General features: G+C 34.8%; 1 protein-coding gene across 1 annotated transcript; it reads left to right on the top strand.

Annotated features, from left to right (window-relative positions):
- Window positions 1-34,978: 34,978 nt before the first annotated feature.
- On the top strand, window positions 34,979-68,570 carry LOC150110569 (uncharacterized). Its single transcript, XM_090394836.1, has 2 exons — window positions 34,979-35,455; window positions 68,237-68,570. Exon 1 carries the CDS (start codon window positions 35,099-35,101, stop codon window positions 35,423-35,425), a length of 327 nt encoding a protein of 108 aa, XP_090250962.1. The 5' UTR covers window positions 34,979-35,098; the 3' UTR covers window positions 35,426-35,455; window positions 68,237-68,570.
- Window positions 68,571-72,089: the final 3,519 nt, after the last annotated feature.

The following is a 72,089-nucleotide window of genomic DNA, read 5'->3' as shown; positions in this document are numbered from 1 at the left end:
TCTGGTTGATGGGCCATTGTCAATACAATCTAGCTGTTATGTGTGACACTAGAGCTGAGCAGCAGGAGTTTCCGTGACGTGTACATCCATCTGACGCTTGCTGTCAGGCCATCAAAGTCGAGCAATTGGCCTATAAAAAACCATCGAAACCGTAGCTTTGAATGATTTTGATGTACACGTTATAAGAAGACTATTCACGATTTTTACGTGGTCGAGAAAAGAGTGCCAACTGATCCGAAATTGATTCCTGTGCTTAAAGAAAAGATTAATTTTCTTTGGAGAAGAGAAACTTTAAGGAAAATACTTCATGAAATCGGATTTTGTTTTAAAAAGTCCCAGAATAAAAGGAAACTTATCATGGAGCGAAGTGACATTGTTTTATGTAGATCGCAGTATTTGCACATATTAACACTCTACGTATATTTTTCCAACTGTTATACATGCAAAATAGTACACTTTAAAAACAGCAATGTTCGTAAAAGAAAAGCTAAATTTTCCGACCTGTAATAATTAACAAACTCAGTTTGTTTATTATTACAGACTGGGAATGCCTGGCAGCGCATAATAATTTTGTGTGCGGGTGGAGAAATGGGATTTTAGCGAATTCAAACTTACTATACAAAGCCAATTCGACTATTGGAGATTACCATGGGCTAATGAATTCTACGATCTTCGAAAAGTGGGCAGAAGAAAAACTGATTCCAAACCTTCCTAAAAATGCTGTTGTTATAATTGATAACGCTTCATATCACTCTATTCGATTAAACAAAGTTCCAAATTGGTCTAATAAGAAGCAAGTTCTTATGGATTGGCTCTCTGCAAATAACATTTCTCATTCCCCAGATATGCGAAAATTGAATTGCTTAATTTGGTCAAAGAAACTCGCCCACAACTAAACTATTTAAATTCGACACGATGCGCAAAGAGCATGGATTTCTAGCTTTGAGGTCACCATCATATCATTGCGATATTAATGCTATTGAGTATGTTTGGGCAGAAGTGAAAAGTTTCATTCGCCATCGCAACGTAACTGGAGATATTGACATGTCGAAAATTTTTAAGCTTTCAGAACAGGCGATTGAAAGTATTACACTTCAGAAGTGGGGAAAATATTGCTCGCATATCACCTCATTGGAAAATATATATTGGGATAGAGACGGAATTATCGAAGAATTGTGCGAACCTTTGGTGATCACTTTAAGTGAAAGTGATGGCGATTCGGACACCGATTCAGATGACTCTGAAGATTAAAAGAATTTGACAATGGTATTTTTTCCAACCTTTTTTTTGCAAATAATAAAGTCATAAATAATAAATCAGTTTAGGACATTAAAGTGTCTCGGATATTCTAAACTTACAGTTGAGAGAACTAAGTTCATTTGAAATAATTTCTGTATAATTATTTTTATTTTATAGAAAACTTTCTTAAAAATAAACTTAGTTACATTTTTGATTTTATGCTATACCTTTTTTAATTTTATTAACACTCTACGTACATTTTTCCTTTAAAGACATTGCTGTTTTTAAAGTTACACTTTAAAAACAGCAATGTTCGTAAAAGAAAAGCTGAATTTTCCTACCTGTATTAATAAACTCAGTTTGTTTATTATTACATCCCAGAAGACACACTGATTACCCTATTATAGGAATCGATTCTCCTTTTTCTGACATGCGCAGAAGTGTCAAGGGACCTCTAATCGGTGGGCGAACTATATTATTGTATTAAACTGCGCGCGCGCACACACACACACACACACACACACACAAAATTATACTATTTTGCACGCTATTATATAGTTCAATTTTGAACAACATCTATTACCACACGGAACATCTCATTGGTTAGAATTGTTAGATTAAAAATACACCTTAAACAATTTAAAATTTGTAAAAAACTGATGAATACGAATCGAAGAGTGCGATTATTAATTTATGTATAATTTCAAAATAATGAAAACAGAGAGCACGAATTATTATCTATATTTATTGAACTAAAAAGAGTTTTAACATGTTTAAAGGCAGAAACGCCGTGGCTACTGTTGTGTCCCATTTTATGATTTTTTTTATTCTATCTAACAATTCCCGCTTATCTGTGTTCTTCTATTATCTACGCACGAGATATCACCAAAATTTTTACTAATACTTAAATTATTTCTCCCCTTAGTACCCCTAATGTTTGTATTTATACTGCGCCTTTTGGGATATTTAGTTTAAGATATTATATACAAAAACAAGGAGAAAGAACTCAAATATGTCTGAAAGTGAAACAATGTTGCAGTCGTGACACTTTATCTCATTTCTTAACAATAATTTCCCGCGTGAATAGGTTCGTATTTTTCAAGTGGTGCATTGGACAGCAATTTCAGATAACTCTTTTATCATTGAACAAAGGTTTATTAAATTCCTTAACATGGTACAATTCAATTTTTTTGATTACTCAATTTAATGCTAAACTAAATACTTACAAACTAACATTAGCTTATTACAAGTAATTAGGCTATGATCCAGAATGGGTATTACGATCATGGGTATTACGCCATAACATTTCAACACATAAATTCATTTGACATGGACAAATAAGATTAATTCACACTATTTAACTATTCAAACTTAAGTAGATTAACTAAACCATTTACTGCACTAACACATAACTAGAATTACGATCATGCCACCATACACATTCAACACCTAAATTCATTTGACATGGGCAAATAAGATTAATTCACACTATTTAACTATTCAAACTTAGATTGGGTTCGGTGCTTAATGGTGGTTGCCAAGTGTTTATATATGTGATCAGTGATTTAAATAGTCGTTATGATTTTCTGAAGAAAAATTTATTTTGTAAAATATTTGCTACTGATGCTGGTAGATCGATTTGATCTACGGGATATTTCTATATAGAGGTAAGTGTTCTTCATTCTGTGAAACATTTACTACCTTTGCTGGTAGATCGATTTGATCTACGGGATATTTACATTGGGCTCTAGGTCCCACTTCTCAAACTTTATTCTAATAGAGTTGTTGCCTTCTATCAATCATGACCAAACCTCTCAATGAAGGCATATTTGAAGAAGTTTACAAAGAATTCCTAAGATTAGGAAAACTTTTGAGCGACAACTGGCCAGGGAAAGTAAAGCTGTTAGATACATTCCCCCCTACAGCAGTCACAGAAGATAGGATGGATGATTCTAATGAAGGAAGTATGTTGACTGAACCAGAATCAAGTCACTCCACGAATACAGAGAATGCTGCATCTCAGGATAATACTCCGCAGTTTTTGGAAACCAACACAGAATTTCAAACAGTCAAAAAGAAAAGGAAAATCTCCTCTACTGCAGATACACCCAAAACAGTGGAGATAGAACCAGATAATGTAATTAAAGAAAGGGTACCCCCAGTCGTCCTAAGGGCCAAGGAGCACTGGACGTCCGTTGCATCCACACTGAAATCTTCAGATATCACCTTCATTAAAGCCACAAACACAGAAGAAGGGATTCGCATACAACCTAAAACATCATCAGATTACAGAAAAAAGACCAAACTTCTAGACAACAACAATTTGCCATATCACACTTTTGCACTCAACAGTGAAAAAAATTTAAAAGTAGTGTTAAGGGGAGTAACTGAAACATTACAAATAGAAGACCTCACTGCAGACCTCGAACTTAAGGGATTTAGCCCAATTAAAGTCAGCCGAATGCGGAGAGCTGATAAAACACCCTATCCTCTAATTCTGGTGGAAATAAGCAAAGATCAAAAACATATATACAATCTCCAAACCATCTGTGATCTAGTCATAAAAGTTGAGGCATTGAAACATAAATCAACTACAACCCAGTGCCATAGATGCCAGAAGATTGGGCATGCCCAACGATGCTGCAAGGCTGAATTTCGTTGCGTTAAATGTGGTGGCAAACATGAATCAAATGAATGCCATAACCTCGTACACTTCCAGCAAAGTGTGCAAACTGCGGAGGACCACACCCTGCAAACTATAGGGGCTGTATAGCATTTCCTCAAAACCAAAAATTACAACTCAAAACCAGTAAACCTCTTCAAGAACAAGCGTCTTCCCATCAAACCATAGTCTCCACAACGGATGGAAGATCGTATGCTGAAGTTACAAGATCAACCTTCCAAAAGGACCCAAAACCAAAGCAGTCACAGCAAACCAACAAACCTATCCTACTGAACATAACAAGCCACTTAGGTGAAATGCTTGCTGAACTCCAACAAACCAACCCAACTCAAGAAGCCAAAGATATCATCTTAAGGCATACACAATCACTCTTTATGGAAATTCTTAATGGATAAATCTAAAAGAAAACCGAAATCATTACAAATTGTTTCATGGAATGCAAATGGTTTATCTATCAAATTACAGGAGCTGCAGGAGTTTGCAGCAGAAACTCAAGCAGACATCATCCTCATAAATGAAACACATTTTCGTCCAAGTGACAAAATCAGAATCAATAGTTATAGCACTTACCGTACAGACAGATGCTTTGCTAGAGGTGGAGGCACTGCCATCTTTGTGAAAAGTAACATAAAACATAATTCAATAGCAGAACCGCAAACAGAACACATGGAAACTACAGGAATAGAAATACATATGGAAAACACAAGCAGCATTACGATATATGCAGCCTACAACCCCCCAAATAAAAAAACTCCTTGAATCTGACTTAGAGGTGATACTAAATACAGGCAGAGCAGTGATTATAGCCGGAGATCTTAATGCCAAACACTCAGTCTGGAACAGCAGAAACTCAAATATTAATGGAAGAATACTCAACTCTTACACCACTTCAAGAAATATAACAGTAATAGGACCCACTGAACCCACACATTATGGAGCTACCGGTCGTCCTGATGTACTAGATATTGCTATATTAAAAAACATAGCGCACAGCTATCAGATACAAGCAATCAACGACTTAAGTTCTGATCATAACCCCATCATATTACAACTAGGCACCATACAAGATATAACAGAAAACACCACCACATTTATAAATTGGAAACAACTTCCCTCAGCCTTCCTGGAAAACCTTGGTCCAATACCGCATATAACATCTGCTGAAGATGTAGAAAAAGCAGTGAAGACTCTTGAAAAACAACTGCTGACAGCTATAACGCAGGCAACAAATATAACCAAATGTACACCATCAAATAAACTTCCACAGGATATAAATCTTATCCAAGAGTAAAACAGATTAAGAAGACAATATCAGAGAACAATGGACCCAGCGGATAAACAAGCAGTCAATAGAGCAACAAACCAGGTTCGATATGCCCTAAAGGACCACCGTAACCAACTCTGGAATAACAAAATTCTCCAATTAAACACAGAGGATCAATCAATATGGAAAATGATGAAATCACTCCGTTCAAAGCGTTTTCCATTTCCTCCAATCCAAGGTGAATCTAATGTTGTCTACAACGACGAGGAAAAAGCTGAAGCATTTGCTGACAGTTTAGAAAAACAATGCAGCCCCAATTATATCAATACATATATAAATTTCATAAGTAAAATTCACACCCAAGTGCGTAAAATAACTCAAAATGCCTCATTCCAATCCAATAACAAATCCGTGTCACCAACAGAAGTATATGAGATTTTAAGAAAACTAAATAACAAAAAGGCTCCAGGTCCAGATGGAATAACAAATAAGGTACTCAAGTTACTTCCTCGCAAAGGGGTTATGCATCTAGTAGCCATCATTAATGCCATCCTCCGGCTAAATTATTTCCCACAACGATGGAAAATTGCCGACGTTTTCCTAATCCCCAAACCTGGGAAAAATACACAGTTTCCTGAAAATTACAGACCAATCAGCCTTCTTTCATGCATAGGTAAGATAGCCGAACATGCTATTCTCACACGGCTTCAAGAGGCAACAGATATCAACCATATAATTCAAGATGAACAATTCGGCTTTAGGAAATATCACTCCACAACGCTACAAATTTACAGAGTTATCGAACATATAACCCAAGGGTATGAATGGCACCAACACACTGGCGCAGTTTTTCTAGACATCACTCAGGCATTTGATAGAGTATGGCATCATGGACTAATTTTTAAACTACACGAAGTTAGTATTCCATTGCCACTAGTGCTACTTATCAAATCATATCTACACAACAGAAAATTTAAAATAAAACTCAACGGTATCAGATCCACAGAGAGGAGAATCACGGCCAGAGTACCTCAAGGCTCTCTACTCTCTCCCCTACTCTTCTCCATATACATGGCAGATCTCCCCAAACTGTCTCCAGCTATCACCGCTCTGTATGCCGACGATACAATCATTATAGCCAGATCCCTCCGTCCACACCTGGCCACAATCAAGCTGCAGAGAGCAGTCAATGAATTGGAGGATTGGTACACCAAGTGGCGTATCGCAATTAATCCAAACAAAAGCTCTGCAGTACTTTTCACCAGACGTAAAGCAGAACCGAATACAAGCATACAAATGTTTGGTAAAATCATCCCTTGGCGCAATTCTACCAAATATCTGAGAATTCATCTTGATAGACGTCTAAACTTCAAGTTACATATGGATAGTGTTGCCACTAAGGCAAGTCAGACTATAGCACAGCTATATCCACTTTTGAACAGGAACAGCTTCCTAAGCATAAGCAACAAAATCTTACTTTTCAAATCGGTAATCAGACCGCAACTAACTTATGCCTCTCCAACCTGGGGTCACACGACTAAAAGCAACATCAACAGACTTCAGATAATACAGAATAAATGCCTAAGAATGGCATTTAATGCCCCATGGTTCATCAGAAACATCCAGTTACATCAAGAAGCCAATCTTCCAGATATTAAGACCTACATGACAAGCATTGCAGAGAAATTCTTCACAATCACGGATAATCACCCAAATCAGTTAGTTCGACAGGCAGCGGACTACAAGCCCTCAGATCGTTTCAAACATAAAAAACCGAAATCCTCCATCGCAAGAGAAAGCTGATACAGCCTCAATGCTCACAATGAGCGGGTAAATTACCCACAATAATCTCATCACCCACAATCTAAAATCCAGATGAAGGGATAAAGAGTCAAGGACTCAGTCCATCAACCAATTAAGTTCAAGTTCAAGTTTATTCAAACTTAAGTAGATTAACTAAACCATTTACTGCACTAACACATAACTAGAATTACGATCATGCCACCATACACATTCAACACGTAAATTCATTTGACATGGGCAAATAAGATTAATTCACACTATTTAACTATTCAAACGTAAGTAGATTAACTAAACCATTTACTGCACTAATACATACCTATGACACTTGAACTTTCTTATACAATATAATAGACATGCAAAATTCTCAGGACACTTAATTATTCACATAGCATTAACACTAGCCAGCTTACTTTTAATATATTCTGTCAGATACTAAAGTCCTAGTATAAGTTTTCCTTGGTCACTTCAACAGTTCAGTATTAGAATAATGATACTTATCACAGACAAATTTTAGTTAACATTAGATATATTTTACAGTACCTTTCTATCTTAAGTTTTTCATATGGGCCTTTACCTTTTTCTGATTGAACTAGCTTGGTATATCGTCTCCGATAATCTGTTTCTCCTACGTTCCTTTTGGAATTGAACTAGGCTTACGTGGTCTTAATTTTTTGTAACTCCAGACAACTTTGAATCATCTATATATCGGCTGTGCAATTCGCCACGTGGACATCGATTTCTTTACAGCTCTCCGTTTTTCGTAGTTATCGCTGGAGTTGAAATACAAAGAATATGTTTCCTTTTCTTTGACTCTATGGCATGCTTCGCGTCTTACATAGGAAATCCGGAATCGAAATCCCGCTCACTTTCGTTTCAGTGTTGTGACGTCGAGATATAACCCCTATCTCGCCACTCAGGAAAACACCGTGAAATCCTATGCCGCGGAACTCGCAGAGAACTCCTCGGGAGCAGAACCAAACAAAAACCAAAAAGCCTTGGGGGGGGGGGGATTCTACCCTTTTATACCTGCTCTCCTAACGGAACTTTTTTTAACTTCTTTTCTCCGCTCCCTACTTGTTTTTACTTCACCGACCAATTAGGGTGGCGTTTTTTTTGCCAAACGTCCTTTGATCGGCGTGCCTGTAACTATGTATCAATCCGGGAATTGACCCTAAGCGATTTTCTGTTGTTTTTCTTGTGCTAGCCTCTAACTTAATCCCCTCTCAAATTTTCTCTATGAATTTACTTAATATTTTAATCTCTAGCCTCTCACATACTATCTTTTATGACTAATCCTTTTCTGTCTTATTTATTTAAATTTTCTCATTTATACCATATTACAATATTAATATATTCTTTCTTTTGTTAGTTAGTTTAACAAAAACCTTTATTTTATATATATTTTATTGGATGCAAGAATCTTTCTTTTTCTTTTAATTAATTCAACTATTATCTTTTATGCAGGGTTTTCAATTTATTTTTTTTCTTCATGTTACACCATGATAGCTGAGAATTCTACATTCTTAAGATATCAGGTGTAACACTACATATAAAATTTTCCTAAAAATGTGAAATCGTTGGAACATATTTTTTGTATGCGAAACGGAGGAGTATGCGATATTGGTGGGAAACTTACAGAAAATAGTGTAATATTTTTAAGAATGATCCCCAAGAAGTGATTTACAAACATATCCCTTACAAATAAAGTAACATAAACTAATGGATAAGATAGTTTGTGAGCTAATTTATACGATAATTCTGAAATTTATCATGTCCCAAAAATGACGATGGGATATTCTTTTCCTTTTTCTGCCAAGATTAAAACTAGCACTGCAACAGAATGCGGCTTCGAAGGAACTTCCATTTTCGCTGTGTGACATAACAAGACAAAGCTGATGTTAATTAATGATTCCAGAATCATAGCAGACCTATTAAGTAATTTTATAATATTCCTAAAGACAAATATGTCAGTTGAACAATAGTTCACGCAGTGCATATCTATTAAAGAATAGCAACCACAAAATGCCTAGGCCCTCGACACAGAACAGACACATTGACTTCGCATTGCTCAGCTGATACACAGCATAATGCTCATCAGGAACTTCTTCAGTTCCAAATACAGAATACAACTAGATATATGCTATGCTGTGAGATAGTAGATACATATTCAACAAATGTCAAGGATATATATATCACAAGGGGACGAACAATAAGATTCCATTGCCAGACTTTCTTAATAGCTTATCTGTGAACATAAGGAATTTGAATAAAGAATAGACTAGTTTCGACCGTTATCGTGTTTCATCAGTGGCAATGAGCTCCAGAAGAGATACCAAAGATTAAATTAAGTATGTTTTGCATTTTGAGGTACTAAAGCAAGTGATGTGAAGTCGTTAGCTACAAGTAGTGACGATACTTCACATACAAACTTTATTTACTTACACTTGGATAAAAGATAAAATTCTTGGCAAGTTTAATTCAATCAGTATGTTGAATGCGATCTCAGCTTTTTACCAAGAAAAAAAAAAAAGCCCGTGTTTGTGTCTTGTACACTGGATCAAAATCAATATAATGGATATGATTTCATCAGCCTAAACCAAGAAACAGACAACTACCTGTCTCTCTCTCATATCAATATAGATATGCAAAAAATTAAATATATGTATATATTGATATGTTAAAATATGATCATGTATTAAGCTACTGTTGACTATAAATATCATTGCTATATATTGCTGCAATTTTAACTAGATTTGTAGATATTCTAGAGAATTAATCAAGGCTATATTATTATTTAAAAGAATGGTTACTTTTTTCGGTTTGATTAGTTCCACGTATATGCGTATTTTGAGTAGTGCAGTCTAGTTTAAAAAGAGTGCCTGCACAGCTCAAAATAACATCTCAAAGCACACCTTTCCTTGAAAATGAGTAATGTGACTTGTTTTTGGTTATTTCAGTATATTGACTTATTTTAGAAGTTAGCATTACTGGTTAAAATGAGTAATGTTGGCTTATTTAAGTTTTTCGTTTCTCTAGAGTTATATTTTGCATTTAATATGGTATTTACCAGTTACTCATTACATTATCATCTCTTCTTACACTGAAGTTCGTTGCTATATTAGGCTTCTTTCTTTATCTATTAGTAGTACAGAGGATTGTATTTTATGTAAAATTTATATAAATATATTGTCTTATAAAAATAAGATAGTGGCATAACATTACTATTTCGGTAAAATCGATTTACTAGCTATTCAATACTGATTACATTTAAACAAAACTAAGCAGTACAAGAATATAACTAGAACAGAATATAAAATAAAACTTGTGGCGTGTTTATGGTGCATTAATGCATATATATATATATATATATATATATATATATATATATATATATATATATATATATATATATATATATATATATATCTTGTAATCCACGTTTACATATAATGCTGTTTTAAAGCAAATTTAATATAATAACGTATAATCTTACTATTTCCAGATCATTTCAATAAAACAGGAATTGTCTAATCTATGCAATAAGTGACACAAAGTTGGTTTGAATTACTGAAGTCAGTTTGTTTACTTCGAGAGAGAGACGCAGGTTCTCTAAAAGAAAACCTTGCACAATTCGCATGAGACTGGCTTACTCACCCCCCATTTAAAAAGATTTGATAAAGATTCCTCGACTTGATTATTTTGATCCCAACCAAGGTCTTTCCAACAGGACAAATAAGAGACAAAAACATGGACAACAAAAAGTAAAGAAAAATACATAATAATAATAAGTTATTAGCAAGTCACTCATGTAACACACAAAGAAAAATTTGTAACGCTGAAAATATCATATTACGGTTTATTATTATTATGATTTAACACCTCCAGGAAGTCCCAAGACTCATCGAGGGAAAGTGTGCCAACAGCATCGAACGATTGGATTCCTTCCAACTACTAACCGCGCTCAAACTTGCTTAACTGAGCCATTAGTAGCAGAGGCTCTACCCATCGACTAACCTTTGACGGCTTTATGAATAGAAATAAATCTAGTTCGCACGAATCCGATTTCTTAAACCTAAAATCTGCCTATGGGATTGTCTCTGCATAAGGAAATTTTTTTCAGGTCAAATGAATACGAATATTTTCAAATCGCATTAAATATTGAGATGTATTTTAAATTTCTTTCATCTTTTATTATAAGGATTTAGTTCGATAATGAAATTACAATTATTTTCAAAGAATGCCAAACAACATAATTAATTAACTTAAGAAATACTTTAAGTTATTTGGCAAAGAATACGAAAAAGTGTTGAGACATTGTCCTCAGGTAGTTGTCTTTGTTAAAGATGGCTGACGGTCTATTCACCCCTTGCTCAGCAACAATTTTTTGTTATTGTTGCTTTTTTCTTTTCTTTTTTTTTTCCAAGAAGAAATCAACTGGAAAAAAAAATGCGAGAGTTTGCCAAAAATGAATTTTGTATTAATGTTATACTCATCTCATCACCGACAAACCAATGCAAATTAGCTGTTGTTATTATTTAAAGTTCTACCAAAAGACATTCGTCCATCTTGAGTCCGTGAAGTCTACGAATTACCGAATTCCTTGTATACAAGCAAAGAAACTAGAAAATGGGTTTGAGAAAATGGGTGCGAGGCTGATTTGATGTTTTCGAGTGGAAAACAACATCAGATTTAAATCAAGCCGAATACGATCACATCAGACCAAATGAACTGAATTATGAGATTTATAACAACAACAACAACAACAACAATAATAATAATAATAATAATAATAATAATAATAATAATAATAATAATAATAATAATAATAATAATAATAATAATATTTTATTGATTGCTAAAATATTTATACATACAATAAACATCTTGCGTGACATTGCATCTTATAATTTTACAGAGTTCAGCACTAAGTGCTGCAATTCCTACATTGGATTTCGATTAAATTTTTTAATACTTTTTTGCCTTTATATTATATATTTACAACACATGTTCTTCTAATATTAACAGTGAAGATTATACAAAATTTTTTGTATAATTTTTGATTTTATTTTTATTTTTATTTATTTATTATTTATTTATTTATTTTATTTTTTTTAAGTTTGAGAAAGAATGATTATACATACAAATTTCTGCATTTCCTTATAAGTATTACTTGTAAATGAGTGAGGCAAGTTAATCCCACCTACTTCGAAGCTTGGGTTAGCTTTTATGAAGAGAGTGGGATTTAGCCTTCACTATTTGTGTTGTTGCTACTGTTTATGTATGGGATGTAGGCATTGGATGCTAGTGATTTGTGATGTGTATATTAGTGTTAATGGTTTCTTACCTTTGTTGGTATATTTTCCAGAGTTCGTTTTTTAATGTTCTGTAGTTATCTACGTGTTTTAACTTTCTTGGTAGGTTGTTGAGTTGCGTGAGTATCTGATGTGATCTCACAAAAGAACCGTATGAGTTGTTGAAGGGTGTGGGGATGTAGAGGGTTGTTGTAGGTCGTGTTATACGGTATGTGTCTCTGTTGTTTCGATAGATGATGTTGAAGTAATTCCTTGTTAATGTCATGAAGTGTTTCAGGTTTTTAATGCTCAGAATTCTGTGTATCGCCATGTGCTTGTCGGATATTGGTTGCTGCGTGTAAGGTGTCCAGATCACTGTTGACACGATTTTCCTGTGTAGTGTTTCTAATTTTGTTAGGTGGCTGTTTGATGTATTTGTATAGACTGTTATTCCGTATCTGAGTACGGATTCGCAGATACCGTGATATAGGAGATTTTTTACGTTGGGTGGAATAATGTCTTTAACTTGGAAGAGTTTTGCTGCGATGATCCGTAGTTTGGTGTGTAGGTATTCTATATGTTTTGGCCATTTAAGGTGGGAATCTATGTAGAGACCGAGGTATTTTGCGTGTGTTACAGGTTTGATTTCGGAACATTGGCAGGTATTTTTGTTGTTAATGCAGCGGTATGTGTGACAATGTATCGATAGTGATGCGGGGCATATGATTCTTGGGTTGTGTATTATCAACATCTGTGTTTTGGTGCCGTTGATTAGAATTGTCGTTTTGGTGGAAGTATGTGGTGATTTTGTTTAGGTCTTATTGTGCTTTGCAGAGAGCTGTGTTAATGTCTGTGTGGATTGCTAATAGTGCAGTGTCATCTGCGTATTGAAATATTTGACTTCTTATGGATATGTTATGAACATCGTTAATGTATATGTTGAATAGAGTGTGTGATAATATGGCACCTTGAGGTACACCGTGTTTTACTTGTATACTCCGACTGTGATGACATGTACATATTTTTGTTACTTGTGTTCTGTTTGAGAGGTAGTTCTTGAACCAGGTATGCAGTGTTCCTCTTATACCTATTGAGTATAGTTTGGTGAGTAGTATGTCATGTTCAAGTGTGTCAAATGCTTTGGTTGGGTCCAGCAGTATAAGGACGACGTACTTGTTTTTGTCGAGAGCTTTGTTTATTGTGTCGGTGATGTCTTCTAATAAAGTAATGGTGCTTTTTGTTTTCTGAAAGCCGTATTGATTTTGTGAAATGAAGTTGTACTTCTGTAAATAGTTCTGTAGTCTGGTGTGTGTTATTTTTTCTAGAATTTTTGAGATGACTGGTAGTGTAGCTATTGGTCTGTAGTTCTGAGTATCGTTTCTTTTGCCGTGTTTGTATATTGGCGTAATTACTGCAGTTTTTAGTTGTTGCGGAATAATACCAGTGTCGAATATTATGTTCACGAGTTTCAAAAGTATTGGATTTATTAGATCAAAGTGTGTTATAAGGTCTTTGAGTCTTATTTTTTCTATTCCTGGAGTGGTCTTTGGTTTTAGATTTAGGAGTGCTTCTTTCAGTTCCTGTTTTGTTATGGGTGGAAAATACATCGCTTGTTGTTGACTTTGTGTTGGTAGTTTTTTGTTGATCGTTGGTAGTTTGTCTTTTTTGAGTTGTGTGATGTTGTTTGTGAAAGCATGGTTGAATGAGTCTGCTAGTTCCTCTTGGTTTGTGTCCTGACCGAAGCTTTTTGCAATAAAATCTTGTGCTGAAGTTTTCTTTTTTCGGGTTACTAATTCGTTGAGTGTAGCCCATGTTTGCTTAATGTTGTCGTTATATTCCATGAATTTTTGGAAGTAGTAGCGTCTTTTTGCCCTACGAATTTTTGTTGTTAGTTTATTTCTTGTGTTTTTGTATAAGGTTTGTAAATGTGTGTTACTGGGTAACTTTTTAAGTTTTTTCCATAGATTTTCTTTTTCAGTAATAGTATTTAGTATGTCATCATTTATCCATGGATTGTTGTCTGTTTGTCGCCTCGTTTGTGTAGGTTTTGTTGCTGTTTTGTATATTTCTGTGAACCTTAGTTGAAAAGTCTCGTATAATGTTACAGGATCGTTTATTTTAAGTAGGGAATTCCAGTCTGTATTTTTTACTTGGTTATCGACAATGCTCTTTAGTATGATCGAGTTTTGTCGACTTTTGTGGTGGTGGGAGGGGGGGAGGTAGGAAGCGTAATAAAACGAAGTTGAGACAAAGTAGTGATCGGCATTTTTTACGTTAATTACTGGTGATGTATATGTATGGATGGGAGCCCGTATATTGATATGATCAATGCATGATTGTGTTAGTGAGTTATTGAGTATTTCTTCTCTTGTTGGGGAGTTAATGGTAGGGTTTATGTTGTACTGACTTAGTATATCGAGATATGTGTTAGTGGTTGAAGAAGCGTGGTCAAGAGTATTTATGTTAATGTCTCCTATTAGGATGAGCCTGTGTGTTGTACGCGGTTCGATGCCGCTTAGCCATTTTCTAGCTCTTGAAGAAAACTGAGTGGATTATTATCTGGGGGTCTGTATATTGTGTTTATTGTGTATTTGATACTATTGTGGCTATTTGTGATTTCCAAAATTAGTGTTTCCGCATGTTCGAAGTGAGTTTGTTTTTCTGTCACATTGTATTTTTCTTTGATAAATGCCATAATGCCACCTCCTCTTTTATTTGGTCTACATAAGTTGTAGGTTTGATAATTATTTATGTTGTATGCGTAAATTTCTATGTCGTTTATTGCAACTTCGGTCAGTATTAGCGCATCTATGTTTATCATGGTATAATTAAGCTGTGTTATCAATGTAAGCCAGTGTTTTTTTATACTTCTTATGTTTGTGTGTATAATTGTGAAGCTGGTGTTGGTGGAAATGTTGTCTGACCATTTCTTCAAAGAGTCAAAGACCTTGAAATTTATGTTGTCTGACTGAATGTGTTCGCCTATGTTTGAAATCTCCATTATATGGTTTTTAAATGAGTTCTAATCTTATTCTTAAGGATGTAAAGAGTTAGTGTTTTATATTGGTAGGCTGTGTAAGTCGGATTCACTTGTAATTATGTATACTCGAGTGTTTTCATTCTTTCTCAAAAGTATCTGGGAATTCTTTGTCCACAGGAACTTGTAGTTTTTCTCTGTTTTTGTCTTCCTTGCCTGGTATAGAAGATTTTTGAAGTATGGAGTCCAGTGTTCTGTTATATAGATTGGTGTTGGGAGTTTCTTATCAGTTAGGATCGTTGTTGTCGGCCTTGTTTTCTTGCTTGCTGTAAGAATGGAGTCTCTCAGATTTCTGCTGGTAAAACGAGCGATGATTGGTGGCGGTCTCTCTTTATTTTTTTGTGGGCCTCGGTTGATATAGGTGATATCTGTGGTTGCGATTTGAATTCCAATTTTGCTGCCGATCAGTTGCATTATGTTGCTTAAGTCTTCTGTATTTTCTTTCGTTATTCCCTCAATTTGAAAATCTTTTTTTCTTTCTTTTTGTAGCATGTGTTCCATTTGACACTTGAGTGTGTTTACTTCTTTCCGCAATTCTTGATTTTCGCGTTGGAGTGTTTCTTGCGTTTCTATCGCTACCGTTAGTTTCGTCTTTATTTCTCGCACGGTTCCTAACATTTCTTCAGAGGTCTCGTTATTGAACTGTATGTAATGTTCATACTCCTCGAATTTTTTGTTAATTTGTTCCATGTGCGCATTTAATAAGTCTTTCACCATGAGTTTAAATGAATCAAAGTTATCTATAATTTTAGGATATAATAATAATAATAATAATAATATTTTTAAAAAATTATTTCTCAGATAAATTACATACATTATATGAACACAATTATGCCTAACAAATACTTTCTCGTACATAAAGTTTTTTTTTTTCAATAATATAATAACAATAACTGTTTACGACGTATATTATTATAAGTATATATAATGATGATTATTACAGATTTTTTCTTTGCAATTTTTACACTCTGTATATACAATATCAATGGATATAATCAGGGCCGGCAGAAGCGACCATGCAGTGCATGCGGGCGCCGCTACGAAGGGGGGAGTCGGGGCACGGGTCATTAGTTCATTTTTAAGAAACAAAATTTTTATCATAAAAACAAAAAATTCTTAGAATGATCAATATTAAAATAAATAAAGCCGGATACACCGAATAAAAATTTTAAAAAAATTGTATATTGCCGGCTGTTTACAATTTTGCAGCGAGAGCAGGCTAAATGCTTGCCTCCAGAATCTAAAGTGAAATGGTGAACTGCTTTTATGCGCAGAAACGAATTTTCGTACAAAACATTTGTTGCTACGTAACCAGTCGTATGGTACTGTAAAAACTCGATTGTAGCTTAAATATTCCAAAGCACATTACATTCGATTGTTTACTTAGGTTAAGTCGCATGTGAATATTGTAAAAAATAAACTTTGTTTGTCTCTGTGTAGTTTGTTTTAGATGTTATTGTAAATAACACTCTGGAAGTTAACTGTATATACTGCTTTAATAAGAATATGTTAGAGTATTAAAAATAAAGGCAATGTTTATATCGCCGAAGCTGCATGTAATATATCTACATGGCAGCATTAGAAAGATTGTTATTAAAATTTGTTTCTATGAGAAAGGCTTGCAAGCTCTAAGTGTAAACATCTCCTAAGTCAGTCAGAAAGGTTCAAACAACTTTCCGATGGCTGGCAACTTACAATTAAAAGAAAGCGGAGGAGAATAAAAGGTGTGCCGAACTTAAAACTTAAGATGAAAGAATCATACTGATTCTTTGGGGGTTGCCAAACTTTATGCAAGGTCTCAGAGGAGGTATAATAAAAAGGGACTGAAGCAAACAGAAGGGGCTGCACGGATCCAGAGATTGCTGCAGAAGTAGAGGGGGCCCGATTCCAGAGACATCCACAGAGAGACAGGAGAGGCTACCCTGTTCCAGACACTGTCAAAGAGGAGGCAGCTCGGTTCCAGACATTGCTAAAGCTGCCCGGTCCCAGACGTTGCCAAAGAGAGACAGAGCTGCTCGGTTCCAGACATCGTCAGAGAGCATCCCAGATCCAGACGTTTGTTGAAAGAGGAGTTTTCTGCTTCCGTAAAGGAGCTTCTCGATTCGAGACGTCGCTAGAGAGAAACGACTTCTAGGCCACAGACAGGGCTTTCAAATTGCCGAAAGGAGAAGTCCCAAACGCCGTAGAAGAGAAAAATTTCCAGTCCAGAGGGATCCTGATTGACAGTTAACAACAGTTTCATTTTTCTTGGAGGCAGCATTTTCAGTTTCTTAGAGGTGGCAATTCAAGCTACTTGAGACGGCAGTCGTCCAGGCATTTTCGGCGAGCCCAAGTAGAGGAGAAAAGGTGAGGCAAATTTCCCGAAGTACCTTCGCTCGATTTTCTTTTCGCCGTGGGAGAATAACATTTTTCCGGAACTGTACGAGTCCCGCTACATTCCCAATTGATACAGCCGAAGCCAAAATTCCAGATGAAGATCTGAGATGAAAGAATTGCCATACATCTTTTAGTGAAAGACTTTTGACTAATTGTGAGATACAGAGCCTTTGTAAGTTCAAAACTTTTATATAATTCCTCTTATAGTTGTATTAGAAAGACTTTTAAGATACATGTTTAATGTTTAATAAGGTTAAGAAGTGTCCTTAAGAGAATCAATTGGCATGTTAGAAGTTGATATCAAATTTGTAAAGATAACTTAACAGAGAGATGTAGGTAACCTCTTTGCGAGTAAGCTTGGAGTTTAATAAGTAAAATTTGTAAACTAGAGTAGATAACGTTTTGTGTTAAAGAAAGTATTTTAAAGTTGAAGAAAAAAGGTTCCAAATTTTGCTAAAGAGTTTTTATAGAAGGATAGAAAAAGCAATCTCCCTAATGTTTAAATTCGTGTACATTTCATACTAATGTAAATAAATGTTATTTCACTTTCTTGTAAACATAGCATGTAATAATATAAACAAGAGAGATTCTCAGAGAAAGAAAGCATGCACAGCTACATTAGAATAATGGAGAATAAAGTATAAAGTAAAGAAAAAAGACATCACAAGTAATTAATAGAAATTACAAGTATACAAAGTTAAAATAATAATAAAATTTTACAATGTCGCAGTAATGACAGGATAGCAACAGTAGATTTATAACAGCACGTATCTGAATAGGCTACTGACAGTAGCGCAGTACGGACTATTGTTTCGTCTCTGTGTCGTGTTGTGTAATAATTTCTTGTGGGTATAAAACAGAAATGGAATCAAAAATTAAAAAAGGTTATCTGGTGCACAAAATCGTAAGCGTCATGCTGCGAAGAAGCAGATATTAAGAAACAAACTGGGGCTCTTAATAAATTTGTTAAAATATTAAAATATTCTGATGCAGATTGTAACCAACTCGATACATCAGAAATCAGAGTTGACGAACCATGCACATTATCCAGTTTGAATGAAAGTACTATTACAACTGTTGAACAAGATAACAAGATGCAGGATTTAAGTGAAAAACAGTTAGGATTTAGTTGTAGTTTGACCACCAAACTAACACATTGTTAGTCTCTGTAAATTTAGAGGATCCAGGTGAATGGGGAAATATTGATGAAAAATTACGAGTTGTTTTAATTGAAATGGGGCCTGTTCAAAAGAAAAATATAATATATCCCAGATACATATGGTCGTAAATTTGGCGACACGTATTATAATAGAAAAATGGAAAACGGGGAGCTCGTGTCAAGAACATGGATCATTTATTCTGAAATTTTAAATTCTGTTTTTTGCTTTTGTTGCAAACTTTTCGCACCTACTGAATCAAGTAGTCTTGTAGAAGGTTATAACGATTGGAGAAATGTAAGTACAACTTTTCATAGACATGAGACTAGGTTAGCTCACATGAAAAATTTCTTAAAATGGAAGGAACTTGATAAAAATTTAAAAAACAAAACTACTATTGATTGCCAGAATCAAAGCATGTATGAAATGGAAAAGAAACATTGGACGAGTGTTTTAGAACGCTTGATTGAAATTATAAAATTCCTTGGTAGCCAAAATTTGGCTTTTCGCGGATCATCTAAATTATATGAAAGGAATAACGGCAATTTTTTAAAATTAGTCGAACTGTTTGTGAAGTTTGATCCCGTTATGGAAAATCATGTTAAAAGGGCCCTACAAGGAAACAATAGAGTACACAATTTGAGTAAAGACAGTCAAAATGAAATATTGGAAACTAAGTAATGCAATCAGCGATACAATTTTATTATCAATTCGAAAATCTAAATATTATTCCGTAATTTTAGACTTCACACCTGATGCAAGTAAAACAGAACAAATGACATTATTATTCGCTTTGTTTCCTGTGACAATGGAATTGTCAAGATCAGGGAAAACGTTTTAGGTTTTACAGATATATCAGATTCCACAGGACGTGGTTTATGTGCAACAATAGTGGAACAACTGGAAAAATGGAATATTCCCATTGAAGACATGCGAGGTAAAGGGTATGACAATGGGATAAAAATGAAAGGGAAAAAATATGGGCTCCAAAATTTGCTTTTGAACAAAAATCCTCGAGCCATGTGCTGCTCATACTCTAAATTTAATCATTAACGATGCAGCCAAAGTGAATGCAGATACAATTAGTTTCTTTGCAATTATTCAAGAAATTTATTATAATTTCTTTTCATTCTCTTATAAAAGTTGGGCCTTTTAAAGTTCGTAAAAAATTTAACATTGAAACAGCCATGAGAAACGCGTTGGGAAAGTAAAATTAATGAAATCCGCCCTCTAGGAGAAATTTATGATGCACTTTTTGAAATTTTAATAAAGAAACTCAGCATGAAGCACAAACATTATGTGCTAAAATGAAGGACTATAAATTTATTTGTTCTCTTATAATTTGGCATGATTTACTTAACAGAATAAACCCTGTGTGTAAAATGCTTCAAGACAAAAATATGAACATTACACTTGCTTTAGAATCTATCCAAAACTTAAAAATATTCTTACAAGAGTATCGATCAGATACAAATTTTAAAGTTCTTTAAAACATATTATGATAATTTCAATTTATTGTATAGATTACTACAAATTAATAACGAAGATTTACGAAAAAATTGTGACGATTTAGAGATCCTCTTGATGGACGGCGACAATAAAGACGTAAATGCAATAGAACTATATGACGAATTATTGCTTTCCGGGATATTTTTCGAAAGGATAATTTAAATATTCAAAACCCTTTCGATATTCTTAATTTTATTGTGTCCAATAATTTATCTTTCCCTAACTTTTCGATTGCTTTAAGAACACTATTAACCTTACCTGTTAGTGTAGCGAGCGGTGAACGTTCCTTTTCCAAGTTGAAATTGATTAAAACCTACATAAGAACAAGTATGTCAGAAAAAAGGCTTGTTAGTTTGGCGTTAATAGCTATTGAAAATGATGTATGTGCGGAATTAGACGTTAAGATCATTATTTCTAATTTGGTGAATATGAAATCAAGAACCCTAAAATTTTAATAAAATAACTTTCAAGTATATTTATGTAATTTAATTTATTTTCTGTTATTCTGTAAAGATTTTATTTTTTGAATACTTATATTAATATTAATAAAATGTTCTAATTATTATTTCTGAATTCTTTTCTTATTTTCTCATCTCTCTTGAGTTTCTTTTATTTTCCTAAAAGATAGTTCCACTTATAAAAATTATTAAAAAAATTTTACAACTTACTAAGAATTTAGTAAAATGCAAGAATTTTTTGAACTTTAGTTCAAATAAATTTTAACTTTAATTAAAATTCATTTTAATTTTGTTAACGATTCGAGTCGGTGAGAAGGCTATAATCCCTGTATCATTATATTCAACGATTAAAGTGAAGTGGCTTTATCGAAATTTGCTTTAACTTTTGAGAATAACTTTTGAGAATTTTTTGAATATTCGAGTTATTAATGATTATTCTGCCTAGTCAACACCCCCGGTTCGTTACATTTAGCGAACCAACGTGTGGCTGTTCTGTCAAAATTTATTTAAGAAATTGCAAATAATTTAAATTTTTATTATCGTAAAAGAACCACACAGGCCTGTATCGTTACAGAGGCGCTTAAATAGACATTGTATGCGGGCAGCAAAGACCCTAGCGCCGGCTCTGGATATAATCACTCTATATTTCATACTTTTGTTACAGTTATTACATACATTACAAACATTTGATTACATATGATACATTACTTACATTTGTTTACATATGATACTTACATTTCATACATTTGTTTGCATGTAATACATACATTACATACATTGGTTTACATGTGATATGTACATTACATGCATTTGGTTACATATGATACATTTTGGATGAAAACTAATTTCTCTGCTTTTCACCCTCGAAGCTTATATGTAAGCTTATCTGAGGATGACACCAGTTGGTTATTATTTATTGTTTTTTTCTTGCTGTGTTGGGAAGCTATGAAATCTATGATTGAGAAATTCGCGCACGCACACACACACACACACACACACACACACACACACACACACACACACACACACACACACACACACACACACACACACACACACACACACACACACACACACACAATAATATTGACCTTGACCCCTTGAGTCCTTGACCACCATCATAAGATAGTGGTCAAGGAGTCAATTGCTCTGGAGAAGACTTTTGTCTTCTCCAGCGCAAGGGATAATTGCTAATTTAAAAAGCACGCCCATAGGTAGGGATAATAATTGATTCAACCTCTTCGTATGACTTTAAATCCGATTGTATCTGGATCATTGAGAATTAGCTGCAGCTGCATACTGCACGCACAACCTTTACGGAAGTCTCCTATCTTTTTCGAGTATATATATGGTTTGACTGTTACTTGGTCAATCTAACCAATGGTATGATAAACTATGACGACATCTTGCTGGAAATCGATTCTAAGTCAAGCCCCATTTGAAGTATTGTATGTACATTCATTTAGTGTATGTCGTGGCATATAAAGGCAGTATGCAAGAAAAACGTCACTAATAGAATGCTTCGTAGACTGCACTTTATGATTGCCTGGGATAATTTCATGATTTTTTATGTGACCACCCATAAAAATATTGTAAACGTATAATATATTAGTACCTTGAGTGGGCTGAGATTATTTTACATGTTATATTTGTTATAATCATTCAATATTTTTTTCTTAAAGCATGTCAACATGAAAGACCGTTTAATCTCATTAAACAGGTGGATTGTACAACTTAAACAACAATTTGAAGATATTCACCGACCATAATTTTCAAGCTTTCTAATCCTTTTTTGTGGGGAGGGGAGGTTGGAAGAATATCAAACTGTCCTCAGGATACAGTATTTTTCCACTTGTTTATTGAAAATCATACCTTTCCACCTTGTTATAAAAATGTAAAATCGTTTCTACGGATTTAATGGACTGCATTGCATTGCTCATTGTAGGAATGTGCATAACCATATAATGACGACAATGGCATTTGAGAGCGAAGCCAAGGTTAGAGGCTTCGATCGACAGGGATATTGTTGTTTCTAGGAGACACGATTCGGTGGTTTAACCACATGCCGCGAAACCCTGCAGCGCGAGGAGACTAAGATCTTGGTTCCGAGTGAAAGCCTTATGCAGCCCTATGAAAACCTAAAGTGGCTCATGAAAAGCTTTTCTGAAGCCGGTCAAGAATCCTAATTTCAAAGCTGTTTCTTTTGTTATTTAATCCTATCCACTAAAGGCTGTTAGTTAATAGTATGCTGGGTATGTGAGCGGGTCGAGCTTGGATTAGATAATCGAAAGTCATGCTCTAGAGACCAAACATGGAACATTTTCAAGATATTTCAGCCTCCAATAAGAAAGATGTGGTGCTCACACAGAGTGATGAAATTTATCTATCACCTGAAGACATTTACGAAGCATCCAGCAGACAGCACCTTGGTTTAAGAGCGGATACGCTTAACCACTTGGCCAAATAACCAAGCCGATATTTGAAGGGAGCTGAGAATTTACTAAACAGGTGAATTATTGAATTATCATTATCATTATTATTATTATTATTATTATTATTATTATTATTATTATTATTATTATTATTAAACTATAACTGACCAGATAACACTTAAAAAGAAAAAGTCCACACATAGCTTGGACAATACATCTTCAGCCTGCAACTAAAATCGATTTACTTTACGAACATGAGTGCTTATATACCTGGATATTTACTTTCCCCCTTCTCTCTCTCTCTCTCTCTCTCTCTCTCTCTCTCTCTGTGGGGGGGGGGGGAGAAAGAGAGTGAGAGAGTTCATGGAGAGGCATCTAGTACTTAAAAATGCCCTACTCTTACCTTACCTCACGACAGTAATTTTCAACCTATGGGGAGCCCCTCCTTTGGGGACGCGAATAAAGTATGGAAATCAAAGGAAAAACTGAAAAACTACTTTATTGAAACAAAAGCATTTAATGAAACTATTTATTAATACAAAAACAATATAAAAACAAAAACATAAAATACACTCTGAAAATAAAATAATAAAATCCACTGTACTAAATAAACTAGTTATGCCTATGGGAACATATCAATATTACAAAATATACCGAGCAACTAATTAAAACTAAACAGTAACAATGAATCTAAAAATTAATGGCTTCCTTGGGCCTGTGTTAGCGAACAAAGCTTTTGCAAAAGGGAAGGTGGGGGAGAGCACCACAAAACTAATATTAAAAAATGGGGCACACATGAAAGAAGGTTGGGAAACACTGCCTTAAGGTGAAAATAAACATAAAAATTAATATAATATCTTATATAATGAGAATAAATTCTCATTTTATTGTATTGTTTAATGATATATCAAAACAGAAGTGTAGAGGAGGAAATGAGTAAGTACAAGGCGATCTGCTTCCTTTAAGGAAGGAAGGAAAAAGGCCCGTTATATAAGCTTTGATTCTAATTGCTGACTACAGGAAATTTTTCCAGGCCTTTTTTCGGCAGATTCTGAGTTCGTTGATCTTTTTCACAGGCAAGAAGGGATTCTTCTCCTAGAAACTTGGGTTTTTAACTCCAAATAGACCGTATAACTCACACTGTTTCAGACATAAAATATACCGCTTAGACTTAAGAACAAAAAGTTGGTGATACTTATCAGCTGATCTCTGTCCTGAAATCATGATTCATTGATAACTTGAGCTTACCTTCAGTGATGACTGGGTGTAGGAATCGGTTATCTTCAAAAGTTCTCTCTGGCTATTTTCTTTGGGAGAAAAGGCGTGAGGTGTTTCTAAATTTCATTTTATTTTAATAATAATAAAAACTATAGCAAATGCATGAGAATGAAGTAAGTATTGCTGCATGGAATACTACTTACAACGCCGAATACTTTTAATTTAATATGACTATTTAGATTTTTCATAACTATGCATAATAAATATAAAAATGAGGTAATATTATGTGTCATGCACATAATATTTGTGTATTACAAGGATTTTATATTTGTACATAAGAAAAAGGCATAAAATTATGTCGACAGACACAAAATAAAGTTATATCAGGTGCTGAGAACTGGATATCTACTGCTATCAGAATCATCCGGTTTACCCAGCTTATCCACTCCTTTCTAGTTCTTAGAATCGGTAGAGAGTGGGTAAGCCGGAAGAACCGCTTTCTGTATATGTATGCATAGTGAGTCAGGAGGAATCTATAACTTAGAGAGTTTATAGTAGAAGTCTTCTTGAGTAAAAAACTTCATATGAATATGAGTTCGATGAGAAGTCACAAAGCTTTAACCATTGGGAAAATTTAAAATAAATAAATAAATAAACGAATCTTATTTTCGGCTTAATTATATTTTTGTAAAAAAAAAATAAAATAAAATATGCAAAATAAAAATGAAAAGGATTAAGACGACACACACATATTTGTTCAATAATGTACAATTCATGTTTACAACAGATGGTTCTCAAAACACAACACTCTTGGCCTCGATGCACAGTGCAATTCGTCTCTACAGGCGCGCGTAGCTCACGGGTACTCTCTTTAAACGGGACAACAGCGGAAACATTCCCGTCTGGTAAAGTAAGATTGGAAGAAAAGAATACTCTTTTGTAAGAAATAAGAACAGGAATTTGGAGTTGCAAAGTACCAAGTTACCAAGTCAGTCAGGACCGCCTGAAAAATGATTATGACTTCATGTTATTCAGTTATTGAATAGAAAGGAAGAAATATGGACACAATGCCAGGACAATTACGATATCTTAGAGCCTAGAGAAAGACCTATGTTAGAAGAAAATCGAAATTACAGGCGGATTTCTGTAATGTAACATGAAAAAATGAACGGATAGCCTTAGTTCTAAAATAGCACAACTTGAAAATTATCTTTTTTAAACCTGTGAAAGAAAAATTTCACCATTGTCCAAACTGCTACATCCACCTTTTAAGAAACCAGTCCTCTGTAAGATATTCTGTTCCTGTGGATTATGTGTGACAAACAGGTTGTTCATGGAAGATTCATATTTTGCAGAACTTATAAGGGATGTACAGAAAAATTGCGCACAAAGAAGTCTAGCTTTTCACATAACAAATGAAGGACACGAAGTAGTTTGGCAAAAAATAAAAAATAAAATAAAATAAAATAATAATGATGATAAATAATAATAATAATAAATAAAATAAAATAATAATAAAAGAAGTTATTCTATACATTGAATTTCATAGTCACATTCATAAATTTAAGGAAACTTTACATATAATTCGACAGCTAACATAGCGCAACAGAAATCAAAGTATTATTCTTAACCATATATGGTCTTCTCAGAGTTATAAGCCATTTGAACTTTACAAAGTTGAAGTGTGTTATGCAATATGTTACCCAGATTACCAATGATGCAATGTCTATCGTTGTATTTTTATAATTAAATTCCTTGAACCTTTTTTTTTCTTTATTAACATATGTAAGATATAATTTGCTTTTTTTATTTGATATCTTTTCAATACTTTATTTTCATTAACGATGAAACATACCAGAGCATGTGAAAAATTTGTTTAATTACTAAAAGTATATATGCTCATGTAGCTTTTCCAGTTATTACTTCAAGTTTAACATTGCCCTATAAAAAAATACGTGTTGGCATACTAAGCATAAACAAATGAGAATTTACTTATACTTTTTTTCAAGTCTTCATTTATAGTTGATATTAGCTGTATCTTTGATTTAGAATCAATAAAACTCAGAAAGCATACTGCTGGAGTTACTTGCCTTAGTATACTTGTTTCAGAGAAGAAATCTCCTGATGGAATCGTTCTCTATCTTCTTCATTGTCACTTTTAATAAATTCGTAAAAACTGGCTTTAACAATTTAGAAAAAAATCCATGTTTTTTTTTTTTTTTTTTTTAGTATCATTCAGCGTTATAACGAGGACATAGACTAAGATCCGGTACTCTTTTTTTTAAAATAATATTTGATTTTATAGCAATAATCCGATAATTTAAATATTAAGATTTAGAAAATATTATTTACAGTTGTTATATATTATTAAGCTATTTTTTTATGAATTTATAAGTCGCCAAAGGAAGAACGAAGAGGATAGCAGGACAGGAAGACGAATAAAACCTCGTAGCGCTCGGTCAGTTATTTTTATTATTTATTTTTTAAATTTAGTATTGGTTGGGCCTAGGGTTGCCATATTTTGGTAAGTCCAAAGAGGGACACACTTATCGAATATGAAAGTCTTCCTCTCCTCTAAATGTATAAAATGAAAAAGCCAAAGTTGAATATGTAATTCTAACCTTATAAAATATTAAAAGATTGAATACATTGGTACCGGTATTAGTGATTTATTAATATTTGTATATTAAATATATAAGTTGTTCAGCTTAGGTGTAATTCGGGACGCTGAAGATTTTCTTAAAATTCGGAATGTCCCGCCTAATTCGAGACAGGTGGCAACCCTAGTTGGGCTGCTGGTATCGTTTTAAGATGTCATCAAAAGAACTTGTCCTTCATAAATTGTAAGAATTTGTAGGCCAATAAAAATGGCTTCGTTAATATTTAAACCATTTACAACTTGGCCTTCAATGACAGAAAAACCATCGTCATTTTTATTTAAAGCCTTAATAAATGTTTTCTTGCGACCGAGTTTAATGCGCAACGGTGGAATTGGAATTTCATGAGCTTCAAAAAACTGACGCTTTTCTTCCTTGACACTAAACACTATCGAACCAGTCAATTTCTAATCTCATAATGGCAGCCTTTACCTCCCACTCTCATAAAAAGCAACAATATTTCGTGAAGCCCAGTTCCATAATCATTAATTGTGCTGTCGCTTCGAGGTTATACTATCTGCATTCATTGTTATATTTAAGAAGCAAAGGCATATTCTTATAATATTGCCTTCATATGGTTAACACGTGTTACTGGCATAAAGGAATGATTGTTTCCATAATAAAAGAGCGACCTTCTAAACTAAGCTTTGATATAACTGTAAACAAATAGCATTCATTCATCGGGATTCTCCACAGCGCTTACATTAATGCATAACATTGTTTCAAAACACAAGGTTCACCATTCACAGGGAAAAATAATAATTTTGTTTATTTTCAAAACGAAGTGAACTTTCCGATTATTTTAGAGAAGTTTCAACCTTCTATACTAGTTTCTAAGATTTCACTTTGTGTTTTGGTAAAATTCAGATCGTTCACAAACCCTACATGGATTATCAAAAGAGATGCTCGCGTGATGGTGCATCTCTTCATCCATGTCTCAGGTGCTTTAGAAACTTTTATTAAATTATTATTATGAGTTACTAGTTTCATAGCTGATAGCAAGTTTGGGCATTTTATTATGCTTCTATGCTGAAGAGAGGTTTATAAAACAAACACATGGTCTCCAGGCTTCATTCATTTCACTAGGACAGTAAAAGGCATTGAGAGTAAAAAGTTTTACTTTTAACGATTTTCTTGAACACCGTGTACACCTACTGCTGCACAGTATGTGGAGAGTCCAGATAAGTCTTGATCTTCCATTTAGTCCTAACGTTTTGAAGATGAAAGTGCAGCCGATCTACACCCTTCAGCCATTACTTACTGCTCGAGTATATTAATGAATTGAGACTTTCAGGGAAGAGATTATAGAAGGCAAAATGCCATCAGCTCCACTTCTTAAAGTTTAACAGCTGCAGGTTATATCTGAAACAGTGTTTCAGCGGTCCTTTAGAAGCAAACATTATTTCCACAGATATAAAAGGCGACCATTTAATTAATATTTAATTAAAAAATTAAATAAACCAATTTGCCAATTTTAAGTAATAGGTAAAAAGCCTGTGTAGCTCAGTGGAAGTGACCTTGATTATCAGAGTCATAACTGCAGTAAAAGCACATAATAAATCATACCATGGATATGCAATTGCTTTTCTACAAAAGTGCCTCCCTGACAAGGTCATCAGCTCTCTTCCTTCGATCAAAAAGAGACCACCCAGAATGTTCACCGAAATGGCTGAAGGATACTTGATTTACAGAAAAAAATTACGGCATTGAGAAATTACTATATACGAAAACAAGAGCAATATATGCAAAGCTAACTAGAACCATTTTTCCAATACCTCAGCATCGAGAACAAAAAAGAGGGGAGAGCAAACTAAGTGCAGTGTTAATATATTTCGTCTTCCAATAAGTCCGTTCTACAAAACCTTTTTCTTTAAAGTTCATCATGCACGTTTGCCAACCAAAATGTGGGTTGTAGCAAAAGGAATACCACTAGATGGTCTTGCAATCTGTCAATTCTGCAAAGAGCCAGAAACACTTTATCACATGATGATTTATTGTAAAAATGTAGAAGAAATCTGGAGTCTTGTGAAACAATGGATGCCACAGAATCAAATAATTAATGAAAATCTAATATTTTGGTTAAACAAAAGAAACTTAAGCAGAGTACAAACAGTCATAATTATCATAACAATGATAATATCTGGACATACAGGCGTGACCATATGCATGACAGAACAAGCGGTGAAAACATCCAAACAAAATTCAATAGATATTTGCAAGATGTCATGAGGAATTCTATCTATCCAACTGAAAAGGATGAACGCAGAGGAATGGGAATCCTTGGGAATTCACTTGCATCATGCTACCCTTCAGATAGCTGAACACGAAGAACATTCATAATCATATATATATATATATATATATATATATATATATGCATATATGTATGTGTATATATGTAGTCTTTCTTCTGGTGGTGGGAGAGGGACAGGGAATCAATTATCAGGAATGCTAAGTGAACTTTAAGAACTCGAAACATGTAATCAAATAATGGAGTGGTAAAATAGCTAACAATTAAAATTGTTAATAACAGTAATACAAAGGTATTGAGATTTAAAAACTGAATGTAATTAATAATGTAATATCATGTAACTGTTCACTGTTAAAGGCTATGGGAATTAATTTCACAAATTGAATTACTTGTAACAAATGGTAATATACTCTTAAGGAAGTTGAAAGCATATGCAAACATATGATGAATATATCTATCAATTATGTATCTCTTTTACTGTTATGTATTTATTTTTATTTGTATAATAACAGTAATACAAAGATATTAAGAGTTAAAACCTAAATGTAATTAATTGAAATGTCATCTCATGTCATGGATCCCTGTTAAAGACTATATGTAGTATTAAGGGTATTACCATTTGTTACAAGCAATTCACAAAATGAATTGCTTGTAACAAATGGTAATACCCTTAAGGAGGTTAAAGCATATGCAAATGTATGATGAAAATATATATCAATGATGTAGCTATTTTACTACTGTGTATTTATTTTTATTTGTATAATAATAGAATTACAAAGGTATTAAGATTTAAACTTGAATGTAACTAATTCAAATGTCACGTAACTGATCCCTGTTAAAGACTACGAGAAGTAAATTCACAAAATGAATTACTTGTAACAAATAGTAATACAGTACCCCTAACGAGGTTAAAACAAATGTAAATATATATCTACTTATGATGTGTTTAATTTTACTACTATGTATTTATTTGTTATTGATCTGATAACAGTAGTACAAAGATATTAAGAGTAAAACCTGAATGTAATCTGTATGCATATATCTATTTATGATGTAAATATTTTACTACTATGTATTTACTTGTTATCGTTTTAATAAAATATACTCAGTGGAAGTGGCGCTTGGCCGCTCGAAGTTAGACCTAGGTTCTAGTCTAGTCGCTGACTGGAGCCTATCTTCGACCGGTTCACGAGTTAGTCGATCTCTGGCACGGGAAAAGGGGGGGGGTTCCTCCCGGAAACTCGGGTTTTTCGTCCCGTAAACTCAAGAAAATCGACCATAGTACCCACATTATTTCAGACAGTAACATATCTTGTTAGGGTTAGGTACCAAGAGATGGCAGCACTTGTTTGCCAGCCTCTTCATCGGTGGCTTCTATAATTAGTGATAGACATGGGCCAGCTATCTCTGATTGGCTACCGATGGAGACTGAACTGCCCATTCAGTCTCCAAAAGCTAGATAGGGTATAACGGCTAACGCCTACTCCCTATTAGGGAATAAAAGGAGTTAGCTGATTTTTAAGGTAAAAAAAGTCCTCTCTCTTTTGTATGTAATTCATTGAAGCAAAAATTATATTATGTAAAATGAGTTTAATATTATTGACACAAAAGAGACATGCAACACGATCATATGGGTGCAATACAACATTCACTGAGAACCAAAAAAAAAAAAAAATCTAATAATCTGGATGATAGATTACTGATATTGGAAAGACAAAGTTACTTTTAACAGTGCCTAGTTGTTATTATTAATCTGCTGTTTCAATTGAGTCCTAGAAGTTATCATAACAGGGTACTTTTATCTCTTACAATGCCTATCATATTTCTCTTTGAAATCATTCACGAGTTTGTCTGGTAACAAATGTCACTTACTAGCCCCCAAAAAATGAAACTTCTCATGCCCATTTTCAGGGATTACTCTTTGTTCTTTTTCCTCTCACCATAATGAAAAATTTCCTAAATCTATGGGGTAAAATCATTTTATTAACTTACTTCTATCATATTCTTCTTTATCGCAAATTTGCTAAACTGTAATCCACACTCCACTCACACTCTTTCTACATTGTTTTGAAACTTAAAAGCCTCAGATCATACAGAGAAGAGCAATATGTATGCTTTTGATTAACTTTGGCTCTGTTCCTCTATACACTCTGAGAGTACATCAGACACTACTAATCAATAGAATTTTGATTTTATCCTTTGACAAATAAGGTGTGTACAAGAAAATGCTGTTTGTGGTTTATTATTGTTCACTGTAGTTTCTGGTAGTGAGAGACGCAATCAGAATCGATTATTTTAAAAAGATTTTCGAGAGATGTTCCTAAAATGAAGGACTATCGTTTCGTTATTCATTCTTAGAAATTGCATTTTTAACTTTCGATAAATTCCTTTTTGTCCCACTAATTTCCTCTTCCTTTATAAGCACATGATAAGCAAGATTAGAGTCAGTGTAGTTCACAATAGCGAATAAGCATCTAATTAATTTATCAAATGACGGTTTGACTGTTTTGTAAAAGCCAAAGTTTGAGTTTTCAAGGGGGTAAAAAAGCATTGCATTGTTTTTTATGATTCTGTCACGGAAGCATATGTGTAGAAATTTATTAGTAATTCATTAGTAAAATTTCTTAATAGTTAGTTGTCAAAAGTGTAACATCGTTTCACAAAATTTATAGAATAGTTTCGGCTGCACTTATACTTTTCCCAAGGCGGGCGGGGCCGAGGTGCTGGAGTGCTCCGGGATCTATCCCTCATTTTTGGGGCAATTAAATCGGCCCTAATTTTTCGGGACCCCAAGCTAGAGCCTCGTGCGCTTATCCATAAATACAGCACTGAGAATAGCTTTTTATTGATAAAGTAAACAGTAATCACCAAGTCGCAAGTAATATGCATATCGTGCAACCATAGAATATTTATTCTTTGAGAGGCGAAGATACTTTTAAATATTCTCTGTTGACATTTCTCTTGGATTATGCGGGATGTCTTCTTGTGGTATGTGACAGGTAATACTATCTCATAAGAAGAAGACATCCCGTATGGTATGTGATAGGTAATACTAGCAGGTGCATATGGAAAGATTGAAATAATATACAGGGTGTCCTAAAAAATGTATACACATTTTGATGTATAGCGAACATAAAGCACAGACATTAGAGGGTAAATATCTTGTGATGCTCCTTATGTGAATTAACAAACATTGGCATTTGAACATATTTATCAAAAAGAAGAGTTATGGCCTTCCATTTAATTTACATTTTGTGCAAATCAGCAACTGGTGATTTGCACAAAAGTCCCTTAGCAGTATATTTCCAATTGGAAATTGGAAATATACTGCTAAGGGACGTGTGAGTCCCCATATGTTAAAAAATATTTGACGTGATTAGTACCAGTAATCCTACTGTAACCGACTTTCTGCTTTCATTTTTTTCTCATTTGAAGCAGTCGGCCAAAGCAGGCCTGGTTGGCCGAGTGGTTAGCGAATCCGCTTTCCAGTCAAAAGGCTGCGGGTTCGAATCCCGCCATGGGCATGGATGTTTGTGATTGTCTGTGAAAAATACTAGTAGTGGTGGTGGGCGGTAGATGGCGGTGATGTAGTTGTGAATTGAGTGATGGATACAGAGCGCTGCAGAGTAGGTGACCTCCCTCGATGAGTCTTTGGACTCCCTGGAGGTGTCAGTAATAATAATTATTATTACTGACTAATAATAATAATTATTATTATTATTACGTGACACCTCTAAGGAGCTACCATCTGTAAATTACGTGCTCTCATAGCCGATTTGCCTGTATGAGGGATGAAAAACCCGAGTTTCAGGGGGGAAAAAAAAACTGCTACATCCGTATAAGCTCGGTTAACTCCTTCAATGGAAAAAGCCCATATAAAGATTCACATTGTTCTACCAATTGCGCTAAGGAAGCATTAATCCAATGTGAATGAAAGAAAGAACCATCCTGGTTAGCCGAGTGGTCAGCATATCAGCGCTCCAATCAACATGCTGTGGGTTCGAACTCGTCTTGGGCATGGATGATTGTAACTGTCTGTTGGTGGAGATGAATTTCAGCAAGTGTGAGACACTGCTGTGCTGACAGGCTTATTGGAAGCCTGAAGTGGCTTGAAAAAAATTCAGTGTTTGGTCTCCTAGAGCAGGGTTTCCAGATTAGGTAAAAAGTAAATTTTAAAAATTAACTAACAAACAGAAAAAAATCCTTAGTTCATCACAACCTTTCGTGGATGGGAGTTACATAAAATGAATCTGTTAATATATTAATATAATCCATATGGAAAATATAAAATAAATACGCTATTGCAACACTGAAGTAAATTAATTCAAGAATAGGAAATGTTAATTCTTTTAACTTATTGAATTTCTAAGGTTCTTTGATGCAAGTACTATTTCTTCCACTATTTTTCTGTTCCGAATTCTCCCTGTCAGATTCAGGAGTCCCATCTGGGGCAAATCTCTTTTCGGATATTATCCGAAATTATTCGATATGGTTTTCCATGTGTCGAGCTATCTCAGTCTGTACTCTGATATCACTAGTTAGTAGAGAGGATATACAATTGGTCGTTATGTTTTTTTTTTTTTCTTCACTCTATTATTGTGTTATCATCTAACAGGTTCAAAGACTTTTCGGATCACATTTTTAAAAGTCTGAACAAGGTTTTTTCATCTTGGTGCATTGCACTTGAGACTTCTTCTTCATATAAAATAATAGGCCCATAATTATTTTGTTTATTTCTATTTAAGCAAAAGATTCAGATCTAATTTCTAATATCAATATCGTGATTCCGCTTTCACCGGTGTAAATTTTATTGTCTCATGAAGTATTCAGAGTTCATTTAATACTTTCTCTCTACAAGGTTTTCACTATGAACGCTTCAAACGTTTTTTTTTTTTATCATCTATAAATAAAATGTGGGGAGACTGATTTTTCCCCATTTATAAAGATTCTTTTTAGTGTAACATTAGATAACATTAGATAAAATTTGTACAATGTAATTTTCGCATTCTTATTTATTTCCTTTCTGTATATCTATTAGTACGATAAGTGAAATGTCAATTAAAAATCCTAATATTTCTCAGTCACCTACATATTATATCTCTCGGTCATCCCTCAGAAATTTTGTTCCTGTGCACTATTTTTCTATTTCACATTGGCTTGCATACACAATATCTGCTAACCATAATAATTATTATTTTTATGAAACTTCATACACATTAGAAATGCTAAGTATATTATTTATTGACCGTTTCAGATTTTCTTTGCAGTGAGGGAAAAAAAATATATATATATAATAATAAATAATTTGTGAGTTCATAGGCATTAATTTAAATACATGTATAAAGTTGCCACACGCGCAGAGATATGCATTTCTTTATATAGGAATCGATATGAGAAAAATAACATAAATGTTCACTAATGAATTAATTTAATCACTTTTATAAACTTTTAAAAATTTCTGATAATATTATGCATATATTTTTATGAGAAATGCAACTTCCGACTTCTGTATTCTAATGGAAAGTAACGTTAGTATCATTCTGGTAATACTGTGACCCCCTCTGATGATACAAACGCAATACAACCGGCTAGAACCGGATCCAGTAGTTCGCGCCAATTTGAAGAGAGAAGCACGTTGTTACCGTTCTCGTACTTTGTTCTGCGTCTAAGCGTATCTCGTCGGCTGCTCTGCTCTTAGTGCTCCACCGTTGCTGATAATAGAAATGGCGGCTAAGCGAGGAAAGCGTGGTCGTACTACGGCAAACAAAAAGTCAAAATCCGCAGAAAAAAAGACTGCTGAAATTAAGGAAAATCAGGCCGGATCAGAAGAACAAGACAGCCAACCTGAAGGTGATACTAAAACAAAGGCTAGTAAACAGGAGAAACCGGACGCTGCTTCAGACAAAGAGGTGAAGACGGATAGTGAAGCAGGCGAAAGTGGGCAAGGGGATGCCGAGACCAAAGGCGGCCAAAGAGGAAAGCGAAAGCAAGCACAGAATGATTCTGATAAAGCAGGTGCCAAAGGAAAAAGGGCAAAGAAAGCCGCTTGAGTCACTTGTAAACGTGAAGTTGATTATTGGGTGAGTAATTTCGAAGATTATTGAAATCGTTGTTTGAAACTAATTATATACCGCAACTGTTGAAAGTGTGCGTAGTGGATGGCTTTTGAATAGAATCGTATAGAATGTGACGAAAATAGTTTTTATTTATTATCCTGTTGTTTTGCATTACTATTTCTTATTTCCATATATTTATAATGTCGGAAAAAACTTTTCTTTAGGATTAGTCAGCATCAAGTAACAACCTAAATTAATACGAATGAGCAGGCGAAGGTAATGCCGTTTATTTTTGCTTTGAAGAGTACTGATAGGTGTTTCTTTTCGTTACTCGTTTGTAATTGGTCTGTTTGAATTCAACATTTCATGCTTATATTGCCGCTGGCACTTACGTTTATATATATCAAGCAATGGCGTCCAAGCACAAAAGGGGGTCTTCTTGTTCTATCCACAGTCAACATCGTGGTGGTAATTTTATGGTAATATATTTTAAGTATGAGATTTTGCGATGAAGTTGTAATGGTAGACCTTCCACCCCCAGTTCCAAGTGTTTTCTCGTGATTGGCGAAAGATTGTGACGTCACAGCATCCGTTGAGACCCAATGAAGCCATTGGTGTTGAGAGGTCGTTCACCTGATTTCTATAAATATCTGGTTAGAAGAGATGTAGTTAAATTGTGTATGTATTTCATATGATAAACATTTTGGCAACCTTTGGAAACGAATCTTACCACAATCCCTGAAAGTTTGTTGTAATATATTAAAAAAAAAAATGTAGATTTGATTGTGTATAGGCTATTTGCCGTAGTTCTGTAGTCTTAATGGGTCACTAAACGGGTCACTTCAACCCCATAAACGGGGTATATGGTGTTGGAGTGCATTATATGTTGTGCTATTCAATTGGAATTAGTAATAACTAATGAATGCGTGAAAACCAGAGAGTACGTTATTTTCTTGATTTCACTTCATGCTTAAAAATTATTATTATTGTTATTATATGGAGTCAGAAGACTCATCTTGGGAGACCCACATTAACCTTTTTTCACACAATACCTGTCATATTTCCTAAATTCATTTATTCTCAGGGTGCTCACAACTGTCTTTGGCAGTCCATTCGAGTTTTTCGCCACTCTCCAAGAAAACTGGTCTGGACATCCTTGACACAATTTCCAAGGATGACCCTTATTCACTCTGTCTCTCTGCTCATCATGTATTAAAAAATTTTTCAGTAAAAGTTTATAGAAAAAAAGAACCATTTAGTAAATTTTAGTAACTAAACTGGGAAAAGCTGTCTAGTTGGAACGTGGAAAAGAGAGAGAGAGAGAGAGAGACATTCAGTCTATCCTCATGGAGCATTCCACAGACCTTTTGCCAGCTTGGTTGCTAATTGTAATAGAAAAATTAACAGCAATGTTAAATTAATTTAAGAATAATAATAAAAACGTTTTAAATTTTTTTATTTAGTGTATTAATTAGTATTGTGGGTGAGTTAAAGCTTAGAAAAATCATACTCTAAAATTCATAAAATTTTATAAATGAATTTTTAATATTTATTCATCTAAGACATTCACAAATATCAATGTGACCATGAGATTCAAACCTGCAGCGTATTAGTTGAAGAGTGGTAAACTTATCCATAGCCAACAATGTCAGCGTTATTCTCATAATATGTGTATTATATATATATATATATACGAGGTTGGTCTGAAAAGTTCTCGGCCTCAACCATAAATGACAACACTATCAACAAGATTTTTTTTTTCAAAGTTGGTACAACTGTCATAAGCATCCATCTGAAATTGCAAATCATTCTATCGAGTAGTTTGATTTATACAGATGTCTGAAGCAAAATTGTTGTTTGTATTCCTTGAAATGGATAAAATTGAGTATCGTGAGGTTATAAAATTCTTTCTAAAAGAAGGTTTAATGCCAAAAGAAATTCATTTGAAGTTCATAAAAGTTTATGGGCGCTCTTCTCTTTTGAAAAGCTTTCTCCACCTTTGCAACGAGTTGCCCTGGTGTTGTATCACTTTACCCTAGTCCTGAAGATACTTCAGGCGCAAACTTTGTTTGCTCACACTTGGATAAAGGATTAAACTAATTTTATTATGCTCTTCTCTTTTGTTTTCAACAATTAAGAAATGGGCTGCCGAGTTTATCCACTTGAAGTATCAGCCTTGATTATCCACTTGAAGGACTTCCAAAAAGTGTAACAACACCAGAAATCATTGATCGAGTGCATGATATGGTATTGGATAACTGGAGAGTCAAAGTGTGTGAAATCGCTGAGACTATAGGCATTTCAAAAGAACATGTAGGAGATATATTTTGCATAAATATGAATGAAAATGCTTTGCCAAGATGGGTGCCACACTTGCCCATAGCAGCTCAAAAACACACTCTCATGTAAATCTCTGACCAGTGCTTGGAGCATTTTAACAAGAATAAAACTGATTTTGTGCGTCGATTTATTACTATGGATGAGACTTGGATTCACCATTACACACTAGAATCCAAACAGCAGTCAAAACGATGGACAAAAGTCAGTTGTTCTGCACCAAAGAAGACAAAGTCAGTTCCATCAGCAGGAAAGGTCATGGCATCGGTGTTTTGAGATGTTAAAGGCATTTTGTTTATTAATTATCTCGAACAGGGTAAAACAATAGCCTTGGAATATTATTCCGATCTTTTAACCAGACTAGATGAAAAAATTCGTGACAAAAGACCCGGTTTGCAGAAGGAAAAAATCATCTTTCATCAGGACAATGCACCTGTCCAGATAGGTGTTTTGGCAATGGGAAAATTAAGAGATCTAGACTATGAATTGTTGGAACATCCACCCTATTCTCCAGATTTGGCTCCCTCTGACTTCTGTCTCTTCCCAAAACTAAAACTCTTCCTTGCTGGTCAGGGTTTTTCTTTTAATCAAGAGGTGATTGCAGCTGTAGAGCGGTATTTTGCAGATCTTACTGAGAACTTTTGGGATAGGATAATGGTGCTGGAGCATTGCTGGAATAAATGTATTAGTCTTAAGTGAGATTATGTCGAAAAATAATTTTGAAATTATAAATTCGTTTGTTCATTGTTAGGCCGAGAACTTTTCAGACCACCCTCTGTGTTTGTGTGTGTGTGTGCGTGTGTGAGAGAGAGAATAAAAAAACTAAAATAAAACTAGAGTAAAAAAAAGGTGAGAATTCTGTAATTAAAAAATTAATGCAATTCTATTGGTGGATGTGTGTCGAACCAGAAAACAAAGTTGAATATTAAATTAAAAAAAAAAACTGCATAAAAATTGCAATAAATCATTTATTTTTTATCCTTACCAGAAAGCTATTTATAAGTTGTTATGAGAATCCTACAAAGTTGCAAGCTATAGGATAGCTAGGCAAAGTGTTAAAGACTAGGAAGTTTGTTCTAGAGTTGAAACTAGTACTCTTAAAGCCACTTCAACATCCAATAGAAAAACAATTTTTGTTATAGTGAATATCTTTTAGTATAGCATTGATGCTTTGGTGTTTTTTGATAATTTGAATTCATTATAAGTGGTGCTTGCTGTAATGAGAGCTTTGTGTAATTAATTTGTTTATAGCGAGAATTTCATATAAGCACAACAGAAGCCCAAAATTTTAGTATAAGGTACTTATAATATTTCTGACTCTTATTTCAAATAAATGATGTGATAATACAGTGGTTTAAATTGGAATAAAGTAATTCCTGTAATGATTGGACAGCAATCTCTTCATTTGTCATATTAAAATCTGTACAATATTTTCAATTTAAAATCAGAAACCAGTAGATTTTCTCAAGCAACTAGCTACATAGAAGAGAAGATACAGTTCACAATCACTACAACAAACTTGTAGGGACGGACCACAGGAATAGTTTGCTATAGTGAAATTATTTTATTTTAGAATTATACTTATTGGGTCATAATTGGATCAGAACTTTTCAGTAGTTTGCTATAGTGAGAGTTGACTGCAATAAAGTAATTCTGGCAATTCTTATGTCACATCACCTAATTTTTGTAGTGCTTTAGATATGGAATCAGTAAAAATTCTGTCTGTAAACGTCTGTCTATGTGTGAAGCATATTTTGATTTCACTGCCTTTAGAAAAGAGCATATACCTTTTTGTTCTCAGTTATCCCTCAGAAGAAAATAACAGATTAATTTAAGTTGAGGGATATTACATCCCATGTTGTTTCAATAGTGATCGGAGCTTGCTCCACCTTTACTATGAGTTGCCTCCGTGTAGCACTACCAAATGGGTCAGATGTTGCACTATCCAGGTATTTGCTTATGCTTGGACTTGCCGAACTTTATATAGTTTCTATATTCGGCATAAAACTCTTTGAGTTTCTTATTCGGCTATGAAACAATATGGGGATGTAATATCCCTTAACTTAAATAAGTTCATGTCGCCGAATTGAAGCCTTTGGCTCTTCATATATTTAATAACAGATTAATTTATTTATCCTTTTAACTCTGAGAATACAGGACATTGCTTTCAGATGTTCCATAACTAACTTTGAAACACTCTTGATCTTTTTTCTTCTAGTTTATCGAGCTTCTGTAGTACAGTCTTCTTCTTCCTTCTAGTGTTAGGCCTACTGGCCTGTTACAGAGCTATCTTAAGCCCTTATTAGTCGTACCTGTCCCAAGGATAAGGTGACTAGCCCTATGCTTCCCAGAGTATTCAATGGCTGTAGCTGTGTGTGTTCATGGGGCCAGTTTGCCTGCTTGTAGGAGGAAAACCCTGCTGTCCATGCCCAAGACCAGCTAACTTAGCTATGTCTGAGAAAGATCCTTAAGCGCCTCATGTCGGCGACAGGAATCAAACCCGGGACACTCCTTTCCCAGGCTAACTTTGCAGACATAGTACAATCTATACTATACTAAAGGATATTTATTTATTATATAAATATTATTTATAGTATGTTTATTCCAGGAAATTGTTGAAGTTAGGGATTTAGGAGAAGGTGTTGGTGGAGAGGGAGTTAATGTTTAGAAAGCATACTGCAAAACCTTCTAAAACAGCTCATCTGATTATTTGGCTACTGAAGAACACCTTGATAAGCAGAGGTAAAGCAGGTTTTTATACCTCTATATAAGGCCTTGATAAGACTCCATCTTTACTCTTGTGCACAAATCTGGTCACCTGGGTTTCTTAGGGATGAGAAGGAGGTGGAGAATGTACCTTATGAGGATAGCTTAAAGATTTGTTGGTTACAGAAATTGGTTGATAAGTGGAAAAGGAATGATATGATTGAGACAAAAGTTGCTGAAAGATTTTTACAGGATTGACACAGCAGAAATGTTTAAGAACAGGTTTGCTAGTGGGAACACTAGGGGTAATCCTTGGAAATTGATCAAGAGTGTGGTTAACAACAGTGGGTGGACAGTTTTTGCTTGGAGAGTGGTGGATATACAAGTGGAATAGATTGCCAGAGTGTTATTGGTGCCATGACTGTAAATGAGCTTAAAACAAAATGTAAAAGATATTGCTTGAACGAACACTGAATAGTGCTAGGCATAATGCTTAGCATTCTCCTGAGATGAGTCTGCAGACTCCATGGAGTTGCCCATGTAATAGGACAAAGTGCTATTTGCCTTCTGGTTAAAAAAACCTGGGTTCAGATCCTTTCTAGAATGCAAGGAATTTTTGTAAGGACTTATAACTGGTTTACTACAAAGGTGGCAAGGTTTAAAATAGGCAAACTGTTCAGAGAACACACACACACACAATTAGCAGCCATAATATACTCATATCTTAAGCCTTGTAGTTGCTTGGGCTGTAATTGTAATCAAGCCTATTCTAATTTTATCATTCTACATTTTATCATTAAAAATTTCGGTCACTGGCATTTGTGATTCTGTAACCAGAAGCAAAATCAACATCTCATTCATCATTATATTCTTTGATAATATTATCAAATCCAAACCTTATAATACATCACATTGCTTGTTTTCTTTTAGTATGTTCTCTCCATTTTTCTCTCTCCCTCTCCCTTGTTCTCTGTTTGTTGTTCATATCCTCTTTCATGCTAAGGGAAGAGTATCCATCAGAAACTATAGAATTCATTTCATTTCCATATTCTTTCCTCTATCAGGCTGTATCCCATTAATTAAAATCTCCCATAATGATTGCTGCTTTATTTATAAAAAATCATTTACCTTAATATTTCACAAATATATCTGTCTACAACAATTCTCAGGTGTCATTTAAGAAATCAAAGCTAGATACTTGGGAGATTTGCTGTAAGAAATATGGAGAGCTGACCGGGGGTTCCAACTTTATGTCCACTTGTCACCTTCTGAATGTCTCATTATTAGCTATCTAATTGAATGCTGAATGAAAAGATGGGCTAGCAGTTTGGGACTTAGCTGACAAAACTGTATTTCACATTGGCTTAAACCACAAACAGATTTTATGGTACACTGTGGTAAAATGCCATGCAGATGGCATTATCCAGTTAAACAAGGTCCTGTAATTTTCATCAGGGTTCCAGGACAAAGAGTTTGAAAGTGAGCTACTGGAAAAAACTTACCCTGAGCAGGAATAAGGATAGGCACCATCACTGTAAGAAGAGTTTGCAAGAGTGTGGTTAACAATAGTGGGTGGACAGTTTTTTGCTTAGAGAGTGGTGGATAAGTGGAATAGATTACCAGAGTGTTATTGGTGCCATGACTGTAAATGAGCTTAAAGCAAAATGTAAAAGATATTGCTTGAACACCGAATAGTGCTAGGGATAATGCTTAGCACTCTTCTGAGTCCTCAGACTCCATGGAGTTTCCCACGTAATAGGACAAAGTGCTATTTGCCTTATGGTACACTGTGGTAAAATGCCATGCAGATGGCATTATCCATTTAACAAGGTCCTGTAATTTTCATCAGGGTTCCAGGACAAACAGATTTGAAAGTGAGCTACTGCAAAATCACCATCAACTAATTTCAACATAATTGGTGTTACTGCAAGGAAGATAAAACAGGTGAGATGATGCTAAATAATTACTACAACATAATATAATTAGGCAATAGCAATCAGAGAATGGAAGTGTTAATCTATAGTTTAATCATCATCAAATTCCTGGTATATACCCTCAAGGGGTGTACAGGATATGATAGTACTACATGAAAAATTTACATTATTACTACCTTCCTATCTGCAATTTTCCTCCAAATCAGTCTGTTACCTGTCAAGACTCTACTATTATCAAATCGTATATTCTGTCTTCTAAGGCACCTTTTACTGTATTAATCCACCTATATCTTGGTCTTCCTCTGGGTCTTTTTCCTGCCAGCCTGGCAGAGAACACTTGTTTTGCTAATCTTTATTCTCTACCATTCTGTTTAAGTGACCATACCACCTGAGATTAGCTTTGCTAATGCTAATGGTACACTGTGGTTCACATACATATATCCTTGTTTTTAATATGATATTGCCATTGATGCCATCTGTTCATGCCCCTAATCTTTCTCAGGACTCTCATATCTGCAGTCTCTAGCCTTTGGTCAAGAGTGTTTTACTTCTGACCCAGCTCTCAGATCCATAAGTTAAAATTGGTTTAAGTATACAGCTAATTTAGTATTTTCACTAATTTCTCTCTTATTCCATATTAATTTATTCAGTTGCCTTCCTACTATACCATCTTTGTTGATTCTGTTGTCTATTTCCATATTTAATTTACCATCTTCACTAAAAATCATGCCTAAGTAGCTGAAACGTTTCACTTGTTCTACGGGTTCTCCATTCATTATGCAGTTGATATTTTTAGTGTTGCCTATTTTTATTGTCTTTGTGTTTTTCATGCTGACCTCCATACCATATCTATTACAACAGTTATTCAATTTGGTCAAGGAATCTTGCAGATTTGTAAGGGATTTATTTAGAAGTATAACATCATCTGCATAAAGCAAAGAGCTGACATTAACATCTCGAATTTTGATATCAGGTTTAATACCACTTTCCTTCATAATGTGATCAAGAGTGTTGATAATAAATAACAGAGAGGATAATGTATATCCTTATCTGACACCAGATTTAACATTAAACCATCTTCCTGTACTTCCTTCAATTCTAACTGCTGACTTACAACTCAAATAAAGACTAAGTATTGCTTGATATAATGCCCCATTGACACCATATAACTGTAGCATTTTGAATAGCTTCTCTCTCTTGGCACTTTGTCGTATGCCTTTTCCAGATCTACAAAACTCAAATGCAGATCTTTGTTATATTCCCATGATTTCTAATCTGTTTGTCGTAAAGTGAAGATCTGATCCTGACAGCCTCTATTTGGCTTGAATCCAGCTTGTTCTTCACCAAGCTTCTCTTCCACAATCCTTCTGAACTGTTTCTCAAGTATACTTGCAAATATCTTACCAGGAACACTCACTAATGAAATACCTCTGTAATTCTCACATTCAGTTTTATTTCCCTTTTTATATATATGGGTACTATGAGAGCCCTACTCCAATCATCTGGAATTCGTCCCTCTGTCCAGGCCTTCTGAACTATGCAGTGCAGCCATTGTAAGACTTTATTCCTCCATACTTGAGCATATCTAGTCGAATATCATCTACTTCAAGTATAGATATGTATTCCTGACAGCATGCCTGGTGGTCAATGTTTTTTACCCTGTGCTGTCATCACTGCTTGTTTCATTTAGCAATTTTTCGAAGTAATTACTCCATACCAAGGATATCTTTTTCTCCTGTTTTCATGTCACCTTTATCATCTCTAATTCCTTTTTACAGCACTCTTTCCTCCATTTCTGAGCTTCTTCAACAATCTCCAGAATATCTTGCCACCTTCTTGATATTTATTTTCTATATTCTTACCAAAGTCTTCCCATGACTTTTGTTTAGCCAGTTTTACAGTGTTTAGCTTTCTTATATTTGTCTCTGTATTCTCTAAGAGCGGAAGCTGACTTATTTGCCAGGAACTTTTGATATGTTTTCTTCTTTTCCTTCACTGCATCTTTAACTTCCCGTGTTCACCATGGAGTTCTGATTTTTCTATCCTTGCAGACAACCACACCGCATTCCTCTCTGTCTGAATCAGTCAGTGGTTTCTTCAGGGCTTGCCACTGAATCTCCAAGATTTGGTTCCTGCTCTCAAACTCTTTCCTTTTTTCTCGGATAGTATTTGTGTATTTTAGTCTACAGTTCACATCTGAGAACTGCTCAACTTTTATTTGCTTTAACACTTAGATGTTCTTCTTTACAATATGAAATTCATTTCCTTTCTTTTAGTGCTGCACAGTGATCAGCATTCATTTTACAAATTATGGACTTTACAACCAACTCTTTTAATTTCCCGACATTTCGTTCTTCATATTAAGATCATCATCTGGAGTATATACAAAATGTACAAGGACAAAGGACAAGCTGAGTTCCATTACACACAGTAAGCTGAAGAAACAATGATATGATCACCGGTTATTCTACTGGCATGACCTCTAGTGAAAAAAAAAAAATCAAATGAATTATTTATTTAGAAACTACATCTAAGCTAAATTCTATTTAAGATATCATGTCATGTCATCTTCCTTATACCCTCTTTTACCTTGTAGTGTCGAGGGTCCATTGATCATCGGACCTCACTCCGATGATTTCCCCCCCCCCCCCACCCCTCTGGATACTACTCAGATCTCTAAACATAATCTTTTGTTTCTTTGTCTGACTTATACCTCTAGGCTTTCCTGGCCCAAACACATCTCAGATATGGCTTCTGTAGTCTACAAAATTAGAGGTATACATTTCTACTTCATAGTACTATTTCTTGTCCACAACTTCTAGCATTGTAATAAATCCCAGATGCACCCAATCATGAGATACCACTCACACCTCAAGGGTGGTAAAAACAAAACATCTCTAATTAGGATTGCTATTCAGAAGATTCCAGTTAATTATAAACTCCTCTCTCACACATATTGACTCCAAGCACTATCTCAAAAATGTTCGGTTTCTTCTTTATGTTGCTTGTTTAGGTGCTTTCTCTTCTTTTTGACAAACTTTGTGGGACAAGATATCCATTATATAATCCTCAAGATGTGTGTCGTTCTTCTGAACTGACCCTATCATTCCTCTTTTTACTTCCAAGACTGTAAACTGTAATAAAAAGAGCAGCTTCCAGTCAATATTTTGCTGTCCAGCTCTAACTTTAGTGAACCAACTGTTTTTCCTTCTATTTTATTCCATCTATTTATGTTCTTTGGAACAACTCCCTCCCTGTTCTCTGTTTTCTCCAATATGTTCTTCAGCTATTTTCAGGAAACATGCAACAAATTCCTTCTTTCTTATTAATCTTTTATATATAGATTGAATGTTAAGAAGAAAGAAAGAAAAGGTAGTCTTGAGTAAACAAATTATAGAATAAGACTTATTTATGCTTATAGCTCACAGACGAGTTTTGTTTTGAGTCATTAGAAAGGAGCTGACATAAGGAAAAAGCTGATTCTTGTTGGAGATCTAAACAGTAGAGTAGGAAATGACTATCAGACATACAAAAATGTTTTGCCAAAATTTGGAGAAAAGGGCAAAGCTAATAATAATGGTAAGTGCCTACTGAATTTTTGTTCAAGATATGGATTAGTCATCGCAAAGATCACTTGACAGCATAAAGATGTGCTTAATTTCAGAGAGAACACAAAAAATAAGAACAGTCTTATTGGTTTTTTTTATTGTTGATGGCATCTTCACACTGGCTTAAGACAATAATATACAGGGAATTTGAAACATGAAATAAAAATGGGAAGTGAATACCATTTAGTTTTAGATTGGAAAAAATAGTAAAGTAATCTATCCTTTATCTGACCCTTCAATTATCAGAATGGCAAGTTCTGATAATTGAAGTGTGTTCTTCTAGAAGTTGGTTAGTGAGGATCATTGTTTTAAAGGTCGGATAAAGGGTAGATTACTGTATGTATGTATGAAAGTTTAATAAACATATTCCTACTCCATGCATATCATAGTTGAACTGTAGACTATCAAAATATATAAACCTTATTGGGAGAAAAAATGAAAACATTTCAAAACAAGAACCAAACCCTAGAGAACTTTTCTTCACTATCTGATTGATTGATTCAACCAGATATGATGCAGTGGAGTTGTTCTGCTAAGGTTTAAAAATAAATAAATAAATAACAATAATAAGTAATGCCATAGTGGATTGAAGAAGTTCCCCAGGGGAGGGGGGGGAAACATATCAAAAGTTTCCGGTGAGTAAGGCACGTGTCCTGAGAGAATACAGAAGAAAGGTAAGAAAATTAAAAAGCTAAACAAGCTTTGGAAATTAGGTAAGAAGAAAGAAGATAAATATCAAGAAGTTAGCAAAACATTCTGGAGACTATTGAAAAAGATTAGAAATGAAAGAATGAAACATGTTATCAAATTTTTCCATCACAATTCTCATCATGTTTGATAGCAGTGCATCTGTTAGCAAAAGTGCCCAGATGACTGATAACTTGAAATGTTTAAAACAGTAGTGTCTGGAGTATAATCAGCTGAACATGATCTCCCTCTTCATATAAATTGTCCTGAATGTTGATTCCAAATAATATTTCTAATGCTGAGTTGAGGCATCCATCTTTAAATCATAAAATCTGTAAGGTGCATAAAACATGAAATCTTGTTTAAGTCTAGCACAGCGGACAGTGCCTCTGCTTCTTAACCAGTAGGTCGAGATTTTGGATCTCATTGTAGGCATGAATTGTTTGCGAATATCTTTAAGAGGGAAATTAATTTCATTGTTTTGTATGAGACTACCATCCTGCTTATTGGAGGCCTGAAATAACTTCAAAAATGATCCTTGTTTCCAGTGCAGAAATTCTGGAGTATCTATCTAACCTTTAGCTTACCCATTGTACTAATGTCTGAAAGGTGTAAACACATATATGTGTAAACACATATACACCTTCCTTGGTGAATCACATCCACGAAACAATATTGGTGGAATTGGGATGTATAGTTTCATCAAATCAGAAATGTCTTATCTTGCAAACTGATTGTTCAAGTGGGCCAAAGAGAAACAGACTTTGCTGATCTCATATGGGGATAGAAGGGTTTTTTCATCCTGTGTACAGGCAAATCAGCCACGATTTGCCTGTACACAGGATGAAATTACAGACATGCAATTTATAGACAAAAAAATACAACTGTTATGATAATGGGCAGTAGATGGTGTTGGTGGTAGTAATGTCATCATGTGTGGGTGAAGAATTAAGGTAGAGGAGACGACAGATGTGTGTAGCAGAGTAGAGTGGAGTGCCTTCTTATGGTGAGTCCTTGGAGGTGTCACAGTAATTGCTTGCTACACACCAACTTCCACATCTAATGAAGAAACAGTACATTTCTACAAGCAAATAGAAAAAAGAGCACGTATACAATAGTATGTTGAGAATTAGTAAAGGCCAGCCTGGAGAGAAATGTGGGTCAGTGGGGAATAATGCTAGAAATGAAGGAGAGTGTCTGGCAGTTTGCTTAAGCTGAGAGGTTTTATATAACAATTTATTTTTTTAAAGTGCTTGGAAGATGGTGGACATGGGATCTCCGAATGGAGTTACAAGAAATGATGATATATATGTCAAATTGCAAAAGTCGTTAAAAAATGATGGAACTGTTGGAAAAATGTACTGTAATATACACTCAGATCACAGACCATTAAGAGTCATTCTTTATGTAAACAAAAGACAGGAAGCAAAAATACGAGCAATATCAAACTATCATCATCATCAAATTCCTATCATGTACCCTCAAGGGGTGTACAGGATATGATAGTACTACATGAAAAAATTACATCATTACTAACTTCCTATCTACAATTTTCCTCCAAATCAGTCTGTTACTTGTCAAGACTCCAACATTATCAGATCTTATATTTCTATCGTCTAAGGCACTTTGTACCGTATCAATCCACCTATATCTTGGTCTTCCTCTGGGTCGTTTTCCTGCCAACCTGGCAGAGAACACTTGTTTTGCTAATCTTTTCTCTCCCATTCTATTTAAGTGACCATACCACCTGAGATTAGCTCTGCTAACACATTCCTGGATGCTGACAATGTCAAGTTCTTTCCTAATATCCTCGTTTTTAATATGATATTGCCATTGATGCCATCTGTTCACGCCTCTAATCTTTCTCAGGACTCTCATATCTGCGGTCTCTAGTCTTTGGTCAAGTGTTTTACTTCTGACCCAGCTCTCAGATCCATAAGTTAAAACTGGTTTGAACTTGTATACAGCTAATTTAGTGTTCCGACTAATTTCTCTCTTATTCCATATGAATTTATTCAATTGACTTCCCACCATTCCAGCTTTGCTGATTCTGTTGTCTATTTCTATATTTAATTTACCATCTTCAGTAAAAATCGTGCTTAAGTAGCTGAAATGTTTTACTTGTTCCACTGGTTCTCCATTCACAACACAGTTGACATTTTCAATGATTCTGCCTATTTTCATTGTCTTTGTCTTTTTATTGCTGACCTTCATACCATATCTATTACAACAGGTATTCAATTTAGTCAGAGAATCTTGCAGACTTGTAGCGGATTTATTTAGAAGTATAACATCATCCGCATAAAGCAAAGAGCTGATATTAACATCTCCAATTTTGATATCAGGTTTAATACCACTTTCCTTCATAATGTAATCCATATAGATAATGAATAACAGAGGAGATAATGTACATCCTTGTCTCACACCAGATTTAACATTAAACCATCTTCCTGTACTTCCTTCAATTCTAACTGCTGACTTACAACTCAAATAAAGACTAAGTATTGCTTGATATAATGCCCCATTGACACCATATAACTGCAGCGTAATTAATAGCTTCTCTCTTGGTACCTTGTCATATGCCTTTTCCAAATCGACAAAACTTAAATACTGATCTTTGTTATATTTCCATGCTTTCTCGACTATTTGTCGTAAAGTGAAGATCTGATCCTAACAGCCTCTATTTGGCCTGAATCCAGCTTGTTCTTCACCAAGCTTCTTTTCCACAATCCTTCTGAACTGTTTTTCAAGTATACTTGCAAATATTCCTTACCAGGAACACTCACTAATGAAATACCTCTGTAATTCTCACATTCAGTTTTATTTCCCTTTTTATATATGGGTCCTATGAGAGCTCTACTCCAATCATCGGGAATTCGTCCCTCTGTCCGGGCTTTCTGAACTATGCAGTGCAGCAACTGTAAGACTTTTATACCACCACACTTCAGCATTTCTGGTCGAATATAATCTACTCCTGCTCCCTTTCCACGTTTCAAGCCTTTGATGGCTCTTTCTACTTCAAGTATGGATATATATTCCTGACTTGATGCCTGATCAGTGTTTTTTACCACTGTGCTGTCATCACTGCTTGTTTCATTTAGCAGTTTTTCAAAGTAATTACTCCATACCAAGGATATCTTTTTCTCCTATTTTCATGTCACCTTTATCATCTCTAACTCCTTTTACAGCACTCTTTACTCCATTCCTAAGCTTCTTCAACAACCTCGAGAATATTTTGCCACCTTCTTGATATTTTTTTTCTATATTCTTGCAAAGTCCTCCCATGAGTTTTGTTTAGCTAGTTTTACACAATGTTTAGCTATTCTCTAAGAGCACAAGCTGACTTATTTGACAGGAACTTTTGATATGCTTTCTTCTTTTCCTTCACTGCCTCTTTAACTTCCTGTGTCCACCATGGAGTTCTAATTTTTCTATCCTTGCAGACAACTTCATCACCTGCCTCTCTGGCAGAAGCGATCAATGTTTTATTCAGAGTTTGCCATTGAATCTCCAAAGTCTGATTTCTGTTCTCAAACTCTCATTTTTTCTTCAATAATCTTTCTGTATTTCAGTCTACAGTTCACATCTGAGAGCTGCTCAACGTTTATTCGCTTTAAAACTTTCTTACACGTTATTCTTTTCAATATGAAATTCAATTTTATCCTGCTCAAGACTAAATAGTGATCACTTCCAATTTCAAATCCTCTGTACACTCTGGTGTCCTGCACCAGGGAGAAAACATCACTATCAACAATAACATAGTCAATGAGACTTTTCTTATTCCTAGCCTCTTCTCTCCATGTGAATTTGTGCACATTTTTATGGTATTATGAAACATGGTATTAGTAATAACCAGTCCATGTCCTGAGCAGAAATCCAACAGATATTTGCCATTATTATTAGCTTTGCTCTTTTCTCCAAATTTTCCCAAAATATTTTTGTATGTCTCGCAATCATTTCCTACTCTGCTATTTAGATCCCCAACAAGGACCAACTTTTCCTTTTTCATTGTGTCTGTTGCTTTTTCTAAAGCCTCAAAAAATTCCTCCACTTCTACCTTAGTAGAACCTTCTGTGGGACCATAGGCACAAATAAGTCTCATTGTCCAGTTCCTCATTCTCATATTTGCCCACATTACTCTACTTGAGACTGACTGCCATTCAAGAAGATTAGCCTCGTATTTTGTGTTGAATACTGTGGCTACTCCTTCTTTTCCTTGATTGTCATTGCCTGAATATAACATTTTGTGTTTATTGCTCAGAAAGATCTCACCAGTTTTGGTCTTTTTTGTTTCAGTCACCCCTATTATGTCGATCTGGTACTTATCTAATTCCTCAGCTAGCTCCATTTCTTTGCCATTCAGGCTTCTTACATTTATAGTACCGATCTTTAACTCTGGTGATGTTGAGTTGAGGTTTGTTTTCAGATTTGTTCCAGTAGCTGACTTTTCGCTGTTTGCCCTGGTTCCCTGGCAAAAACAACGGGGGCCTTGTTTAACCGGGCGACGCCCCAGCCGGCATGAAATTTTGTCATGTCGTACCATCATTTTTTATTTTGGTTTAACCAATAAGAATACAATTTGGTCGGTTAAATCCCAAATTACCAGCCCATCCTCGTTCGTTCAGTATCAAAGTAGATACCCAACAGGGTGCACTACGAGAAGTTGAAGATTGGACATTAGGTCAGAAGCCCTGGTCGGTTCTCCGCGTTCCTTTAGAGGCTAAGTGGAGGTCTCCTCTCAGTTATACAGCTTTGACCCTTAAGCACCCCTAAACAACCAAAATGTATTGATAGGAAGCAATTTGGTAAATTAGTAAAATAGAGTGATTGGAGCATGGAAAAAGACATAGATTAAAGGCCTGGCCAAACTCAAGCAACAAATAAAACAATGCAAAACAAAGGCAGAATTTATAGCAGGAAAGAATTGCAGGGAGCATCTCACCCAAGAAACTCTTAAACTATTAATAAGAGAATTAAAAGATTCTAGTCATACTCATTACATATTCTAATATGTGATGATTAGCAAGTTGCTGAGAATAAGAATACAAGAAGATTACACCAAATTTAGAATAGACTACAGGAGGCAGCAGAAAAACAAAGGAGCCTTAAAAAGGTAGAAATGGAATTAAGGATGAAACAAGCAATAATACCAGCTCTCCTAGATGAACAGAATATCAAGAAAACAAACAGAAGAGAATGGGGGGGGGGATTGACATCCAATATTTCTATAGTAAACTCCACTCATCTATACAAAATGTCACTCCAATAAAATTAACTGAGTATAAAGAAGTTCCAAAAATACTGCCAGAAGAGATTAGAATATTCAGTCAGTCAGATGAAAAAATAGATAGAGCACCAGGGATAAATGAAATAAGAATAGACAATATTAAGGAGAAAATGTTCTTTATGAAGCTCACAACAAAGCTCACTTGGTACCTATATGAAGATAAGAATACCCAAGGAATGGAAATCATCTCAATCCCTCCTCATCCATAAAAAAAAGAAAAGAGAATATTGACAACTGTAGAACAATATGTCTCCTGTCCTTAAAAACTATTCATAAAAACCATACTAAATAGAATCGAAAAAAAAAAAACACTATCAAAATAGTAGCAAAGAGCAAGCAAAATTTAAGAAAGGAATCTCCCCAATCAATCATATGCATACAATAAACCAACAAACTGAAAAATGCAGAGAATATCATCTTCCATTTTGTCTGCTAGTTATTAATTCCCAAAAAGCATTTGACAACAGAACATATGCAGTTTTCCAGGCAATAAAAGATCAAGGCATTGAACAAGTATATATCTAGTTAATTCAAAGCATGTATACAAGCAGTAAAACCCACATTACTAATTTTAATAAACTCATTGAAATACCTCTCATGAGAAGAGTAAGACAAGGAGATGAGATCACCCCCAATCTCTTTACAGCACCTGAAGAAAACATTCTCAAAAGCACATGCCTGGGCAGAGGTTTAAATGTAGATGAAGATAATATTAAAATACTCCTGTTTGCTTATGGCGTGGTTCTAATATTTCATCAAATGTCTGAACTAGAAATAATGTTGAATGAAGTAGACTTGCACTGTAAATGGCAGGATTACAATCCACCCTGACAAAACAAAGTGTGTGAAAAATGAATACTGTCATGATCAACAAATCAGTTTGCAAAATAAAGTCATAGACAGAGTGAAGAGCTACATTTATTTAGAATAAGCAGTCAATATGGACATTGGTTATATCTGATGAAATAAATAGATGCAAAAAGGCTGCTTGAAAACCAGATTACTAATTCACAAAAATCTAAGATGCTATCACATACCAAAAAATTGATATCAATATGAGATCAAACCTTCTGAACTTTTCTTCTTTTACTTTTCTACCAGCAGTGACCTACAGTAGTGAGGCATGTAATACAACATAAAAGGAAGAACAAAGCCTAATAACAACTTGAAGGGCAATAGAAAGAATAGTCTTATAACATAAGTTAGAAGGAACACAAGACAAACTGAAATTAGGAAAAAATCAGGATTCAAAGATGGAAGAAGCTATCTATAACAACAACAAAAAAAAAAAAAAGAGAGAGAGAGAGAGAGAGAGAAAAAAAGATAGGCAGACTGGTATCCACCTGGTAGATCACCTAAGAAATGGGAAGATCCTATATTAAAGTCGATAGGAGGGAAATGGGGGAGATTGACTGAGGATAGAGTTGGCATTTGCAACCTGCAGTTATGGAAAAACCAGGACTAAGAACATGGATCCATCATGGAAATTTTGGAAAAAATGTAAAACTGTTTAGTCTTGCACTATTTTTGGAATTTATTATTATTATCATCATCAGATCTCCGTGGAGTTCAAAAGACTCATCATGGGAAGTCCCACTGTTACAAATAAAATTCATCAAATTGTGTGCTCACTACACTTGAGGAATACCTCCAATTACTCATCACTCCCCTGCTTACACCCTCTTTACACTCGTGTCTCCACTGTTCTCTGAAAAACCTCTTCCACATTAATCTGGTAAAAATCCTTTACCAATTTCATATGTCTAAATCATATCTCTCCCTTCTCCAATTCACTAGACCCTGCAAATTGCATTCCCCCAGTTGTTTTTCATACCAAACAGGGACCAGAAAGCACTTTAGTTTATGTCTCTGGATTCTTTCCAATATATCCTCCTCCTTTTGAAATCCAGGTAACTAAATCTATGTGCATTAAACAGTATAGTCTGATCAGAACTTTATACAAGGGAAGCATATAATACCTTTTGCATGTCAGTATTCGCTGTATCATTGCCATAATCCATTAGGATGGCCTCACAGTTTTAGTAATGCAATCCCTTAATTCCTTATTCTTACCCACTGTTACCCCCAAATCCTTTATCCTCCACCTGTAAGATATCCAACTGCATACTCTTCATCTCATGTGAGCCCATGAAGTATGTAAATGTGTGTAGTCCTGAAAGAACTACACACATTTTTTCATAGAATGGGAGATAGGGTTAGAACAAGAGGCCATTGCTGGAAACTGTATAAGGAGGGTGTGAGCTGAGGAGTGAGGAGAAGGTTCTTTTCATGGAGAGTGGTTGGTGAATGGAATGCATTGCCTGAGTGTGTTGTGAATGTAGACATATTGAATCAGTTTAAGGCATGGTTGAATAAGCATTGTGTGCAATAGTATGTACTTTGCTGATGAGTCTCTGACTCCATGGAGGTCAGATGTTAATAATAAGAATAATCCGCATTCAACCTTCCCCACTGGGAAATTGTTGACTCATACAAAAATAGATGATATCTATCAGACAGCCTATATCAATTTCATCATCCCAGTGGCCTGTTCCAGTCTTTTTTCATCCCTTTGTCCCTGACTTCTATATCCTCCAATTGGGTGGTATCGGGGTATTTTTTGGCAGCATGTAATAGAGGGAACAAGAGTTTTGGATTTGGTCATAGCATCAGAAGAGCTGATAATAAGTGAGATGACATCTTTCCCACTAGTTGGAGAGAGAGTGACCATGTGGTTTTGACTTGGAAGATGAACAGGCATGCAGGTGTATCAAAGAAAAGGGAACGTATGTGGAATTATAAGGCAGGTGATTATAATAGTCTTAGGTATCAACTAGGGGCAGTTCCATGGAGGGCAGAATTGGAAGGCCAGGATATCATTAGTGCTTGGGAAATGGTGAAAGAATATTTGTTAGCAGCAATAGTAAGCTGTATTCCATGGGTGAAGCAGACACAATTTGGTGTAAAGTGGTGTTGTAACCTTTTCTTTGTTTATTATTTTAACTATCCTACCGGCTGTGCCATTTATGTTGTGACGCTTCTTATTCACAACTACTTTAACCTTTTACTATATCTCTGTAATACACTCTATCGGGTAACACGTGGTACCTCTGAGGGACAATGGAATTTCCTCGAGATCGAGGCAGTATCAGAGTGTCTGAGATTTACCTCTCGTAAAACGCCAAGAAATTTGTTTCGCTGCGCCACTTAGCATTATTAGATTAATTAATATTAACAATCAAGAGGTAATCTCAGGACAGTACTTAATGATACCTATCAACTCTGCAGACGTGACCAAAATTTACTCTTTTCTAATATCCCGCATAGGTTCGCATTAATATTTTATAAGCAGTGCATCGGATCCCAGAAATCACAGAAAGTCTCTGTTAGAATCAAAAGCAAGGTTTATTATACTCAAAAGTTGATACACATAATAACATAAATTAAAATCTCATCTTAAGGGAGTTTCAGACAAGGTATATAAAATTCAAACACTGCTATTACACTTACAAAATATTATACAGTAGCTTTCTAAAGTAAGAATTATATTAACCTCTGCTAAAGCATTAGTCATGTACTATTATCACATTCAATCTAAATCTCCGTAGCTCTGTCAGACTACACAAGATAACATTCATATCTTTCACAATCTCTTTATATTTTGCCAATTCTTTACTCTAACATATCCTTAACTTCATTCAATATAAAGGCGACAGCAAGGTTAAATTCAATATCACTCTTAACTGATAGTAATACAATCTTATCCTATATCATTAATGTTCCTTTTCCATAACATATTAACATGGCACATATTTTGTTAAACACAAACAAAGTTTACTTATCTTCCCCTTTGGTTTTTTAGAGCTTCATAGGTTCACAGGAAACTGGCCTTCTGTGGACTGCCAGACTTGCTTCTTTTTGCAGCAAATACGGCCACCAAGACCGTAGCTGCCTATAGGGATCCGTCCGACATTGAGGACACTCGCACCCTTCGTCCCACACAGGAGAAAAAAGCCTTGTTACAGGGTCGCATGACCCTTATATTTCCCCTCTTCTTCTCGGCGATTCCTGCCCTTTTCAATGTCCGGCCGACTCACACTTGCTATTACGTCACGGTGTTCCGTTTTCTGCCCTGCTTATTGCATGTACGCTGATGTGCGAGTCGCTTCCTCGCGTTACAACCTTTGGACTTGACTCCCCCTCCCCAACTGTTGAATTTGTTCTTACATTTTATAATTCTTTTACACAGGTTAATTTCTAAAGCTCTAGTAATGTTTTACATTTTCAATACTAAATTAACCACGTTTGCGAATGGCACAAAATATATACTTATTTACCCTTTCATTACAGAACAAGCTTGATATATATATACATATTACTTATTTTACACTTAGAGGCAATTTACTGTATTTATCTCATTCTTTTGTTTGGAAAGGCATGTTAGACTGTGATAAGATAGAAATACATAAATTTCCACTCTATCACAATCTAACAGTGGATGACAAATGATATCAAACAGGAACTGCAGTTGAAAAAGAGATTATGGAAGAGATATAAGTAGAGGGATAGAGAACAGATACACGGAGAATATAAGACACAGGCCAGGAGAGTGATCAGAATAGCGAGGAAGGCAAAACTGGAATATGAGAAAAGATTGGCACTAAGATCCAAAGAAAATTCTAGGGATTTTAGCTATGTGGCCAGTAGGTGGAGAAACGATTGTGGAAGAATGACATTACAGGATAAAAATGGGAATAGAGTGACTGATGCAGAGGACGTAGTAGAATTGTTCAATGAACACTTTATTGGAGTATTTCATCCTGGAGGAGTCAATATGAATACTAGAGGGTTAGAGCAGGTTCAAGGTTTAGAGGTGCAGGAGGAGAGTGTGTTCCAAATACTGTGTACTCTGGATTCCAGTAAAGCTGTTGGACTGGATGGTATTTCACCACCATGGTTTTGAGAGAATGTGCTAAAGAACTGACAGCTCCTTTGACCTGGCTTTTCAATAAAAGTCTGGCTGCGGGAAAGGTACCCAGGGAATGGAAGGAAGGTAAGATGGTGCTGCTGCATAAGGGCGGCAGCAGACTGGAAGTGTCTAATTAAAGACCTGTTTGTATGTCATCAGTAGTTGTTAAGGTCTTGGAGAAATTGGTAAGGGACTATATACAACGTTGGGCAGATGAGGATAATGTTATCTGTGAAAATCAACATGGATTTGTTAAGGGGTGCTCTTGCTTTAGTATAGATTGCCTTTTATGATAAAGTGACAAGAGCAGTTGATGAGGGAAAGGCATATACTGCCATTTTTTTGGATTTTGCAAAGGCGTTTGACAGGGTGCCACATGATAAGCTGACATTTAAGTTGCAGCACATGGGTTTAAATGTCGGGTTAGTCAAATGGATTCAAGATTGGCTGACTGATAGTATCAGAGAGTTGTGTATGGTGGGGCAATATCAAGGAAGCAGGTTACAAGTGGGGTTCCACAGGGCTCAGTACTGGGATTTGTGTTGTTCAACCTTTATGTCAATGGATTGCAAGGGGACACTCGGTTGTTTGCAGATGATGTGAAGCTGGGCAGGGTTATTAGTAATAGTGAGATGTGGCAGCCCTGTAAGAGGATTTGAATAAACTAGACAGATGGGCAAATGAATGGGGTGACGGTTCAATGCAGCAAAATGTTGTAATAGGTTTCACAGTATAATAAAAACACAGATGGTTAAGAAAATAACTGTTTATTAACTTAAAAGCTAATATTTCGCTGGTATTATATCCAGCATCTTCAGAGCACACAACACACAGTTTGTTACAAAGGCAAGACATCCACAATCCGGTGTAACAGTGTGCACCAATCTTGGCCGTTTTTACTTCAGTTCTTCTTTTAAGCGATCCAACAATGATGCATAATAGACTACTGCTATCATGATAATTTCATGGGAATCCCAAAAAACAGGGGCCATCACCTTCCCAGCTGACAAAATGAGCTTTCACTGTGTGATGTTCTTTCACTGGGCATTGTCCACTGTTTTGACTGCTGCTTGGACTCAGGTGAATAGTGGTGGATTCAAGTTTCATCTACAGTCACGAATTGACGCAAAAAAATCCTGCAAATTGTGACTTTGCTTTTTCATGCAATTTTTCGTGCAGGATATTATACACCCATTCAGTTGATATACCTACAATCTCATGCACTTTCACTCAGCAGTCTTCCATAACGATACCATGGATTTATTATTATTACGTGACACCTGCAGGGAGTCCAGAGACTCATCGAGGGAGGCACCTACTCCACAGCTCTCCATCACCACCGCAACTACTTTCATCATCTACACCAGCAGTGTTAAACTCAATTGAACTGTGGGCCATTTTCTATAAAACTGTATCTCAAGTGGGCCGCAAAAAATTTCGACTAAAAAAACCTGCACTAATTAGAATCGAAGGAAAGTAAAAAATTAGTATAAATAAATTGTAAAATTAATAATAAAAATTATATTTATTCAATGTCATTACAAGACATAAAATAATAGTATAATGATTATGACAACTCAAAAAATAATAATATAAAGAATATTTTTATTATATTATATTTACAATAGATAGCATTTAATCCAAATTAAACCGAAATTAAATTTTATTTGAATAAATCAAATATTTATACATATGGCAGAAAGGTTGATGTCGGTTAATCTTGATCTGTGGGCTGTTTTGTTACTTTTCATACATGAGAATAATTGTTCACATAAATAGGTGCTTCCAAAATAACAGAATATTTGCCACAAACTTTTATTTCTAGATATTTTTGACTTAAATAACTATATATTTTTGGTACACCAACTTCTTGGTATTTTGCTTTTAGAATGGAATTTTGTAAATCAATAAGTTCCATTTGAATACAGATAGGAGCTTTTTCGAAATTAAAGGAAAAAGGATCTGTAAAAAGCGAAAAAAACTTCTTGCTTTTTAAAATCTTTAAATCGCCTATCAAATTCTTCTTTTATAGTTTGGAACAATATTGAGAAAAGGTAAAACTTTGACTCTTATTGTTCAACTGTTCACACATAGGAAGATAATTTAGAATATTCTCTTTTAAATGATTTTGAAACAAAACTAACATCTAAAACTTGCCAGTGCATCACACATGCGTGTTATTAACTGATCTTTTCCCTGAGGTTTGACATTTAAATCATTCAAATGTCCTGTAATAGCAACTAAGAATGCTAGATCTTGTACCCATGTATGATCATTAAGAAATGCAACATCATGATTTTTCATTTCTAGGAACAATTTGATCTCCTCTAAAAGTAAAAAAAAAAAAAAAAAAAAGCTTTTTAGAACCATATGACAAGATAACCAACGAATCTCTGTGTAATAAGGTAGCCCTTCAAATTCACTTCCAAGTCTTTTAGAAATTGTGCAAACTGGTGGTGATTGAGGCATCTGGATCAGATGAAGTTCACAGTATTTGTCATGGGCTTGAGTACACTGCTCATTTCCAATACTTTGGAGTACAGGACCTGCTGATGAATAATGCAGTGGGAAGATTGCAGTTTTGGAATGTCTGGATAAATTTCCTTTAACTTTGCTGCAAGTCTTGACACAAAACCTTTATTTTTGCCTGTCATGCTGGAGCACAATCGGTTGTCACTGCTACGAGCCTGTTCAGAGGAAGTTGGTATTTTTCCAAAATGCCCCACATGTTGTCAAAAATCTCTTCCCCTGCAGTGGTTCTATGGATGGGAATCATTTCTAAGAACTCTTCGGTAATATTGATATTGTCGTCGCAAGCCTGAAAGCAACTTGAGTCATGTCGTGAATATTGAAACTTTCGTCAAGTGCAATTGAAAAGCACTGTATGTTTGCAGATATTTCTTGCAACTGGTCATGCAGATTATCTGCCATTTCAGTTATTCTTTCGATCATAGTATTTCTGGACAAAGAAACATTGCGGGAATACTTGCACATTTTTGGGACATACGTTTTCGGCTGCTTTTATCATGCACTACTTAACCAAGGAACCGTCACTAAAAGGTTTGGAATGTTTCACCAATAAATAGCTGATTTCATAACTGGCTCTCACTGCTGATTCATTATCTTTCATAATTTTTGAAAATACTTGTTGACTTTGAAGTGAATTCTTCATACTTTTTAATTTTTCTTCTCTCAGTTTACCCTCAAAGCGTGAATGTTGTTCTTTGTGAATTTTATCGTAGTGCTTTTTTGTATTATATTCTTTGGCAACACATTGTTTTGTTACAAATAATGCACACAATTTTGTCCTTTGTTTTGCAGAAGTAATTCAATTCCCATTTTTCTTGAAATTTTCTCCCCTCATTTTTCTTTTTCTTGTTGGCTTGTAAAGCGACATTGCCTCAGTGAATAAATATATTATTAATATTATTAAGAATTTTTATAAAAACGTTTGAATGAAAACGTACAAAACTGTAGACCAGTGCACGATACTATTGCAAATAAAAATAATAATAAAAGGGATTCTCTCACTGCTAGGTTGTCGTTGAATCGTGTTCGGCACACTGACTTCAAAGATCACTGATTGTGTAGCAGGTAATTATAAACTCATAGCTGGATTCCCCTGAGTGCATATGCCGTGTGTCACATGAACAGCTGGTAGCTAATAGAATTCGACTTTTTCACCACGCTACCAGCAGGGTGCTATAAATTAACAATAAAAGCATAAATATAGTTTATGATTGATTAGGATCGGATCTAACATTGAAATTGCGATATAAATTTTTATTACTGCAATTATATCATAGCAGGTTGTTGCATCCATAGTGTAACTATAAATGTCATATGAAAACGAATAAATCGATATCATATTTACTCGAATATAGCTCACACTTTTTTCCCAAAAAATTAAAGCTAAAAAATCATGGTGCGATATATATATGCAGGGATTTTTAGAAACTAATGTTTTCAGAAAAAAACTGAAAATGGGAATGACTTACCAAGAATCTCCTCTTCGTTATAGCTACTTCCGGCCTCGAGAGCAGTTTCCTTGTGTGCATTGTCAAAGTCATCTTCTTTCCCATTATTCCAAGTAAAAATTACAAGTAATTTACAAGATTTTATATACGTAATGAACACCCTTCACGAATGTCTTGAGAAGTGAAAGCAGAGTGTGAAATAGACAGCAGCGATAGGCCAATAGAGATAGAACAGCTATGAAGATGTGGATATGATTGGTGCAGTAATAACAAGATCACATTACCAAAACACAAAGTCAAGACTACCTTTTTGAGCTGAAACGCTAATTCTCTTCAACCAAATTCCATAATATCTGAAACTGTCATAACAACATGCACTCTATGAATTTGTGAATGTGTTAGTTTTAACACATTCACAAATTTTATTGCAGCTTTGTGTTGGAGTTAGTGGGCACACTCACACGCATCTAACTAAAAATAATAGATTTTAGTTAGATACTGTGTTTGTCGGTGCAACATATGGTTTTGCTTGAGTATAAACAGCATGGTTAATGTGGGACGAAATATATGATTCATTAGTTAGTGCCCTTTGTATACCAGTTGTCTCTAATCACATTAAAGAAATATATTACACAGACAGCAAATGTCTCTGTACTTTATTCAGTGGTACAATAAAACTACTTGTTTTTCTTGCATCGCAGTATAGTGGCAGTTGGGGAAGGCGTTTTGTTTACTGCTGGGAGTGAGTTATTGTCCTGACATGAAAGTGGTTAAGCTTTATGTTCGTGTGCGATATGTATGCGAAACTTTTTAATTTCTGTTATCATAAAGTAAAATCAGGGTACAGGGGTGTGAGTCATATGCAAGGGCTAGTTATATTCAAGTAAATATGGTGTTTCTGTTTTATTATAAAAAGCAACCATCCTGTTTTTAAATCTTTCCTTGAGGCGTTCAGTGGCCACAAGAATTTGCTTTAGGGGGCTGCCAATTTGACACCCTTGATCTACATCAATGCTGACCACCACTAGTATTTTCACAGCCAATCACAAACGTCCATGCCCATGGCGGGATTCGAACCCACAGCCTTTTGTCTGGAGAGTGGATGCACTAACCGCTTGGTCAACAGGCTAGCAAAATCATCCAATTATGTTAATCATTTCCTTCCTAGTGACCTCAGCCAGGCATCCGGAGCGCACTTCATCTTTGATGGACTTATGACCACATTTAAATTCATTTATTCAAAATTAAATAGTCTTTAATGCTGGTGCAGAGTCTACATGAACTACATCTAATTTGGTTTTGATCTGCATGGCTATCCACTTCTTCAAATAGAAGCGTTTTATCACTGAACAAAACTCGTTTTTCCCCATTTTTATGAAAAATGCGAACACAGTCATTTTAAATGTTTGCCAAAACGAGAACTATGCGTTGCACATGGCTAAAATTTTGCCAGGGGTCATAAAAAAGATGATACGTGTTGGTATGAATGAATGAATTGTCACTTCTATTGGAAATTTACCAAACTTTTCAAACAACCCTCGTAAATGTTGGTTTTATATTTTTCCTTCCATTTCTTTACTATTTCATTTATATAGAAATTAAATAGCAGTGGTGACATTGGACATCCTTGATGGACCCCTCTGTTTATTGATTTCCATTCTGTAACTTTTTCAATGATTCTTACAGCTATTTGGTTGTTCTGATACATGTTAGTTATTGCAGCAAGCAGATGATTTGGCATGTTTAGATTCTTGTGTATGGTCCACAGTTTGTTCCTTAAGACTCTGTCAAAGGCTTTCTGGGTAGTCTACGAATGCTATCGGCATTTCTGTTGTGTATTCATAGCGTTTTTTCCATTACGATTTGTAATGTAAAAGTTGGGTAAATGCGCGATCATTCTTTTTGAAAGCGATTTTTTTATTCACAAAGTTTTGTCTTCTACATATGATTTAAGTTTTGAAGTTAGTTTATAAACAGTGTTTAGAAAACTTATTCCTCTGCAGTTTTCACAGTTGCACTTATCACCTTTTTTATGTATTGGGATGATAATTGCCTTATTTCAACTTTTTGGTATTTTTTCCTTGCTGCCAGTTATTGTTAAATAATTTTAAGTCATTTGTTGAATAGAAAGCCTGCATATTTTACTGTTGGATTTCTTGTAATGTTATTTCTTCCACTGTATAGTTAGTAGTAAGCGTTATGTCAGTTTTAGATTTGTTGCTATCTTGTCATCCTCGTTTTCTCTTCAATTATTTCAACTTTTAATTTACCACCTCATTCATATCATCATCAAATTTCTGCCATATACCCTCAAGGGGTGTACAGGATATGAGTACTAAATACAAAATTTATATCATTACTAACGTCCTATCAACAATTATCCTACAAATCAGTCTGTTACTTGCCAAGACTCCAACATTATCAGATCTTATATTTGTATTGGCTAAGGCAGTGCTTCCCAAACTTCTGGATGTCAGGGCCCCCTTTGGAAAAATTAAAATATTTCACAGCCCCTCCCGAACAAAATCGTAATATAGACATATTATTATAATATTTATTGTATTTATATTCAATACAAAACATACACGTTTGACATGTCACATTATCTCATATTTTTATATAGATAGATTTATTGTTATTGTACATTTGCCATACAGGCACATGAAACGTAAAACGATTAGTAATAAAGAAAGAATTAAAAACATAAAAGAAGTTTAATAACAATTTAATGTGATGAATGTGTTTCAATACTGCTATACAAAAAGTTAATATCAGGTGAAATATTTGAAACTGCATTTTTTAGATTTCTGATTTGAAATGAAACTTATATGAATAAGCATATATTTACTCATATTAATTTTGTTAAGCGCCAAAATACACAGGAAGCAAAATTTGTGAAGCTGCACCAATGCGTGATTTTTTTTCCATTAAAATATAAAAAATAACATAAAAGAAATAATAAACAATAAAAATTAAATACGTTTCTTTTAAGATAAAAAATCGACTTAGTCTTAAAACATTTAAAATTCGTTTTCATTATTTCATGCCCCCCCCCCCCTCCACAAAACCTACAGCCCACAAGGGGGCCGCAGCCCACAGTTTGGGAAGTGCTGGTCTAAGGCACTTTGTACCGTATCAATCCTTATTCATATTCCTTTCAATTTCTTCACTGTAAGATCTCTTTCCAATTTTGCTATGAAGTTATCCAATGTTTCTCTGTTCTTTTGTTTGACATGCTTTCTTTGCTATTGCTCCTTTGTATTTATAATTAATTTTTGCTTCTAGTGATTTTGTGTTTATCCATTGTTTATATGCTTCTTTCTTATCTTTGATTATTGTTTCAGTGTTTTCATCCTAGTTTCTTGTTCTCCTTTTCTGCTTCCATTTACTTTTTGTTCCCAGGCATTCTGTTGCTGCATTTATTAATACATTTATTATTATTATTATTCGTGACACCTCCAAGGAGTCTGAAGACTCATCGCGGGAGGACACCTACTATACAACTCTCCGTCTCCACCACCAATCACCTACATCAACACCATCTACTGCCCACAACCACTACCACCACAGCTAGTATTTTTTTGTCTGTAAATTGCGTGTTCTGAATTTTTTAAAAAATTATTCCATTCTATCTCTATATCATAATTTTCTTTTATTTGCTCTAGTTTTCCATTTTATTCTTTGCAAATAAAGGAAGTTAATGCTTTTATCATCCAGGAGTTGAACTCAAAAAAGATTCCTGGAGATTTCTCTTAGCATTGGTTTAGTTAATTTTAACCATCTTGGGGATATTTGTAATTTTCCTTGTAAAAGATAATGATCAGATTCTATTTCTGCACTTCTAGTATCATATTAGCTGTTTTCCTATTAGCTATTATACAGCCTATTATACTTTTTATGTTTCTTGTTTCCCAAATTAATTTATGGCAATCTTTATGCTTGAAAAAAAGTGTTAGTAATTTTTAAGTTATTATATGCAGAAGAATCCCTAAGTCTGTATCCATTTTTATTGCATATTGTTTCACCATTTGTTCCTAGTGGAATGTTTCCTATTCTGGCAAAATCTCCCATTACTAATAGATAATCATTTGTGTCTATTTTATCTTTTATTTTTTGTAAATCTGGATAAATGGCATTGCTATCTTCCTTCCTTTGTGGCATAGACACCAGCAATAGTCAGGAAGCTATGACTTATCTGTAATTTTAATTCTAGAATTCTCTCACTCCAGTATTTGTAATGTGTGATATTTTTTAAATTTATTTGTGTATAAAAATCATTATTCTTCAACCCCATCCCGTTCAGTTTTATTAACTGCTTGACATGTGGCAATCTATTAACCGCCTTCGCAAAATCTAAATATACCACTGCATATGCATCTCCCTTGTCCAATGAATTTGCCACCTTGTCGTAATAAGTAACTAGATTACTAAGACACAATCTCCCTTTATCAGACACATGGTGTCTTTCAGTGAGAATGTTATTTTGCATCAACTCATTCTGGATCTTGGCTCTCATTAGCTTCTCAAACTTTAGCCAATAACTCCAGATACAGTGATTAGCCTAATTTCAAGGCCTTGGTCTTATCGAACTTTAATGAATCTAAACAATACTGCCTCTTTCTACTCCTTTGGAATTTGGCCCATTGTAGGACCCGTGAAATAAAAATGGCAAGGCAATTGTTATGTCATGAGTCTAAACACTGTTAGCATCAAGTTTACTTATTTTTCCATCAGTCCTCCTTTCCCTTTACTCATATACTCAAGCTCTGCATGATGACAAGCTCACAAGGATAGAATACCTTTATGAATTGCTCATTTCATATCTCATTCTCTATTCTCTGCAGTGGTTATCATTTTCACTTTGACAAGAGTGATTATCTCAACTAACCATATATCAAAAGAACTCTCTAGGATTTCTCCTCTCCCCCCCCCCCTCTTCAGAAGTTAATTGCTGCTCAGTTGCACTTTTGTTATATTTAGCAAGTGAATCACCTTCCTTACTTCCACTTTGCACTCCTTGTGCATCTGATTATTACCTGTTATGCTTCTTCCATAATGCTTTTAGATTGCATGCTTAACCTCTTCATTCATCCACTTCACATCTACTTTATTTAACCTTGGAATACATGCAGATATTTCTTCTACTAAATAGTTTTCGTATAATGCCCAAAAACTGCATTCATCTCCTTCCTACATAATTCATCATTCCATGATATATAGCTCCAAACTCTCTCTCTCTCCTGAGCTTTTTATAATCACTAGCCCTTAGTCCTACATGTGTATATTTTCCTCGTATGGCTTGTCACCACTTATGTAATCCCCTCATGGTACCAACCAGAAGGAGATTCAACATCCCATTTACAATAACATCCTCTGATTAGATGATCGAATCCAAGATCCTTGATCTTGCATACCCTATCTTACATACTGTTCTAAGAAAATTGTCTCAAAAACTCAAGAAATTGGTTCTCTATTCTCTCCCTACCCCCATTGTTGTCTTTTCATTTCAGTATATATTGATTTCAAATCCTCATATGCAGAGGCACTGTTTTCCCTTCCTTTTTTGCTCCTCATGGGCTGTTCCTGTTGCCAAATTCTTGTTGAACAACCAAGTCAAGGGTTCTGAAACTTTTGTGTGCATTCTCTTAATATGTATAGTGATATCTCATCCAGTCCTACAGTCTTATTAACATCAAGAGGAGGTACTTACATTTCACATTCATGAATTGCTCTTTCTTCCTCACATATTCACTGCTGCTTCCATTCTTTTAATGTGAAATACACTGTCAAAATATGCAGTGAAGATTGCTACTATATCTTCAGTTTATGTTATTTATTTTCTGTCTGCAACTGAAATCTGTCTTCCATACCCATTCTAACTAGAATTCTCAAGGAATTCTAGTTAGGATGGGTATTCTAGCTTTTGTTGTCTTTGTCTCTTTTCAGCTGTATCTTATACTGTGTTCCTTATACTATCTCGATGACATCTATAAAACTTCATGGTTCATCCATTTCACCCCACTGTTTATTCTTAGAACTTTAGAAATAGAGTCTGACATTTGTATTACCAGTTGATTCTAATCTAAATTCCAAGCACTACTAATCTTTTTCCCTTCATGCCATTCTAGGTTACCAAACAGTTTTCTGAGTTTGTCATAGTTTTAATGCAGATATGCAATATAAAAGAGATATGCAGTACTGCATATTTCTTTTCTTCAGTGAATTTAGTGTACACCTGCCTGACTGGCCAACATGCTAAAACCAAATGATTGTTCTTGCTAGCCAGTAGCACGACAGCGAGCTCTTCTGTTATCATATGAAATGTTCTTACTAAATCCGAAAATTGTGTCTCCAAGATGTGTTCTGATAAGTTGAATTGCTTAGCTATCCCTAAGCAGCTCCAGGAACTCATATGCTGTTTCATACTTCCAAGCAACGATCCCATAGTTATCCATTGTTATCACCTGCCTGTCTTGCCTACCTGATATAATCATACATTTCAGAATTGCCTCCTTCTACATTTTTTGAACTAAGTAACATTAAATATAGGAATATTTAATATTCTTACTCATCTCATCCTCACACTAGATGGTTTCAAAACTTTTCCATTACTGCTTCCTGGACAGTCTACTTGAAGAAGGCAACTCTTCTGAGATAAACAGTAATATAATACCTTACTCAAAGATGTAATGTTCTTCAAGCCAATGAGAGATTAACAGATGAAATAACTCTCCACTCAGTAATGTTGTATGATTAATCATTTCAGTGTAGTAATAGAATGTGTCAATGTTTGAGGAAAGTGTTATCACATTTTTGTTCTCCATGAGTAGGATTGAGCTACAAAGAGAAGAAAAAAAAGTATAGTTCCAAGAGTGCTTTTACTTGGCAATCCCACAAGCCTACACATGATAGATACATTTCACATATAACTTTACTGAGAAAAGGTGTTTTAATTCTGGAAAGATAAAAGAAAAGAAAAAAATGTGTGAATTTGTGAAAAAAATGCATTTGAACATGCAAGTTGCAAGAAATGTTTATTGAAGTTGTAGAATTCATTTGGGTGGTGTCTAGAATGGCACATGCCATTGCATTGGTGATAGTAATTGTGATTATTTTACAATCTTTGAATAATTAATATCAGTGCATTCAAGACAGATAACTGTTTTGCTAATGTTTTTTTCCTCAAAATAAGAAAAACAATAACAATGTATCAGTAGATCCTTTGCAGTTTAATATTTTTTCTGTTATATATCAATTTAGATTGTTTATTTCTAAATTTCTTTTATTTATGTTTTTATAGCAAACACAGAAAATGGCTTTCTACGGTCTCTTAACAAGCAGGATATTCAAACTTCATGTTTGCCATAAACAACCTGAAACTAGTTGTAATTTGGAAATAATTTGTAATCCTTTCCATGTTTCACTGTATGTATTATTACAACTCCCTATTTGTGATTTCCCCTTTCATACTTATTGCTGTTGTTCCTAATGTATGCCCCTCACAAATCAGTCATTTCATCATGTTTAGTTGTTTTGTATGCTGTGTTTTTAAATATAAATATGTGGACTTTTATCATCATGTAGTTTCTATATCAAGAGTTTACATTAAAAGAATATCAGAAACTTGTTCATTATTTCAGTTTTTGGTTTTGTGTTTTTAATGAATCTATAACAGTTCTGTATTCTATAACAGAATCTATAAAAGTTTTAAGGAATTTTTTCCTTTGATTATCAGCTGTATCATAACATTACTTTAAAAAAAAAGGATCAAATGTTAGGTTTTATATTATTCAGTTTAAAGTTTGACAATATGTTCTAACCATTTTAAACTAAAATTGCAAATATTTGTTAAACTTTAAATTCATTTTAAAAATAAGGATGTTAATCTATACCTGAGATGGTCAAAAGTATCTGGTACAGAATATTTTCTAGGCAGTTTAAAACATTACTTTTCCTTTAGATTGTAATCCTTCTGATTATGTGCAATGACTGATCCTTCCATTCTTTAATGCATCTCTGATAGGCCTGTTTGGAAAGGTCTGTTGTTGCCATCTTGAAAATGCTTCTTCAGGGTGCTTTTAAACTTAGAAAAATGGAAGAAATTTGCAGGGATGGGAACATATATGATAAGTAAAACAAATTGATCACAAATAGTGATCAGTAAGAATGTGATGCTTAGTTAAGCATTTCTGGATACTCAAGATGTGATTGGTATGGTACGATCGCCAGAAAATATTTGTGCACTATTTCCAATGAACTGCATCTGAAAGGCATTGGATAATGTTCTGTAGGCTGTGTGATTCACAATCAAATCCTGGAGATGAAATTCCTGATACAACAGATAACTCTCTACATTAAAGCAATCTATGTTGCTTCTCCATTATTAAAATGGAAGTACCATTCTAATGTTGTGGACCAGCTTATCATTTTCTCCAAATACTTGTAAGATTTATAAGTTTTTGTGGCTGTTTTATCAACTTTGCAGCAAATCTTGATGAACAAATGTTACAAGTACACCACCGATTTTCAGGCACCCTTAGTTCCAGAACTTTGCAGGATTTGCCAGACCAACAGAGGTCACGTAATAATAATTCCCAGTATGCTTCTGATCCACTAATTATACCTCTCCCATGTCGTTAAAATACCATGGACCACTAGAAAGTTAAATATTAAATGTGAATTAAGTGGTTAAAAGTACATCAGTATAAATGAAATACACATATTAGTATTCGTACATTGGTAGGGTACGGTATATAAGAAAATAGGTTTATCAGTTGCTGTACTCTTATAAAGAATGTTACAACAGTACTGTTACCAAAGTGTCAAAATATAGAATTTTTTTGGTGGGTTGTAGAGCTATCACAGAGGTCTGGAAGTTGAGGGTTGCCCGATTACCATCTGTTTCATAGCTAATTGATTCGTCATGAATCTGATGTTGCAAGGGTGGGGGGGGGGAAGACATCTTGAAGTAAACTGAAGTTGTTTATTCTGCTTTGGTTTCCACATATTTCACACATCAAATGGATTTTTAGAATGAGAAGAATCTTGCTATCATCCAGTAGGCCTACAAGTGTGCTTGGACTTCAAGCACAGAAAACTTTTCACACCATTCAAACATAATGTTGGTGGTAATCCAGTCATTTTTATTTTGGGTGATATATTACAAGTAAATTTTAATGCATTGCAAAGCCATTTAGTTTTTCTATCACCTGCAACATACATCTGTACATACCTGCTGCATTTGAGCATCCTACAATAGTAACTCTATCCTTAGATTCCCTGAATCCTGTGGACTTTTCTTCATCCCCTGCTATTAACATCTTTTGCAATGTGCATCACCAATATATGCAGTTTTAATTCAGCATTATACACTTGCTTGACAAGTTTAGCAAATTTATCCACATATTTGGTGCTCTTTATAGTTTGTAGACCATTTTTTCACCACATACTTTATGGACAGAAATTCCAACACTTCTTAAACTGTTGAAGCCATCCTTCATTTCACTTCACTCATATTCTAATTTAGGTTTTTCATAGAATAACTTAACATGCTAATGGAATACTAGTTTTCCATTAACATGTTGTGTGACAGGTTCACCTCATCACTTCTACGTTGTTGAAACCATTCCATCATAACTCGATCATACTCAGTATTCCTACAATTTTTTAGTAGTTTTTTTTTTTTAACTGGTCATAACTTTTGCTCAACATTCTTCCCACCATATCATTAGACACAAAAAAGGCTTTTGATGCTGATGGCATTCCTCCAATTGTCCCGAAGGTCTGTGTGCCAAAATTGGCTCCTATCCTTTATCGCCTGTATACTTTCTTACTCCACTGGTATCTATCTCACAGCCTGGAAACTGGCCTGTGTTCAACTCATTCCCAAGAAGGGTGACAAATCGCTGCCATCAGACTGCTATACTATCTCACTCACCTTAGTCCTGTCTAAAGTAATAGAGGGAACCATCAAATCCCAACTCCTACGCTACCTTGAAGGCATCCAGCTAATAAATGACTACCAGTGTGGATTCCGTTTCTGCTGATCAGTAGAGGATATTCTGCCATGGAGAAGTTTGGTGAATCTCAAGCGGTTTTATTTGATATCCCCCAAAGCCTTTGAACGGGGTTTGGCACAAAGGTTTACTAATCAAACTCCAATCATTTGGTCTGTCCCATGACTTCTGCAGTTGGACTGTCAGCTTTCTGTCTGGACACAGACTATATGCAAGGGTGGATGGTTCCATCCTCTAACCAACCCTCTTCCTTCTATATATGTATATCAGTGAACTACTTAAGTTGATCTCCAATACAATATGCTGTTTTGCAGATGACAGCACATTGCACTCCTACCTCTTATTTGATAAACTCGGAGATCAATTCTGATCTCCGAGCCATCCTCCAGTAGGGTTCACATAACTTCATTAATTTCAATGCTAGTAAAACCCGGTTCTGCTTTATTTCTCATTTAAAAAAAAAAAAAAAAAAAAAAAACATTTTCTCCCAGTATTACCTTTTGACAAAACTCAAATTTCCAGACAAGGCGAGATTTCTCTTCATGGAATCACCCAGACATCAAGCATCTCCTGGCATAAATACATGACAACCACTGCCTCCTCATCTTCTAAAAAAACTAGGAGATTTCTCTTTCACTCAAGAAGTTACTTCATCTCTGAACAGCTGTTAACCTTATACAAATTCACCCAGCTATTGAATACTACTCTTAGATTTGGAGTGGGGATTCCTAAGAGCTCCTTCGAAATGCTTGACTCAATACAGAAGAGGGCAATTGGATCGATTAATAACCCATCTTTTACCAACTCACTCCTTCCACCTTTGCACAGGCATTTGGTTTCTGCAATATGTTTATTCTATAAATATTTCCATGGCAAATGTTCATATGATATAACATCAATAAGTCCGTTGGAATACATGTGACTATTGCCCAACATCCCTTCACAGTACACCTTGAAACTGACAGAACAAGTTTCTTTTTCTCCTTCATCCCTACTGCTGCTATATTGTGGGACAGTCTTTCCTCTTTATGTTTCCCAATGAATACAATATGCAGGCTTTTTAAGTCAAAAATAAAAAAAAGTTTCTCCTTTCCCAACCCATACATGATACTAACATGCTATAAGTTGATTAGAGAT

This window comes from Typopeltis vanoorti, chromosome 1 (assembly GCF_054136105.1).
Source record: "Typopeltis vanoorti isolate ZY-2024b chromosome 1, IOZ_Tvanoo_1.0, whole genome shotgun sequence".
Taxonomy (NCBI): domain Eukaryota; kingdom Metazoa; phylum Arthropoda; class Arachnida; order Uropygi; family Thelyphonidae; genus Typopeltis; species Typopeltis vanoorti.
Note: the sequence above shows the minus strand (reverse complement) of the source record. Positions and strands in the feature narration are given on the sequence as shown.

Coding starts and splice junctions, on each gene's coding strand:
- LOC150110569 (XM_090394836.1), top strand. CDS start 35,099: ATGGCGGCTAAGCGAGGAAAGCGTGGTCGTACTACGGCAAACAAAAAG.